Raw genomic sequence first — 72,089 nt, 5'->3', positions numbered from 1 at the left:
TTGTGCAGAAGTTTGAATGGGCCGCGCAGCCCAAATAAAAATTAGGGGGAACATTGGTCAGCGCTATTCTCATGTGAACGCTCAACGCACTTGTACCCAATGTTCCCTCTAGTTCTTTTGGGGGGGGCGCGGCCCCTTTTACAGGCTGCACAGCCCATTGAAATTTCCGCGCATGTGCAGTTTTTTTACATTTAAAAGCCAATGAGCGGCCTGCGCGGGACGTCCCGACCGCTGCACGGCCACGCAGCTTAACGGGAGCATTGCTTGTACCGACTTCTCTCTGTGCAATTTAATGCAGGAGTTAAGTGTTTAGTTTCTACCTTGTGGTATACTTTTTGTTATTTGATTTTGGGGAAAGGAAAATATATTTCTTCATTCATTTTCATTTGTAGGTTCGTGTTTTTGGTTTCTTACTTACCCAGAGGTATGAAGGAAATATCCTCTTTTTTGGAGAGCAAATTTTTGGGAAAAAACTATTTGTTTCCAAACTTGATTGGGACAAAGATAGTGAGCTTCTTTTCATATTATTAGCCATGTTTTCAAGCTTTGTTGTCCTTTTCATTATTAAGTTTTTTGGCTTATATTTAGCTTTTTAAGATATTTATTGAAGTTGCAGCCATACCATTGATTTTAAACTACTTCTGTTTTGCTTGCAGTATTGTTTCTAACAGTGCTATACTAACTGCATGCTGCGTAGAGCTGTAGCTGGAGGCTCCTCCTCTTCCCTCTCTCCCTGTGATATTGGGCCCTGAGAAACATCTAACAGATTTTGTGCACTTGGAAAGTTAACTTGGCTGATGCATCGTAGGCATGGTGACATCATATTTTTTTATTAGAAAATTAAAAATCAGCATCATAGTACACAATGGAAAGAGCAGAATGTTTCTTAATACAGGAAACTTTCTGGTATCCAGCACTGACGGGACCAAGCTGGTGCCGTACCATCAAAACTGCCGTAGAAACCAGCGCTAATGTTAAAACATACGGAGCTTTTGAGCTCCGTGTGAATCAACAAACCCTGTTGCTTAGCAACAGCTTCAAAACAGTCGGCCGCAGCTTAAAAGCGTCTCTGTAGCTAAGCAACAGCTTCAACTAGACCTTGCAGAGCCTGACTGGAAAAAAAAGCAACGAGAAGTAAAAAAACTTACAGGAAACGGCTCCTGAATTTTGCCGGTAGATAGAGCTTTCCGGACATTTAACCTCCGGTTAAACGAAAGTTTCCTGTAAGTCATTCGAGGTACAAAGACACAGATAAAATGGCAGCTAGAAGGAAACCCACAGTGTCCACTAGAGAGGACAGATGGAGGCCTCAGTTTAATATCTCCTCTGAAAGACAGCACCTCTAATAGTGCAGCACTCTCTCAGCACTGCACTGAAATGCCAGCCTAGATTTTGATGCTCAAGTCTCTGGAGTGGGACTATGAACCCACAACCTTCTGACTCAGAGGTGAGAGTGCTACCAACTGAACCACGGCTAACACTTATTGCCACAAACAAAAGGTCACAAAAGCAACTTGAAGCTACTACACAGACAGAGTTGCTTCAGTATTGCTACCAATGGCCTGAATTTTGTCACAATCGGGCAAATTCAGAGCACCAGTGGCCGATACTCATTGGGAACCACAGAAGCATGCCAGAAGAGTGATATTCTTGGCAACGGTTACCCTAAGCTTCAATCAGGAAAATTAAAAGTAGCAGGCTTCCTAGCAAATATGCCAATCAACAGCTAGTCACCTTTCTAAAGCTGAAGTAGTCGAAAACTATACAGCAATGAGAGAATCATTGCTTATTAAATCACCAAAGTTTGAATGATTTTGGTTGAGGTCTATTGCTTATTTCACAACCTCAGGACATCCCAACGCGCTTTACAGCCAACAAAGTACTTTTAAAGTGTAGTCACTGTTGTAATGTAGGAAACTCCGTGCTCTGTCCATTTGGGTTTAAACAGTGATCTGGTGGTTAGTGTGATTTACTAGGCCCTTTATAAACTTACGTAAAGTCTTTCGTAATGTTCTCAGAAAGCCGACAATCCCATCCACACTCTCAAAACAGTAAAAATTGCCTGCTAAGAGTGGGGCTCTCAAATCATGCACGAGCTCCCTCAGCACCTAGAGCGTAATTCGCAACCAGGTGATATAACAAGAGTCCAGCCGGTTCTGAATTGCATTTTGCATCTCCTAGTCTAAGACCAGTAGTGCAATTTAAATGTTGACTGCTTTCACTCACTTCAAACACTTTGTTGGTTTCATTGCAGATAACAATGTTATGTAAAATACAATGGCCTAGAAATTCAGTGGGCTTTGCGCCCAGTTAAGGCCCAAAGAGGGCCTCTGCGCCAGTAGAGGAGGTTGCGCTGATATTGAGCTCGGCGGTTATGGCGGCGGTAGCCGGTAGCGCTGCGCCAGCACCGATGACGTCATCGGTGTGCGCAGTGCCCCGTTTCCACCCCGATGCCGGCCCGACCCCCATATTCAGTTGCCGCCGCCTCCTCCGTGGCGGCCGCTACTAACATCCGGAGACCAGGGCCTTACTGCAGCCTTAGTGGGGCGCATAAAGGTGGAGGTGCGGCCGGCCGCTTTTTCGGCGGCCGCCTGCCCGCACCTCCTTCCCCGGCCTCCTCCACCAGCCCCCCGCGGCATTGCCAGCTGCTTTCCGCGAGCCCGGCACTTCTCCGTGGTGCCGGGCTCATTTGCCGGCACAATCCAGCGGCGATCTCCCCGTTGCAGGCACCTCCACCTTAAGAGAAGGAGGAGGCCTGCAGTACCGCAGCCTGCCGCACCGCATCGGGTGGCGCAGCGGCACCTAGAGCGCTGAAATTCAGTTTCAGCGCCCCAAGCGGGGGCGGGCACACCCTGGAACAGCGCCTGGTTCCGACTTGGGGCGCAAAAACTGAATATCTCACGGGCGCAACTGGCTCCGCGCGCAGCGCTAACTTTTGGGCGCAAGCCAGCTGGCGGGCCCAAACTGAATTTCTAGGCCAATAGGTTGTAAAGGTGAAGTAAAACTTAGCAGCATTTAGCTATGGTATACTGAATGGAGATGGCATCTAGCTACTTATTGATATACCTATCAATTCGTCCAATAAAAAGCGACGAGTTAGGAACGTAACTAAAGGTTTTTATTGACTAAATAACAGAGCCCACCCTCGTGGGTGATCGGGTCCAACAAGGAGGAATACCAGCCAGTCGACTACCTTTATACCTGGGCAGGTAGGTGGAGCCATGGGCGGAGTCGGAGGTGGTCAGCCCAGGTATAACAGCGCGACAAGAGGCGACCTCGTATAGTGATACAACAGTGAGAACAGTGAGAACAATACAACAGTGATAACTATAGTGTAACGATAGTGAACGATAAAAGTGGTTTACCACATTCACCCCTTGTTTAGATTTGAGTCCGGCGGGGTGAAGTGTACTACCAGTTCTGGTATGTCAGTCTGTCCGGAGGCCTCGTAAGCCTCTCCGATCGTCGCAGCGGCGGTGCTGCATTATCCGGTGTTAATGCTGGTGTCTGCGTGGTCGGCGAAGGCTCGTGGGGTTCCGGCATGCCGTCTACCTGGGCTGGAATTGGGGGGGTGGTGGGGGGGGGGGTAAGGTGGTGTCTCCGGAGTGCCCGAGGGTGCGAGGTCTCGTAAGGAGACAGTGTCCTCCCGCCCGTCTGGGTAAGCCACGTAGGCGTACTGGGGGTTGGCGTGCAGGAGGTTCACCCTCTCGACCAGGGGGTCCGTTTTATGGGCCCTCACGTGCTTTCGCAGCAAGACGGGCCCCGGAGAGGTCAGCCAGGTTGGTAGAGTGGTTCCCGTAGTCGACTTCCTGGGGAAAACAAACATTCGTTCATGGGGGGTGGCGTTAACGGCAGTGCAAAGTAGTGACCGGATGGAGTGCAGCGCTGTCGGGAGGACTTCCTGCCAGCGGGAGGTTGGGAGGCCCTTAGACTTTAAGGCTAAGAGGACGGCCTTCCATACCGTCGCGTTCTCTCTTTCCACCTGGCCGTTCCCTCGGGGGTTGTAGCTGGTGGTCCTACTTGCTGCAATACCTCTCGCTAGTAGGAACTGACGGAGTTCCTCGCTCATGAAGGAGGAGCCCCGGTCACTATGTATATAGTTCGGGAACCCGAACAAGGCGAAGAGGTCGTTCAGGCACTTGATGACCGTGGTACTGGTCATGTCTGGGCAGGGGAAGGCAAAAGGGAAACGGGAGTACTCATCAATGATGTTGAGGAAGTACACATTGCGGTCAGATGACGGTAGAGGCCCCTTAAAGTCGATGCTCAGGCGCTCGAAGGGGCGGGTGGCCTTGATCAGGCTTGCTCTGTCCGGCCTATAGAAGTGCGGTTTGCACTCGGCGCAGGTCTGGCAGTTCCTGGTCATGGTCCTGACCTCCTCGATGGAGTAGGTCAGGTTGCGGGCCTTAATGAAATGGTAAAGTCTGGTGACCCCGGGGTGGCAGAGGTCGTTGTGGAAGGTCTGAAGTCTATCAATATGCGCGCTGGCGCATGTAATTCGTGAAAGAGCAGCAGGGGGTTCGTTCAGCTTACCTGGCCGGTACAAGATATCATAATCGTAGGTGGATAGCTCGATTCTCCACCTCAAGATCTTGTCATTCTTGATTTTGCCCCTCAGCTTGTTATTAAACATGAAAGCAACCGAATGTTGGTCGGTGAGGAGGGTAAATCGTTTGCCTGCCAGGTAATGCCTCCAGCGCCGTACCGCCTCCACAATTGCCTGGGCTTCCTTCTCGACCAACGAGTGTCGGATCTCGGGGCCCTGTAGGGTCCTTGAGAAGAAGGCCACCGGCCTCCCCTCCTGGTTAAGGGTAGTGGCTAGGGCGAAGTCGGATGCATCGCTCTCCACTTGGAAGGGGATGGACTCATCCACTGCGTGCATTGTGGCCTTGGCTATGTCTCCCTTGATGAGGGAGAAGGCCGCGCACGCTTCCTCCGTGAGGGGGAAGGATGTGGACTTCATGAGGGGTCTGGCTTTGTCCGCATAATTGGGCACCCATTGGGCATAGTAGGCGAAGAGCCCCAGGGTTCTCTTAAGTGCCTTAGGGCAGTGGGGGAGGGGTAGCTCCATGAGGGGGCGCATTCTTTCGGGGTCGGGGCCGATGAGTCCGTTCTCTACTACACAGCCAAGGATGGCAAGGCGCGAGGTGTTAAACACACATTTCTCCTTATTGTAGGTGAGGTTCAGCCGTTGGGCCGTACGGAGGAATTTCTCCAGATTCACGTCATGGTCCTGCCGGTCGCGGCCGCAGATGGTGACGTTATCTAGATAGGGGAATGTGGCCTGCAGTCCGTTCTGGTCAACCATCCGGTCCATCTCCCTTTCGAAGACCGAGACCCCGTTGGTGACACCGAAGGGGACCCTAAGGAAGTGGTATAGGCGCCCATTCGCCTCGAAGGCGGTGTACTGGCGGTCCTCGGGGTGGATAGGGAGTTGGTGGTAGGCCGACTTAAGGTCGATGGTCGAGAATACGCGGTATTGTGCAATCTGATTGACCATGTCAGATATGCGGGGAAGGGGGTATGCGTCCAGCTGGGTGTATCTGTTTATGGTCTGGCTGTAGTCGATGACCAGGCGATTTTTATCGCCGGTCTTAACGACCACGACCTGGGCACGCCAGGGGCTGTTGCTCCCCTCGATAATGCCCTCTTTCAGGAGGCGCCGCACCTCAGAGCTAATGAAGGCTCTGTCCCCAGCGCTGTACCGCCTGCTCTTGGTAGCGACGGGTTTGCAGTCGGGGGTGAGGTTAGCGAACAAGGAAGGTGGCGGCACCTTGAGGGTGGATAGGCTGCAGGTGTTACGCGGTGGGCGGTTTAACATTCGCTGGTTGTCGACTGTGAGTGGGGGGAGGGGTCCACCGTATGCTAGGGTTACACTTTGGAGGTGGGATTGGAAGTCCAGCCCTAGTAGGATGGCAGCGCAGAGCTGGGGGAGGACGAGGAGTTTAAAATTTTTATACTCCGTACCCTTAACCGACAAGGTCACAACACAGTAGCCGCTAATGTCCGTGGCGTGGGACCTCGATGCCATCGAGATTCGGTTGCGCGTTGGCAGGACAGGGAGGGAGTAGTGGCTCACCGTGTCTGGGTGGATGAAGCTCTCCGTGCTTCCGCTGTCGAACAGGCAGGTCATGGCGTGGCCGTTTACTTTGATGTCCATCATCGACTTGGACAGGTGGTGTGGGCGGGCTTGATCCAGAGTGACGGAGGCTAGTGTGTAGGTAAGCGAGTCGTTGTCGTCTGCGGGCGAGGCGGTCGTCGGGTCCGGAGGCCCGGTGGCAGTCGGGCGTGGTGGGTAAAATGGCGTCTCCCACGAGGTAGGACAAAATGGCGGAGAAGATGGCTGCTCCCATAACTCACATGAGGCACTATTGGGGTCGGTTGCCTTGATCAAAGATGGCCGCCCCATGACTCACGTGTGGGGATGCTGGCCTCAGTTGCCTTGAAAGAAGATGGCCGCCCCCACAGTTCGCATGAGGCACTGCTGGCCTCTGAAGATCCGCTCCTGCAGGCCTTAGAGAAGTGGCCTTTCTTCCTGCAGGTTGAGCAGGTAGAGTTCCTGGCTGGGCAGCGCGACCTCGGGTGCTTCTCCTGGCCGCAAAAGAAGCAGCCGGCGGCCCGATCGCGGGTGCCCGATGTCGGAGCCGGTACCGGGGGTGGTGGTCCCGGTCGGGTCCGGGACGCCGACGCTGAGGTAGGTCCCGGGGGCGGCGCTGCGAAGGGTATTGCGGTAGGGGTCGGGCCCGAGTCCCAGGGTCGCGAGCAGTACCTGGAAAACGCCTCCTGGTCCTGATGGGCCACCTCTAGGGAGAGAGCGAGGGCTTCAGCTTTGTCCAGGTCGAGGTCTTTAGCCTCAAGCAGTCTTTGCCGTGAGTGGTCGGACCGTAGGCCTTTCACAAAGGCATCGCGGATATTATCTTCCGTATTTTCAACAGCCGTCACCGCTTTAAAGTCACAGTTCCTGCCGAGTGCTCTTAGCGCCCGTAAAAATTCAGCTACAGACTCTCCTGGCTGTTGCGGGCGGGATCTTAGGAGGTGCCTGGTGTACATGTAATTTACCGGGCTCCGGTACTGCTGTTTCAGTAGGTTGATAGCGGCCTCGTATGTAGTCGTGTCCTGGATGAGTGCGTATACCCTCGGGCTCGCTTGGGCGTTCAGAACTCTTAGTTTGGATCTCTGAGGGACGCCGGATTCTTCCAGGTAGGATTCGAAGCAGCCCAGCCAGTGTTTGAAGTCGAGGGCTGAGTTTGCTGCCTGTGGGTTTAGATCCAGGTACGGTGGTTTGAGGGCTTGCAGCCAAGCCGGCTGGTGTGGCTGGTGTAGCCCGGTGTCTGAAAGCTGCTGTGGCTGTGCTTCTGGGAGGGCTTCTGGCTGGCCAGTAGTAGACATCTTTAAAATTTAGTCAATAAAATTGATATACCTATCAATTCGTCCAATAAAAAGCGACGAGTTAGGAACGTAACTAAAGGTTTTTATTGACTAAATAACAGAGCCCACCCTCGTGGGTGATCGGGTCCAACAAGGAGGAATACCAGCCAGTCGACTACCTTTATACCTGGGCAGGTAGGTGGAGCCATGGGCGGAGTCGGAGGTGGTCAGCCCAGGTATAACAGCGCAACAAGAGGCGACCTCGTATAGTGATACAACAGTGAGAACAGTGAGAACAATACAACAGTGATAACTATAGTGTAACGATAGTGAACGATAAAAGTGGTTTACCACACTTATTGGTACTTATTATTGGAGAGCCTCTTCAAGGGGCAGTTCTACAATCCCTCTTATAGTGAAGACCAGGTCTGTGGAGTGTCACCTTCCTGAATTTGTATTGCATGCACACCACCGAGTCCCATCTAAACAGTGGCAAAGTGTATTTCTGCACTAGTTTATGATTTCAAGAAAACGGCACTGTTGGCCTGTATGGGCGAATTGAACTTAACCAGCCGGTAGCTGGAAAAGGCGGCAGCCCCTGCTTTCGAAATCAATTGTTTCTATTGCTGCCGCCATCATTACCTGTGGAGATGCTAGGGTAAACCATCTGTCTGGGTGGATCTCAGTTGGGGCTGGCAGCAGCTCATGGTAAAATAAATGGAGCATAACATTCGGCTTCCAAATGCTAAATGTCAGTGACACTAAAAACACACATCACTGTAATTCTGCTTTGCCACAGTGTGCGGATCTGAAATTTGAGTCAACAGCTTGGTCTCTCAGCAATAACCACTATTCCCTGAGGGGGTGGGGGAGAAGGAAGGAAGAAACTTCATCAGTTTCCTTGTACTTGGACAATTTTTCTAAACACCAAATTAGTTAAAATCTATGAGTCACAGTGTTGCACTTACAAGCTATCATTTGGGATTACATTTAATGCCTTTACTCTTTGAAGGTACTTTAACTGAATGCACAATACTGGCTGCACTAAATGGTCTTTCAGTGCCACAAAACTCTGTCTTGCTTTGCTGTTCCTACTACATAGTTACAGTAATGCCAAGCTTGCCAACTCTCACAATCTAATCGTGAGACAGGTGATTTTTTTCATGAAAAATCAACCCTACTCGCAATCTCGCGATTTCATTCGGATAAATCATGATTTTTTTTCGGCTGCATTAATCTTTGTCACCGCTTCCTGATTGGCTGTTGTTCACACATGGGTTGGGTCAGGCGTTCTCAAAGTGGGGAGTTCACAGCCCCCTAGGAGTCCCGGAGAAGATTTCAAGGGGTCCACGAGTTGCTTTGCCCCATAGCACTGTCTCCCATTGGTCTTTCATCAGCAGTTTCCACCCCCCCCCCCCCCCCCGCTCCCCTGTGTGATAGAATAGTCTCAGAGATACTTACAGTGCACGCACACATTGGATACCATTGCAACGTGTTTGGGTGAGGAACAGTTGAACCTCCACTGCAGTGAAGGCTTCTTATCTATATATAAAAACATTTTAAAAAATGAAGAGAGGAAAAAAAAAAATCCACGATTGTAAGCCACGGGTCCAAATGTGTTTTAGTTTAAATAGAAGAAATTACTGTGAATTCCCTCAGTTTGGGCACTGGAGATAAAAGAGCAAAATGCTTCCAGGGCAACCTAACTTTCTTGCCTCCAAGGTCCCGGTCCCTCATGTCCGCCCCTTTTCTACCCGCTGATTGGACAGCTTGGCATCAGCTCCCTTCCCATTGGTGCATTTGAAAACCAACCTGCCTGCTCATTGGTCCACTTCCCTGCCCATCATCCTGGCCCTGGCAAGTTAGCATATTTGGTTCAATGAGTTAGATTATGAAATATATTATGTAATTTTTTTTTAACACATATTATTGGTTGTTCTCATAAAGCAATATTAGTTCTGCATTAAAGCATTTTCAGGTTAACAACTGAGGTTGTGTTTTTGATAGGATTCAAACCACTTTCATTTTTTAAAAATAAAGTGGACGGAAAAACTATTAAAAGCATTGCCCCCATTTTTTTTACAGCCTTTGCAAATTTATCTGATACAGGTAAGAGCAGTGTGTAATGCCAGAATGATTTTGGATTATGATTTTTAATGCTCATTATTCTTCGAGAAAAAAATTACATTTCAAACGCTAACAACAGAAATTTGCAATTTCGCAGTGACAGATTCCACACGTGCTTGCACAATGGTTTACAAGTCAACGCTGTACAATGGTTTACAATTCAACGGGTCAATCAGCTCACAGGTTGCCTTATTTAACTTTGGAAATCATTGAGATAAAAATTTTAATGTTTTCAGTTTTTTCATCCCAGCCTGAGTGGAATCAGTTTGGCAGCAAAACCCTCCACCCTCTGGGTGTGCAAAGCTCAGGAGGCGTTCTACTCCTGCAATTTAAAGCCTCTTTGCCCACACATGTAACAAACCTTACAATTTAACCTCAAATATATCCAGCGTTTGCCACATTTTTTTTTTAGCGTTGCACAATTACATTAAAAATAATGCAATTAAAGTAAGGTTTCACCCACACCCTCTTTTGCAGTGCCAAATCGGCTGGCTTGGAAAAAAAACTAGTAACTCATGATTTCTTACCAAATCTCATGATTTTTAAGAGTGTGACTCCTGATTTATGAGACGGTGGGGTTGGCATTACTGTAGTTAAAGGGAACAGTAATAATGCTCAATTAATAATTGATCGGTGCGGCTGATTAACCGCTGAGAATCCACTAGGTGGGGTATGAAAACACTCTGGCAAAAATGTGAAGCAGCTTCAACAGCAATAGGTAAAACCTGCTTAAGTGGCTCCTCCAGTTTGTCTCCTCGCATCAACCCAGCATTGTTTGCCTGTTTAGTGCTACTTGGGTCATCGGCTAATCTGAAATGTTTCCTTTCTTAGCTGAAAAATATTGGGGTCAATTTCATCCAGTTAGTGCCTGATTTTAAGTTGTAAATGGGGCAGTAGTGGGACTAAATTTTTTTTTTAAATCGCATCGATGACGTGCAGCTGGAGATCTGCCCATTTTGATTTAGGCAGCCAAAACTCCCACACGAAACACGCAGGAGCCTAATAAATATATGTAAATCAGCATCAAATGACACTGTCATCATCCTGACACCATTTTCATTCTACGCGCCCTCAAACCATGGGCAGTATTTCGGGAGGTGGTCATTTTCAGCAGTATTTAAAGGGATCTTCAGCTGCTCTGAGGTAAAACGCTGGAAGATTTTAGGAGACATTTTGTTTCTATTGCATTGTAGTTTTTGGCTACTTAGACGATTTCAGAGTGCTTGTTGTGCTTGTCGAATATTCTGAATTTTTAAGAGGATTTTGACAACGTACTTTTTTCATCATGGGGGTCCTTCTGGCAATTCTACTCTGACAGGAGGAAGAGGAGGATCAGGAGGAGGATGATTAGGAGGCAGGAGGCACTCCAAATGGAGTGTACAGGCCTTTTCTGTGAGGTGCAGTGCATAACGAGACTTCTCTAGCGAGGCTGTCACAGACTTGTGTCACATCCTGCAACAAGACATGCAACCAACTGCCACAGCTAACACAGCATTGTCTGTTGATGTCAAGGTCACCGCAGACCTCAACTTCTTTTCCACTGGCTCCTTCCAGATTGCGACAGTAACATCCATCAGTCTGCAGACCATGGTTGCATTAAGCAGGTGACTGACACCTTTACACTTTCATCATGTAACCAATGGACATCGAGAAGCAGCAGTATGGGGCTCTGCGGTTTGCTCAGATTGCAGGCTTCTCCCAAGTCCAGAGCCTCATTGACTGCACCTACATCACCCTGCCATCTCCTTCTGATGAGCCCACTGCCCTCGTGAACAGCAAAGGCTCTGACTCCGTTAATGTGCAACTGGTGCACGATCACTGGCAGTGCACCGTGCAGGCCTTATGCAAGTTTTCCTGGGAACAAACATAAAACTTTTATATTGTACCAATCTTCCACCACCCCCCCTCCAATCTTTGCCCCTGCAGCAAGTGAGAGGCTGGCTGCTTAGGGACAAGGGCTACCCACTGCACACTCGGGTCATGCCTCCTCTTAGGAGCCCACAATCAGTGGCCAAACTGTGCTACAATTAGATCCATTTCCTTACTAGAGCCCTCACTGAGCAGACCATTGGAGTCTTCAAGCAACGATTCCTCTGCCTGGACATGTCTGGTGGCTTCCTGCAATACAGCCCATAAATAGTGTCTCATTTGACAATGGTTTACTGTATGCTGCAAAATTTTGCTCTGTAACATGCACAACATATGAAGCCACCAATGGACGAGGACACGGATGACATAGATAGCAAGAAAGTGGGAGGGCTCCAACACTTGCCTGCAGCAAGAGCTCTTCGACAGCAGCTTGATCAATCCTTGCTCCCCTTCATTAATAATCATGCCCAACATCTCTTCCTACCCTTCCTCCCTCAAATAAACTGCATCTGCCCAAAGACCAACATTGTTATACATGTCAAATAAAATTGCAGGTTCACCAGCTACTTCAGGAAGATTCACTGCACCCAAAGATTTCAAAATGATTATAATTGTCATGGCTGATGACAATCCCTAATACTAATCATCATGCTAGGGAGAGCCCCCCTAGTATCTCTCTTTAGCTACTTTAGTGCTCCTGTGAGATACTCTCCCAGTGGCTGCAGCGTGGGAGGTGGAAGGCTTTTGTGGCTTAGTTAAGGGCACTTAAGATGCTTGTGAGTGGTGACCTCTAGGAGCTGGAGTCTTGAGGGGGCTGGTTGCATATGGCTCCATGGGCAGTCTAGCCCAGCTGGATTTCTGGCCCTAGCATGGGCATTGGTTGAGGGGGTCACGAAGGTCGATATGTGCTGTCATCCTGAGAGATGGCAACTTGTTCCCAACCCATTGCAGATTGCCCCTGCTATCAGGCTGTGGCTCAGCTCTCCCACTGATCTATGGGAGAGCAGACTATTGGAGAACTGAGATCCAACTGAACCCCCTATCCATTGGATCTCCCAGCTTATCCAACGCGGGGGAGATGGTGGGGCTCAAAGCAAGTCGGGCCCCAGTATGAACACCTCCAAGTGGTGTCATCTGTCGTGACTCCGGTTAAGGAGGAGGAGTGTGAAATATTGGATGGGATTAACATAGTGAGGGAGGAAATATTAAGTCGTTTAGCATCTTTGAAAGTAGATAAATAACCAGCCCCTGATGAAATGTATCCCAGGCTGTTAAGAGAAGCAAGTGAGGAAATAGCAGAGGCTCTGACAATCATAATCCAATCCTCTCTGGCTACAGGTGTGGTGCCGGAAGATTGCCGGAGGACTGCTAATGTACCATTGTTTAAAAAGGGAGAAAGGGATAGATCGAGCTATTACAGACCAGTCAGCCTAACCTCGGTGGTGGGCAAATTATTCAAAAAAATTCTGAGGGACAGTATTAATCGTCATTTAGAAAGGCATGAATAAATCAAGGACAGTCAGCATGGATTTGTTAAGGGGAGGTCATGTCTGACTAAAAACAGAAAATACTGGAAATACTCAGCAGGTCAGGCAGCATCTGTGGAGAGAGAAACAGAGTTAACGTTTTAGGTCAATGACCCTTCGTCAGAACTGGAAAAAGCTGGAGATCGAACAGGTGTTTAAGCAAGTGCAGGGGCAGGGAAAGGGGGGAGGGGAGGAAAGAACAAAAGGGAAGGTCTGTGATAGGATGGAAGGCAGGAGAGATTAAGAGAGATTAAGAGATGGTGCAAGGCAAAAGGAGATGGTAATGAGACAAGTTAAGAAACAAAAGATGGTTCTAGCTGGAAGGCAGGAGAGATTAAGAGACATTAAGAGATGGTGCAAGGCCAAAGAAGATGGGTCATCGACCTGAAACGATAACTCTGTTGCTCTCTCCACAGATGCTGCATGACCTGCTGAGTATTTCCAGCCTTTTCTGTTTCTATATAAAAGGAGATGATATTAGGACAAGTTAAGAAATAAAAGATGGCTCTAGATGAAGTGTAAATGGCAGAATGAAAGACAGCTGGCATGTGGGAGAGAGAAAAATAAATAAATAAATAAAAATAAATAAAATAAATGGAAAAAAATAGAATCGGGGCAGAGGTTATGGTCTGAAATTGTTGAACTCTATGTTGAGTCCAGAAAGCTATAAAGTGCCTAATTGAAAGATGAGGTGCTGTTCCTCGAGCTTACGCTGAGCTTCATTGGAACAGTGTAAGAGGTCGAGGACAGTGAGGTCTGAGTGGGAGTGGAGCGGTGAATTAAAGTGACAGGCAACCGGAAGCTCGGGGTCACCCTTACGGACTGAACAGAGGTGTTCTGCAAAGCGATCACCCAATCTGCATTTGGTCTCCCCAATGTAGAGGAGACCGCATCGTGAGTAGCAAACACAGTATACTAAATTACAAGAAGTACAAGTAAATCGCTGTTTCACCTGGAAGGAATGCTGAAAGGGGAGGCGAGGGGAAGATGTGTTTGGTGGTGCTGCTCTGACGATGCCACCTTCCATACCAGTGCTTCTGACATGTCTTCCTTTTTCCTCAACCAAGGATTCCCCTCTACTATATGATATACCTATCAATCCAGTTCATGAAAAGCGACGAGTTAAATTAGTAACTATAGGTTTTTATTGGCTAAATAACAGAGCCCACCCTCGTGGGTGATCGGATCCAACAAGGAGGAATACCAGCCAGTCGACCACCTTTATACCTGGGCAAGCAGGCGGAGCCATGGGCGGAGTCAGCTGTGGTCAGCCCAGGTATAACAGCGTGGCAAGAGGTAACCTTGTGTAGTGATACAACAGTGTAAACAGTGATAACCATAGTGTAACGATATAAACAGTGATAACCATAGTGTAACGATAGTGAACGATAAAAGTGGTTGACCACATTCACCCCTTGTTTAAATTTGAGTCCGGCGGGGTGAAGTGTACTACCAGTTCGGGTATGTCAGTCTGTCCGGAGGCCTCGTAAGCCTTTCTGATCGGCGCAGCAGCGGCGGCGGAGGTGTAGTATTCGAAGTTAAGGCTGGTGTCTGCGTGGTCGGCGAAGGCTCGTGGGGTTCCGGCATGCCGTCTACCGGGGCTGGATTTGGGGGAGTGGTGGGGGGTAACGGTGGTGTCTCAGGGGTGCCCGAGGGTGCGAGGTCTCGTAAGGAGACTGTGTCCTCCCGCCCGTCTGGGTATGCCACATAGGCGTACTGGGGGTTGCCGTGCAGGAGGTCCACCCTCTCGACCAGGGGGTCCATTTTATGGGCCCTCATGTGCTTCCGCAGCAAGACGGGCCCCGGAGAAGTCAGCCATGTTGGTAGCGAGGTTCCCGTAGTCGACTTCCTGGGGAAAACAAACATTCGTTCATGGGGGGTGGCGTTAATGGCAGTGCAAAGCAGTGACCGGATGGAATGCAGCGCTGCCAGGAGGACTTCCTGCCAGCGAGAGGTTGGGAGGCCCTTAGACTTTAAGGCTAAGAGAACGGCCTTCCAGACAGTCGCGTTCTCTCTTTCCACCTGGCCGTTCCCTCGGGGGTTGTAGCTGGTGGTCCTGCTTGCAGCAATACCTCTCGCTAGTAGGAACTGGCGAAGTTCCTCGCTCATGAAGGATGAGCCCTGGTCGCTATGTATATAGTTCGGGAACCCGAACAAGGCGAAGAGGTCGTTCAGGCATTTGATGACCGTGGTACTGGTCATGTCTGGGCAGGGGAAGACAAAGGGGAAATGGGAGTACTCATCAATAATGTTGAGGAAGTACACATTACGGTCAGAGGACGGGAGGGGCCCCTTAAAATCGATGCTCAAGCGCTCGAAGGGGCGGGTGGCCTTGATCAGGCTTGCTCTGTCCGGCCTATAGAAATGCGGTTTGCATTCGGCACAGGTTTGGCAGTTCCTGGTCATGGTCCTGACCTCCTCGATGGAGTAGGGCAGGTTGCGGGCCTTAATGAAGTGGTAAAGTCTGGTGACCCCGGGGTGGCAGAGGTCGTTGTGGAGGGTCTGCAGTCTATCAATTTGCGCGTTGGCGCATGTACTTCGTGATAGAGCATCTGGGGGTTCGTTCAGTTTACCAGGCCGGTACAAGATATCGTAATCGTAGGTGGAGAGCTCAATTCTCCACCTCAAGATCTTGTCGTTCTTGATTTTGCCCCTCAGCTTGTTATTAAACATAAAAGCGACCGAACGCTGGTCGGTGAGGAGGGTAAATCGTTTGCCTGCCAGGTAATGCCTCCAGCGTCGTACTGCCTCCACGATCGCCTGGGCCTCCTTCTCGACAGAAGAGTGTCGAATCTCAGGGCCCTGGAGGGTCCTTGAGAAGAAGGCCACAGGTCTCCCCGCCTGGTTAAGGGTTGCAGCTAGGGCGAAGTCGGATGCATCGCTCTCCACTTGGAAAGGGATAGACTCATCCACCGCGTGCATTGTAGCCTTAGCAATGCCTCCCTTTATGAGGGAGAAGGCTGCGCATGCTTCTGCTGTCAGGGGGAAGGAGGTGGACTTCATGAGGGGTCTGGCTTTGTCCGCATAATTGGGCACCCATTGGGCATAGTAAGCGAAGAGCCCCAGGGTTCTCTTCAGCGCCTTTGGACAGTGGGGGAGGGGAAGCTCCATGAGGGGGCGCATTCTTTCGGGGTCGGGGCCGATGACTCCGTTCTCTACTACGCAGCCAAGGATGGCAAGGCGCGAGGTGTTAAACACACATTTCTCCTTATTGTAGGTGAGGTTCAGCTGTTGGGCCGTACGGAGGAATTTCTCCAGATTAACATCATGGTCCTGCCGGTCGCGGCCGCAGATGGTGACGTTATCTAGATAAGGGAACGTGGCATGCAGCCCGTTCTGGTCAACCATCCGGTCCATCTCCCTTTGGAAGACCGAAACCCCGTTGGTGACGCCGAAGGGAACCCTAAGGAAGTGGTAGAGGCGGCCATTCGCCTCGAAGGCGGTATACTGGCGGTCCTCAGGGCGGATAGGGAGTTGGTGATAGGCCGACTTAAGGTCGATGGTAGAGAATACCCGGTACTGTGCAATCTGATTGACCATATCAGGTATGCGGGGAAGGGGGTATGCATCCAGCTGGGTGTACCGGTTTATGGTTTGGCTGTAGTCGATGACCAGGCGGTGTTTATCGCCGGTCTTAACGACTACGACCTGGGCACGCCAGGGGCTGTTGCTTCCCTCGATGATGCCCTCCTTCAGGAGTCGCTGCACCTTGGAGCTAATAAAAGCTCTGTCCCCGGCGCTGTACCGCCTGTTCTTGGTAGCGACGGGTTTACAGTCGCGGGTGAGGTTAGCGAACAGGGAGGTGGGCGGGACTTTGAGGGTGGATAGGCCGCAGGTGGTACACGGTGGGCGGTTTAGGAATTGCTGGCTGTAGACTGTGAGGGGGGGGAGGGATCCACCATATGCCAAGGTGACACTTTGGAGGTGGCATTGGAAATCCAGCCCTAGTAGGACGGCAGCGCAGAGCTGGGGCAGGACGAGAAGTTTAAAATTGTTATACTCCGTGCCCCTAACCGACAGGGTCACAACACAGTAGCCGCTGATGTCTGTAGAATGGGACCTCGACGCCATCGAGATCCGGTTGCGCGTTGGCCGGACAGTGAGGGAGTAGCAGCTCACCGTGTCTGGATGGATGAAATGCTCCGTGCTTCCGCTGTCGAACAGGCAGGTCGTGGCGTGGCCGTTTACTTTGATGTCCATCATGGACTTGGACAGGTGATGCGGGCGAGCTTGGTCAAGTGTGACGGAAGCTAGTGTATGGCTGAGCGAGCTGCTGTAGTCTGCGGGTGAGGCGGTGGTCAGGTCTGGAGACAAGGTGGCGGTCGAGTGTGGTGAACAAAATGGCGGCGCCCACGACGTTGAACAAAATGGCGGAGAAGATGGCCGCCCCCACAACTCACATGAGGCACTGCCGGTGTCGGTGGCCTTGATCAAAGATGGCCGCCCCCACGACTCACACGAGGGGATGCTGGCATCTGTGGCCTTGATGAAAGATGGCCGCCCCCACAACTCGCATGAGGCACTGCTGGCGTCTGTGGCTTTCCCCCTGCAGGCCTTCGCGAAGTGGCCTTTCTTGTGGCAGTCGGAGCAGGTCGCGTTTCTTGCAGGGCAGCGCGCCCTCGGGTGTTTCGCCTGGCCACAGAAGAAGCAGCCGGCGGCCCGATCGCGGGGCTCCGATGTCGCAGCCGGTACCGGGGGTGGCGGTCCCGATCGGTTCCGGGACACCGACGCTGTGGTAGGCCCCAGGGGCGGCGGTGCGAGGGGTATTGCGGCCGGAGTCGGGCCCGAGTCCCAGGGTCGCACAGCACAGTACCTGGAGTACGCCTCGAGGTCCCGATGGGCCACTTCCAAGGAGCGAGCGAGGATAGCAGCTGTTTTCAGGGTGAGGTCCTTTGATTCCAGCAGTCTTTGCCGTGAGTAGTCTGACCGAAGGCCTTTCACGAAGGCATCGCGGATATTTCCATCGGTATGTTCTGCAGCTGTTACGGCTTTAAAGTCACAGTCCCTGCCGAGTATTTGCAGCGCCCGTAAGAAATCATCAACCGACTCTCCTGGCTGTTGCAAGCGGGATCTTAGGAGATGCCTGGCGTACATTGAGTTTACAGGGCTCCGGTACTGTTCTTTTAGCAGGTTGAGGGCGTCCTCGTATGTGGCAATGTCCCGGATGAGTGCAAATACTTTAGGGCTCACCTGGGCGGTCAGAACTCTTAGTTTGGATGCCGGAGGCACGCCGGATTCTCCCAGGTAGGCTTCGAAGCAGCTCAGCCAGTGTTCGAAGTCGTGGGCTGAATTCGCAGCCTGTGGGTTTAGATCCAGGTACGGCGGTCGGAGGGCTCGTAGCCAGGCCGGCTGCTGGGGCTGTTGTAGCTGGCCGTTTGGCTGGGGCTGTACGTCTGGCTGGTCGTTTGGCTGCTCCGTTGCAGACATTTCAAAATTTAGCCAATAAAATTGATATACCTATCAATTCAGTTCATGAAAAGCGACGAGTTAAGTTAGTAACTATAGGTTTTTATTGGCTAAATAACAGAGCCCACCCTCGTGGGTGATCGGATCCAACAAGGAGGAATACCAGCCAGTCGACCACCTTTATACCTGGGCAAGCAGGCGGAGCCATGGGCGGAGTCAGCTGTGGTCAGCCCAGGTATAACAGCGTGGCAAGAGGTAACCTTGTGTAGTGATACAACAGTGTAAACAGTGATAACCATAGTGTAACGATATAAACAGTGATAACCATAGTGTAACGATAGTGAACGATAAAAGTGGTTTACCACACTATGGTTGACATGGCCCTTGACCGTGTCCGTTCTATTTCCTGCACTTCTGCTCTTTCCCCTGCCCCTCCCTCCCAGAACCATGATAGTGTTCCCCTTGTCCTCACCTTTCACCCCACCAGCCTTCACATTCAACTGATCATCCTCCGCCATTTCCGCCACCTCCAGCGTGATCTCATCACCAAACACATCTTCCCCTCACCTCCCCTTTCAGCATTCCGAAGGGACCGCACCCTCCGCGACACCCTGGTCCACTCCTCTATCACCCCCAACACCCCTTCCTCTGCACCCGGCACCTTCCCATGCAAGCGCGGGAGATGCAACACATGCCCTTTTACCTCCACTCTTCCCACTGTCCAGGGCCCCAAACACTCCTTCCAGGTGAAACAGCAATTTACTTGTACTTCTTGCAATTTAGTATACTGTATTCGCTGCTCACGATGCGGTCTCCTCTACATTGGGAGACCAAACACAGATTGGCTGACCGCTTTGCAGAACAGGTTTTCAGTCCATAAGGGTAACCCCGAGCTTCCGGTCGCCTGTCACTTTAATTCTCCGCTCCATTCCTACTCAGACCTCGCCGTCCTCTGCCTCTTACACTGTTCCAATGAAGCTCAACGTAAGCTCGAGGAACAGCACCTCATCTTTTGATTAGGCACTTTACAGCCTTCTGGACTCAATATAGAGTTCAACAATTTCAGACCATAACCTCTGCCCCGATTCTTTCTTTTTCCATTTATTTTATTTATTTTTATTTATTTATTTATTTCTCTCTCTCCCACATGCCAGCTGTCTTTCATTCTGCCATTTACACTTCATCTAGAGCCATCTTTTGTTTCTTAACTTGTCCCATTACCATCTCCTTTTGCCTTGCATCATCTCTTAATGTCTCTTAATCTCTCCTACCTTCCACCCTATCACAGACCTTCCCTTGTGTTCTTTCCTCCCCTCCTCCATTTCCCTGCCCCTGCACTTGCTTAAAAACCTGTTCGATCTCCAGCTTTTTCCAGCTCTGATGAAGGGTCATCGACCTGAAACGTTAACTCTGTTTCTCTCTCCACAGATGCTGCCTGGCCTGCTGAGTATTTCCAGCATTTTCTGTTTTTATTTCAGATTTCCAGCATCCGCAGTATTTTGCTTTTGTATTAATGTCATGTCTGACTAAATAAATTGAATTTTTTGAGGAGGTAACAAGGAGGGTTGATGAGGGTAGCACGTTTGATGTAATCTACATGGATTTTAGAAAGGTTTTTGACAAGGTCCCACATGGCAAACTGGTCAGAAAAGTAAAAACCCATGGGATCCAAAGGAAAGTGGCAAGTTTGATCCAAAATTGGGTAATGGTTGATGAATGTTTTTGTGACTGGAAGGCTGTTTTTAGTGGGGTTCCGCAGGGCTCAGTACTAGGTCCCTTGCTTTTTGTGGTACAGTATATATCAATGATTTAGACTTCAATGTAGGGGGCATGATTAAGAAGTTTGTAGATGATATACAAAATGGCTGTGTGGTTGATAGTGAGGGAGAAAGCTGTAGACTGCAGGAAGATATCAATGGACTGGTCAGGTGGGCAGAAAAGTGGCAAATGGAATTCAATCCGGAGAAGTGTGAGGTAATACATTTAGGGAGGGCTAACAAGGCAAGGGAATACACAATAAATGGTAGGATACTGAGAAGTGTACAGGAACAGAAGATCCTTGGAGTTCATGTCCACAGATCCCTGAAGGTTGCAGGACAGGTAGATAAGGTGGTTAAGAAAGCATACGGGATACTTTCTTTTATTAGCTGAGGCATAGAGTATAAGAGCAGGGAGGTTATGCTAGAACTGTATAAAACACTAATTAGACCACAGTAGAGTGCTGCGCACAGTTCTGGTCACCAAATTATAGGAAGGCTGTGATTGCACTAAAGATGGTACAGAGGAGATTCACGAGGATGTTGCCAGGACTGGAGAATTTTAGCTATGAGGAAAGATTGGATAGGCTGGGTTGTTTTCTTTGGAACAGAGGAGGATGAGGGGAGATTTAATTGAGGTGTATAAAAAATGAGGGGCCTAGATAGAATGGATAGGCAGGACCTATTTCCCTTAACAGAAGGGTCAATAACCAGGAGGCATAGATTTAAAGTAATTGGTAGAAGGATTAGAGGGGAGTTGAGCAGAACATCTTTCACCCAGAGGGTGGTGGGGGTCTGGAGCTCACTGCCTGAAAGGGTGGTAAAGGCAGAAACGCTCATCACATTTAAAAAGTGCTTGGATATGCACTTGAAGTGCTGTAACCTACAGGGCTACGGACCAGGAGCTGGAAATTGGGATTAGGCTGGGTAGTTCATTTTTGGCTGGCACTGACACGATGGACCAAATGGCCTCCTTCTGTGCCATAAATTTCTATAATTCTATGATTCCTGCATTGAGGACAAGCTGCAGTATGCACTGAGGTGGCCACCCACTGCATGGATGACTGCAGAATGTCAATGGCATGTGCCAGACCCCCACACAAGTTGGCAACGGACTTTTCCATACTCGCCGACATGCTGCAGAAGCCCTCTAACATGCAGTCCAATGCATTGACCAATTGATGATGCACAGAAAGCATCTTTCTTTTAAAGGCTTGTCCCCTAAATTCTTCACCTCTGTCCTCTTTAGCAGAGCAAGGACACGAAAATCCAGTTAGTTGTTTCCTGGGCCATCCTTTCCACCTGCACTTGCTCCTACTCACAGTGCAGACCCCTCTAACTCACCATCCATAGTATTAGTGCAGCTGACTATTTCACAGGAATATTTTTAGGTAAATCAAAGGTTGAGTGTATTATTTAATTAAAAAGGTGACACTTCCCAACGTATGGAAAATGCCCAACAGATTCTAAATTACTGGGGTAGAATTTCACCTTCGGCGGGGGTTTATCAAATCAGCCACCTGTTCTACGGCCTGCCAGATTTTCCTTTCCATTGGGGAAGGAGTATAAGGGGTGGCCCATCCACTATCACCTGCTTTCCATCACCGTCAAATGTGAAAATCTATCCCACTGTATCTCTCCCGCAAAACCCAAATTGCATTAGAATATCACCCATTTAAATGAAGATCTTCTCGAATCGCTCTCTTGGTCTTAATAAATCATGGCATGTAAAGAAATGCAATATTACTTTAATTTGCAAATTTATTTGAAAAACAAAACCCTTGAGACAAATGTACCGAACAAATGAACTGTAGCAAAATCCAACAGGATTTAGTATAAAATATTGTTGACTGTGATGTTATTTTGGCTTCTTTTTGTCACATCCTATTTGCCTACTAGACAGGACATAGTTTTTGTTCCTGCAGGAGGAAGTATTCTGATTTCTGCCTCAATACAGTTTAAGGTTAATAGCCTGCTTTTTGATTGGGGTCTGGAAGGTTTTGACGATTCTACACGGATGAAGCAGATCATTTTAGCAGCCTAAAGAACTTCTACCATTCAGTCCTTCCCCTACAGCTCTGAGTAACTATTATCAACCACACTGCTATAGATGCTAGTAAGTGGAAATCACAAAACTTTTCAATGGGATGGGATGGGGTTTGTGGAGGGGAGGGTGGTAGACTTGTCCCTGGGCTTCCCACATGTATCTCCTGGTGGCTGGCTCAGAGGCACATTGATAGAGGGCTGGACACAGAGGGGGAGAAATTGGGTATAGTCCCACTCGGGGCACTAGAATTGGCGATGCGCAAATTTTATCGCCAGGCGCAACTTATCACCACCTCCAGCGATATTGGGTTGCTGCGCCCCTGAAGGTGATTGCGACGTTAAATCAGGCGCTGCACGGGACTCCTAAGGCGCTAACCTGGCGGTGCTACTCAATATCTGGGCGGACGGGCACAGCGCAGGTGCTGTCAATAATCGATGACCACGAGACATGCTGGCGCCGGCCAGCTCTTAAAGGGGCGGGTCATTTAGGTTCAGCAGCCAGACTCATCGCCCTGTAGGCCTCAAAATTGGCGCTGTGCAATCTGAGGCGTTACAAATTTTGACCAGATGAAGAGGGTGAGGCAGAGAGCGGAGCGGTTTTCCGAAAGGACATTGGATGCTTTGGTTGACGCAGTGGAGCGCCGGCGAGCAGTGCTGTACCCTGACAATGGCAGGAGGCCTCATCAGAACGAGTACCGCAGAGCTTGGAGGGAAGTTTGTCAAAGAGTCAACTCCAGCAGCGTGGTGGCCAGGACTCCTGTGCAATGCAGGAAGAAGCTCAACGATCTCACTCGGGTCGTTAGGGTGAGTGGCTTGTTGGCAATCTTCTTCATCCCTCCATCTGCACCTGACTTTATGGCCAGAGGGTGCGCGATGCCCCAATGGCCATCTGTCAGCCAGCACCCATGGCCCTTTCTGGGAACGTACACGCACATTCAACTCAGGGCATAATGTAAGGGCTGATCCACTATGGGGGGGCACGAGATGACAACTCAGGGCATAATGTAAGGGCTGATCCACCATGGGGGGGCATGAGATGACAACTCAGGGCATAATGTAAGGGCTGATCCACCATGGGGGGGCATGAGATGACAACTCAGGGCAGCATGTTTCAGAACTTCCCATCCTTTCTCCTGCAGGGCAAGCTGGCCAGGAACCGGAGGGAACAGAATCGTACTGGAGGGGGCCCTCCTCAGCTGCAGGAACTCACGGACCTGGAGGAAAGAGTCCACCAGATTGTTGGAGGCCGGATGAGTGGTCCTGTCACCACTGGAGCTGCCGACCCCATTGTGCACAGCGATGGTAAGGTCATCACCTTTTTGAACTCTCTCCTTCCACTTGTTCCCCCACCCCAGCATGCTTTTTCAGTCTGGACCCATGTCAGAGCATTGCAGCACTCTTGCATCCCTTGCTGCCACCCTGTCCTTTCGCTAAAGCCACTCTTCAACCTCCCTGCTTTCAGATGTTGCATCACCAGCTTGGGAGCCGGGCCATCAAGCTGCCAGGGACACTGACTCTGGAGGCGACGAGCAGGAGGAAGCCGGACCATCCGTCCCACCCTCAGGCGAGCCAGCCCATCTGCAGACTGGGGATAGTGCTTCCCTGGAAGGGAGTGGGGGGGATGGCTCTGAGGAGGAACCAGTTGCAGGAACCAGCGGCCTCCAGCAGCGCAAGGGGGGTAGGGAAGTTTGGGAGCCGTCTCCCTGGAGGGCGCGTCAGGCCACGATGACTGCTGCACAGAGCGCAGAAGAGGTGCGTTCCCTCGCAGAAATGAGCGCCCAGGCTCGACTCAGGCACACTGAGCTGATGGCTGCAGTTGCAAGGATGCCTGAATCCATCGAGACACTGGCAAGGAGTGTGCAAGACTTCGGGGCAGCACAGGAAAGGATTGTGCAAGACTTTGGGGCAGCCCTGGAAAGGAGTGCCCAGGGCGTCGGCACATCGCTGGAAAGGACTGACCAGGACGTCGCGACATCACTGGAAAGGACTGTCCAGGGCGTCGCGACATCACTGGAAAGGACTGTCCAGGGCTTCACCGAAGCACTGGCACCTGCCACGCAAGTGCTGAGTGCTGCCACGCAGTCCCTCGCTGGCCTCATGCAGAGGCAGATTGAGGCCACACAAGCACTGACTGCTGCCACCCTCGATGGATCAGGCAGGATTGCCCGGGGCCCTTGCAGCACCGCAGCAGGCCAGCAATCTGTGGACCAGCCGATTGGTCCACATGCTGCGGTGCTGCCCCGTCAGAATGCTAGTGTGTCGGCCGACCACGGAGCAGGTGTCCGCTCTCAGGATGTCAGCATTCCTGATGCCAACGCTGGCACGTCTCCACTGCAGCTGCCACCACCTGCAGGACAGACTGCTTCCACCCATGCCCATTTGGACCAGTCAGCATCCGGCCCCTCCAAGCCCAGAATCCGTCCAGGCCGTCCCTCAGGGGCATCTGCGCTTTCGGACAGTCAGCAGGCGTCCCCCAGCCTTCATGCAGCCACTGGGGTCCCATTACGGAGGAGCTGCAGGGAGGGAAGGGGCCGTTCTCGCAAGAAAAGTAGATCACCATCAAAGGGGAAAGAGTAGAAGGTGCTGCTGAAACGTCCTATTTCTAGAAATCAAGGCCGTGGATGTTGTTCTGAATGTTAGTCATGTTTTGGATAGTCTCCCGGGTGTGCGAGTCACTTGTTCTGAATGTTAGATATGTTTTGGATAGTCTCCCGGGTGTGCGAGTCACGTATGTGTTAGTTTGTTAGTTAAGCTTTCTGTTGCCATTGCTTTGTCATGTTGGAAGGAAGCACAGTTTTCAAAATAAACAAAAAATTTTAATGTAATTGACCATGTCTGCTATTTACAATCATTGTGGCCTTCATAGGCTTTTGGTTATCCGAATGGTTCCATTCCTGGTCTTCGAATGGCACCAAGCAGTCCGTGAGAGGGGCCTAGAACCGACTCCTTATCAGCCTCAGACAAACGGCCCTTCCAGTTTCTCGAACCCTCCCGTCTTGCTGCTCCTCCTCCTCCTCCTCCTCCTCCTCCTCCTGCTCCTGCTCCTGCTCCTCCTCTGCTGGTCCTTCAATGTCTGCTGGCATTGGCTGGGTGCGCAGGGTGGCGAGGTTATGGAGCATGCAGCAGACAACGACGAAGTGGGAGACTCTCTCTGGTGAGTACTGCAAGGCTCCTCCTGAATGGTCCAAACAGTGGAACCGCTGCTTCAGCACGCCGATTGTGTGCTCCACAATGTTCCTCGTCGCCTAATGGCTGATGTTGTAGTGCTCTTCTGCAGGGGTGCTGGGCGTCCGGAGCGGGGTCATCAGCCATGGGCACAGTGGATAGCCCTTGTCGCCGAGAAGCCAGCCTTCTGGGTGAGCCGGGGCCTCGAAAAGGTCAGCGACTGAAGTCTGGCACAGGATGAAAGTGTTGTGGCTGCTGCCTGGGAACTGTGCATTGACCGCCAGATTCAAGGAGTGGAACCCCTTGCGGTTGTGGAACTCCTCAGGATTCTGTACAGGCGCCCGCAAAGCCACGTGCGTGCAGTCAATGGCGCCCTGCACCATGGGGAAGTCCGCTATTGCTGCGAAGCCCTCTGCGCGCTCCCACTGCTTCTCCAGTGTCACATTGAAGGATATGTACTGATGCCGCCTTTTAAAGAGGGCATCTGTAACCTGCTGGATGCAGCTATGCACCGCAAACTGGGATATGTTGGCAATGTCCCCAGTTGCTGACTGGAAGGAGCCAGTCGCATAGAAATTCAATGCCACTGTTATCTTCACAGCCACCGACAGAGAGGTCCTGCACCTTATCTGCGGCTGCAGATCTTCCTGAAGCAGGTGGCACAGCTCAGTCACCACCTCCTTTCAGAATCGCAGCCTCCTAAGACACTGCTCCTCCGACATGTTGAGGTAAGAGAACTGCTGCCTGAATACCCTGGCAGCGTAAGGTCTGGTGTGGCGACGTCTGTTGGCCCTTCTCCGTCTGGCCATTCCTGGCCCTCTCTCCCTCCGTCCCTGTGCCCTTTCCAGATGGTCGAGCAGCAGGACGTTCCCCTCCAAAGCAGCCCCCATAATAATAGGTCAGCAGAAATTAAATAGGGTGTAAATGCTCACCAGCAGCAGGGTGATGGTATGAAGGCTGAAGGTCCTCTGGCAGCGCTGGGTCACTAGTGAAATGGCTCAGAGTTCAACTTTGCAACTCTGTGTAAATCTCAAATAAGTTGTGCTCCCAAAATGACTGCCGCTTTTATACCAGTGCAGTCCCCTTTAAAGAGCGCCGCCCTAAGCCTGAGAGCCACTGGGGAATATTCCAGGAAGCTGTCCTTATTAGCGCCGGTCGGAACAGAGGGGGCGCCACTAAATTTCCGGTCCGGGGCACCAAAAAGGCGTTGCACACTGAAATTACGTCATGATCTGCCTGTGCCCGTGAGCGGGCGCTAAGATTTAGCACCAGCGCTAAAAGCCCACTCAATATGGGAAGAGGCGCTGGGTTCACTGCGCCCGCCCAAATATTGGGTAACGGCCCAATTCTCGGCCTCTTTAGGCGCTAATCGCTGGTGCTAACAACCGAATTTCTCCCCCAGACACTCCTGGATATTGCTCAATCCATATGCGGTCGGCTGCCAACAAAAAAAATACTTACCTTCATGTGGAGCTGAGAGGAGTGAGAGTGCTCCTCCCATCTCCACTGTACTACTGCAGGATGCTGTCGGTCTGCACTACGCACAGCACCACCCCCACCCCCCCACATCCTGTTCTTGCCCTCCACCATCCCACTCCCGGGACCTACCTGAGGGCGCTGACAGCGAGGCAACTGGCTCTACTTGGAGGCCAGTACTCCAATGAGCTACGTCTGGAGGCCAGAAATATGCTGGCAAGTTCCGATGTCTAAATACAGGTGAGCCTCATGTCCCTGGTTTCTGCTGCGCGCTCCTAGCCCACCGGCCATTTCAGGCCCAAAATTGGGCCTAAGTAAATATTTAGGCCAATGTCTCTGGTATATTTTGTGCACCCAGGGACCCTTTAATAAATTACACAAATAAATGTTCTTGTTGTTTGTTGATACAGGTGGATTACAATATGCCATATTCAAATAATGTTAAGTTGCCTGAAGTTGTTCTCTGGGATGTCACTCCAGTGTCATCTCTGGCACAGCATGAATGGCTGTGGCACAAACTGCAGACTGGTCTATTGTTCTTTCCTGATTTGTGACATATAAGTAGGGCTTGATTTTGCCAGGCCCAAGGAGGCGGGATTGGAGGCGTGTGAGATGGTAAAATAGCAAAAAATGGCATGCGGGCCCGATCCCGCCTCCATCCTGACTTTTTCCCCAGAATCGGGGTTTTAGACCCCGTTTCCATCCCGCCTCCAAGAGGCGGGATAGGCCCTTAAGGCTCTTAACAACCACTTAATTGCCTCTATAATCCAATTTCGAGAGGCCTGTCTGATTTTTAGACATTTCCCCCATCCTACATGCCTCCTCTGGAATATGCCAGGTAATCCTGGCGGCCTCACAAGTGGATTGCTTAGTAACAGCTGCAGCTCCACCATTAAAAAGGAGTTTTCAACAATCATCATTTGCAGGTGGCAGAACTTTGTTGTCTCAGGTCTGGGGGAACCTTTAGCAGGCATATCCATTGTTGTGGAAGTTTGGAGCCTGACACCCATCTCCAGTGTGACCTCCTGGGAAACCCCTCTCCCCACCTTGACTGAGCGCTTCCTCAACTGAGATATATAGCAGAAGCATGGGAACCATTTATTTCCTTTCCTCCTGGACTTCACATTCGGACGAAGACAACCCGCGACTGAACCCTGAACAACAGCAGCACCAACAGCAGGAGCAACAACAGGAGCACCAAGCTGCTGCTCACCCACCTGAAACTGCACAGGCCAGAAGGCGCCAGAGTGCGACCACATTGCTGCCCGGGATGCAAGGGATACACTCATGTTGGCCAGATTTGCTTAGCCTGCACAATCAAACACTTTGGCCTTGCACCTTCTTACCAGAGCATCGACAATGGACAAGAACCTATGGATTCCTATCACTCTGACCACCATACTGACAATTGCAAGTCACTCTAAGCCCTCAATGTGGAAGTCCCATTTGCAAAATGACACAGGCCACAAATTCAACAGATTGCCATCAGAATTTTTTATCACAACAAGCAACTGATGGCATTTCAAAAATATACACAACATAACACCCAAGTGACTACCCTTGTGACTACTTGTGCATTATCTTCCTCTTACGCATGCTCCTACATGGTGCTTCCCCTGTGGCTTCAGCAGATGTGGAAGCCAATTGCTCACTCTCTTGCTGCTCCTGTCTCTACGCAATTGGCGGCCGTCCTCTGGGGTTGTGAACCTGTGAGGGCTCGGCAACAGTCTGCTGCTCCTGCGGCTGTGCAGGGGCTGAGACGCCGATCTCAGTTGGGTGAGGACTCTGGTGGGGCTCTGACCGAGGGCTTTGCAGTGGCATGGTCGTGTGAGTGCTTGGAGAGGAGCCCCCACTTCCTTGTTGTCTGCCACCAACATCCCTCTCATGGGTCAGGCCCACTTCAGAGCTAGCAAGTGGCTTGACAGCACCTTGCTGCACTTCAGGGGGGCCATGAGGACCTGTTTCTGCACTGGAAGTCCTACTTCAGAGGACTTCCATGAAGGTCTGGTTTCTATGCTCAATAGCTGACCATCGCTCCTCCAGAGATGCCAGTCTATTCTGAACAATGACCATGTTTACAACACTCTGGTGACTTAGCTTCTCCATGGCCATAGCCATCCTCTCCTCTACCGTAGCCATCCTTTCCACGGAGGTTGCCATCCTTTCCATGGTGAGGCGTTCATGCGCCAATGCCTCCACAAAGGCTCTGCTCATGTTCGCGATGGACCCCTCCATTCACTCCACACTCGCAGCGCCCCTGGAGACAAAACCTGCCAGAGATTCCTGTACCTGTTCCTGGAGTTCCAGCACCACTCTCCTTCTGGATGGACCCGGAGGCATAGGGTTGACATGCAGCTGAGCCGAGCTGGCAGAGTCCTGCGCCCTCCGACAAGGACTGTCCACTGCTGTCCCTGTCTCCACCATCTGCTGATGCTCACTTGTGAGCTGTGATACACCAGGTGCCAAAACTACTCTATCTCACAAAGGTCCCACCGAGGTGTGAGTATCTGCGCTGGTGCTGGGTGCGCTGAATTCTGCTGACGCTGCGCCCTCAGAGGTTGCAGCTTCCTCTGAGGAGTCTGGAAGCTCAGGCTCTTCCTCCTGGATAGTGGGGATGGGGGCTTTCGATGTGGGGCAGTAAAGGAAAGAGTTAGAGATGTGAGGTCAAGGTTACATGAACACTGAATAGTGCAGATGATCATAAGTCAATCTGTTAGAGCGTCATATTCATTATCAGTGACTCATGCAATGTCAATGAGAGAGATGCCAAACTATTCTGTCACCAGCTTGCTGTGATGCGCCCGTCTGTCCATCCCCCACTTGGGAATCCTCCGTGATCCCGGCAATTTCCAAGGCTGCCTCCTCCCAGGCTGGGCTACTGAGGGTGGCCCTCCTCCTGTCATGGCTCTTCCCCTCTTATTGTGGGCTCTCTTTTCCTGCATTGAGGGACACAAGTGGAGTTTGTGTGAGAATGAAGGAGTGAGTGTAGAGAATCCAGAGTATAGATGCTTAGAAGGAGACAAAGGGCCCTCCCTGTGTGTTGTAAGTTGTTATTGTTGTTGCATTGCAGTGATAGGGAGTGTGAGGGCTACATGGTCGAATAGTTAAGTGAATGTGACCATAGAGAGGGAATGGGTAAGGGTGCAGGGATGTAAGTGTCAAGTGGGATGTGGAGGAAGAGGTTGGAAAAGCAGAGTGCTGGTGAGGAGAGGCGATGGGGATCAGATTGAGGGTGCTGGCAAAGTCATACTCACTTTTCCTGTGCGGAGAAGGTCATGAAACCTCTTCCTGCATTGCAGCCAGGTTCTGCAGCTCATTGATATGAAGTTGACCTCCTCGGCCACTTGCAGCCACACAGCTTTAGTCTGCTGGGGTGGCTTTTTTTCTCCCTGAGGAAGGGAACAGCACCTCCTTATTAGATCTTGCTCCCTGCACCAGTGCTTGGAGGGAGGGCTCATCAAAGTGAGGTGAAACTTTTGCTTGCTGGTGGACATGGTCGGTAAATGCAGTCCTTCATACAATTTCCAAAGCATTTCCAGTCTCCAGAAGAAGCAAGGCTGCTTGGAGGTCTTAAATCCAGCAGCATTGATGACATCATCGGAGGCGATTTCTGTATGAAAAGACTCATTGGGCCAGGGGTTCCCACACACTAGAAATTAATTGCCTAATTAGGGGAAAATCGCAATTTTTCAACATTTCACTTCGGAGTCGGGGTCCTGACACGAATCCCACCTGACACGCCCCAGCCCGCCCACATTGGCAAAATCGAGCCCGTAAAGGCAGGGGGCGCCACTCAATATCCGGTCCGGGGCACTACCGGGGTGTTGCACACTCGACTGATGTCACGATCTGCCAGCGCAGGAGATTGTGGCTGTAGTGTTTAGCGCCGCCGCAAAATGTCTAGTTAATTTCGTGAGCGGCGCAAACATCACCGCAAACGGACGCTAGTTGCTTTGCGCCCCATTAGCGCCCTCTTAAGGCACTAATGGGAGACGCAAACCAACTGAATTTTTCCCCCCGAGACTTTTCAAACTTAGTACATTTACAATCAGGGAAACTCTAAGGCTGAGGTTTTCCTTACCTCAGCGGGTCTGGGGCAGGCAACGTCGGTGGCGGGTCCCGGCCCCGCTGCTGGCTCTATCCCACTCTGGAAAATGATTTTCCGTTGATAGGGCTTGTTAAACCCGCCCAGCGCATTTCCCAGGTCAATTAGAGGGAGTGGGTCTTGTGACGTCATTCATGATGCATCATCAGCCAGTTTCCTTAAAGGGAACATGGCCAACTTTCTTTTGACATTTGTGCTGGCAGTGTTCTACAGCATTGAGGTGCTGCAAACACTGACAATGACTGCACAGAGGTGCACGGCTGCACCCTGTTTCTCCCATGACTCCCTCCATATGCTTATGGAGGGAGGTTCTCTTCCCTTCCAATGGGTGGAAGAGACCTCCCCAGGAGACCAACACAGCCTGGTTGCACATTGCACAGGAGGGCACAAGCAGGGATGTCATCAGGAGGACCTGGCTGCAGTGGCGCAAACCTTTCAATGATCGCATTAGATCACGAAACGTTAGCACAATGCCACACTCGCCTTTATCCTGCTGTGCCTCTCATCACATCCCCATCACTCTGCCTTGCCTACCCTACTCCTGCACATCCTTACTCACACCAACTTACTTTGCACCTCCACCCATCCCTCTCTATCTACATTATCACTTCCCCATCTCACTAGCCACCCCTCAAATTCACCATCATCCTAGTGTCATTATACCAACTAACAACATACAAGGAAGCCACTTGGGTGTTTTACCCAATGTTCATGTAAAGTTTCTGTTAATGTGCAGTCAAACATTGAAACCTTTATGTTCAACACTTGGACAGATTTGTGTGCATCTTTGAAAGTGGCTTAGTGAGTTGCAGTGAATGGTGAGACAGAACGGTACCCCCTGCAATGGTGGTGGGTGTGAAAGGAATGGCTTCAGCATTGTAGGGATGCTTTGTGGTGTTGATGGGGTGGTGCCAACCTGGCGCATCATGTGGCAGCCAGGGTGTACAGCGTCAAGTGAAGTAAATCTGGCCCTGATGAGGCCATCCCTGGCACCCCGGGCAGCAATGTGGTCAGGTGCTGATGCCCTCTCTCCTGTGCAGCATTAGGTGATTGCAGATGACTACACAGCCTGCAAGTAGTTGGGGGTGGCACAACATGCAACAGTTGAGCATGACATTCAAGGCCTTTCTCTTTGGCAGTCACAAACTACAAGACAAAGCAGGGAAGTTCAGATGTGCAAGATGTGTGGGATGGTGCCAATGCTTTCCATGCTCCATTATTAACGTTGCACCATGTTGCTCGTGGAATGCAATATTAGGCATCGATTTATTTTGAGTTGGTAAACTAAAAAAATCTTACATTGGGACTTTTCATTCTCAGTTCTGCCTCCGACCATGCATGCTGCAGTTTATCTCAGCGAACAGCTTTCCCACACCAAATATAGGACACTGTCCTTGTACCAAAACAGTCAATGCCTTCTAATCAAAAGGGGCAGTTTTAGGACCTGCTCCTTGGTGAGATATTATGGTCCCAGTTACAGTCAGGCAAGCAAATAGTATACTTAGAAAAGGGCAGCAGCTGTCACACTGCCTGCACTCATGAAGAATGTGCAGGGAGCTTCTGTAAGTTATTTTAATTGGCTGACCGAGCTAAATCCAACCTACAAAGTCATTTACTGTATTGGGATTGCAAAGCTGATTCTGGTGCTGTAGAAACCACCTTGTTTATATTATGGAGCCATATTGACAGCACCAGATCCACATTTAAGCAACTACACATGCACTGGTTTGTTTTAAAGGTGTCGTTTGTGATTAATTTTTCCTGGGATCTCTATCTTCCTACAAGTAGTAGATTAATATTTAAAACTGATGAAGATCCAGGGCAACAGGGGGAGCAGGGCACTGGGCTTAATTCTGGATTGCTGTAACAAAGAGACAGCACAGACAAGCTGGGCTGAATGACCTCTCGCTGTGCTGCAAACTTCTATGGTTCTGAATTTCAATAGCTGGGAAAGTTCGCACATGCGAGTTGGAACTAAACTGTATGCCTTTACGGGGAATAGAGTTACATGAAAACATAAGAACATAAGAAATAAGAGCAGGAGTAGGCCATACGGCCCCTCGAGCCTGCTCCGCCATTCAATAAGGTCATGGCTGATCATCGACTCCAACTCCACTTTCCCGCCTGATCTCCATATCCCTTGATTTCCCTAGAGTCCAAAAATCAACTCTGCTTGGACATATTCTTGGAGTTTTCATCCTCCCTCCAACCACCCGCCCAGTCAAACAACCTTTCCCCATCGCCAATATTTTTATAACGGCTAAATGAAAATGCTCAAAAAAAAATGAACAAGACACACTGGGGGCGATTTTATTAATGGGGGCACGTTGGAGGCGGGGCTGCTGGTTGGCGGGTCGATGTCCCGCCTCCGTCGATTTGTGGCCAACCCTATTCTCCCTTGATTGACCTTGTTAAGCCCGCCCAGCAGGCTTAGCAGGCCAATTAATGGAAAGCCGGTTGCAGAGAATGTCAACGTATGACGTTTCATCTGTCAATGAAAGCTCTGTGAAGCTTGTCAAACAGTGACAATCTCTGCAGTTTGATGAGGTCTTGCATTCAAGACCTCACCAAACTTCTTTGTTTTACTGAAATTAGATGGTTGTTGCATCTGAGAATGCAACGGCCATCTCTCATCTGCAACTCGGAGGTCCAAGACTCTCCGCATACAAACCGACTGAAGCCTGCAGGAAGAAACAAAGGTAAGTACACTTTTAAAAACACTTTGCACTTACCTCAGATACTCACCTCTACACACTTGCACCCTTCACTTACCTTCACACCACACTTTTGCACCCCCGCAGACCAAGTACTCGCCTCGCTGAGCTGGCGTGTTTTTGGAGTCTTCTGTTAACAGGCAGTTAATAGGCTTTAATCCCTTCCCGCCTCCAAGGAGACAGGACCCGGCGCGGGACGGCTACCCGCCCCCTAGGAAGATGGCATGGAGGCGGGTTGGGGGCGGTTTGGGCACCCGCCCCCAAATTCTGCCATTTTCCCGGCAGTCCCACCTCCACACCCGCCTCCCCAGGGCTGGCAAAATCACCCCCACTATTTTCTTTTAATGCCCCTATGATTTTTTTTTTCTCCTGGGTTGCTCAAAGCATGTGTCCAGGTGGTTAATCTTTAATTCCTGAAGACTCCAGGACAATCCTGGCGTGTTGGCAACCCTAATGGGGATGTTGTGAGCACTTCAGATGCTCATCTTGTCACAGCTAAAAGAAATTGCTCCCTCTGCCTCTGCTGGCAAGGACCTATGTTGCCATTAGAGATCCAGGTCAATACCACCTCCATTGGTGGTGCACATGCCCCTGACACCACTAGCATCAGCTTGTTCACTCTGCCGCTGACTTTAGGACAGATAAATAATAACACTTGTGCTGTTAGTACCAATCTAATCCAAGATAAAAGAAGGTCTACCCAATTGCTGGAGTTTTACTTTTTTTACATAAGTAGAGGGAAAAAGTTGTCCAGGAGTTCTTTTTGGGAGGGAGAGAAGATTAGAGGGGATGGTGTGCATCATGAACTATGCTTGGTCTGCCATCCAAAATGTAAGGGATCTCTTTCCGACATGGAAGCAGTACAAATTCAAATGTAAAGATGGAAATTCTTTAACAATTGCAACATCATAGCAGCTGTTGAAGTTAATTTTTAACTTCACCCTGCAAGTTTATATCCGATCGCAAGAACTTTCAAAAAGTTCCCTAATCAGAATATAAGGTCCTTTCTTCTGCTGGGACACCAAAAACCACAGAATTCCGATGACTCATCCTGAAAGAGCTTATAAATATACTAGGCTCCGGATGAGATATCTTGTTTTGAACAGTCAACTTCCTGACATAACAACAAAGGTTAAAATATATATTTTCAAAAAAAATGGATATACCAGTAACAAAAATTGGTTACTGGGGAATTCTTTGCTACAAGGCAATTTTGGTCCTAAAATTCCTTTGTTAGTGAAATACAGGAATGATGGAATACCTGTTATTCTCCATAATTAACGATCTGTTAAAATCACAGGATTACGTGACTCTGACACAAGCAGGATGCAATTTTGTGAGTAGGTTTTTACTTTCAAAGAAAAACATTCTTCTTTTTTCTTAAAAGAGGAATTTCGCCCCCTCTACACATGTTTCTTTTGTCAGATATATTGTATGCATTTGTCATACACGGTAATCATTTCATAAGTAAGTGTCTTTTTAATCTTTAGATCAGTTATGTTTAGGTTTAGGGGCACTTGGATGGTTTGAGAATATTACTTTCCCTACTAAGAATACAAAGAGATTGTCGAATGCCCATGTCAGCGCCTCACAGTTCATTGATGGGTATATTATTTCTGATGTACAGGTAAAGGTGGAAAATAAATTTCCGACTCGATAAAACAATTGGCTTTGGTGTCGCTGTGTGATAGTGTCAGAATTCCCACTCATGATCACCATCCGACTCAGTAGTGATGCTCACCACTGCCTAATAGCTTGTCAACACTCAGGCCGGAATTTTCTCCAGGGAGGCGGGTTGGGGGAGGGGCCTGAGTTGCATGTGAGGCCTCGGATTCCCACCCGCAGCCAGCCAAATTGAGAGGCCGGATGGCTGCGGGCGGGTAGGCCTGCGAATGCGAGGGGCCGGCCTGGTGGGGCGGGGGGCTGGGGAGTCGGCATTCGAGAATCGGGGGGGGTGAGGTGGTCGGCCGGGTATCGGGGATAGGCAGGGGGGTGGTCGGCTGGGGATCATGGGGATCGGGGATCGGGGATAGGCAGGGGGGTGGTTGGCTGGAGAATCGGCAGGGGGGGAAAAATGATCGGGGCGAGCCACCGGAGGATTGTGGCTGGTCTCAGCATCATCGGTGGGGTGGGGTGGGGAGGCCTCATGATGGGGATCAGAGGCCTCGTGAGGGGGTCTCCGATCGCGGTGGGTGGGTTAGGCAGGGACCCTGGATCCAGGAGGTAGGTATAAAGCCACTTAGCTCCTGGATACAGCAGCCCCCACCTTGGTTTGACGAATTGTGTGAAACTCGCCCAGAGGCAGTTAAATTCAAAATGGACGGGGGAAAAGAGGCTTCTAGACTCATTACAATATTTAAAGTAAGGTAACACTCCCTGGCAGCGGGTTGGATGCCCTCCGGCCTGCGGCAAAACCGGAAGTGGTCGGGTTGGAGGCGGGACCAGGGCGCGAATCCCATTTTTATCAATTTAACTGCCCACACGCTCCAAACCCACCCGATTTTTATGGGGAAAATCCTGGCCTCACTGTCGAGGCACACTCATAAAGATTGGCCACTTCTGTGAGAAGTGCAGTTACGGTGGAATTGTGCCCCAACAGGACTCCTCCGGGAATGAAATGGAAATAAGCAGAGAGGAAAAAAAATTACATAGAAATCTTACTACCCACATTCATTATGAATGTACTCAAATTCTGGAGGCTGAGGTAAACTTAATGAAGAGCAGGATTTTTTGAACACTCGCTCCCACTTCTGATCTCATGCTGTTGTCCTACATTGCTGACCTACACTGGCTTCCGGTCCGGCAACTACTCAATTTTAAAAGTCTCATCCTTGTTTTCAAATCCCTCCATAGCCTCGCCCCTCCCTATCTCTGTAACCTCCTCCAGTCTTACAACCCCTCGAGACCTCTGCGCTCCTCCAATTCTGTCCTTTTGTGCATCCCCAATTTTAACTGCTTCACCATTGGCGGCTGTGCCTTCAACTGCCTAGGCCCTAAGCTCTGGAATTCCCTCCCTAAACCTCTCCGTCTCTCTACCTCTCTTTCCTCTTTTAAGGCATTTTTTAAAACCTACCTCTTTTCTGTCCTAATATCTTTTTGTGGCTTGGTGTCAAAGTTTGTATGATATCGCTCCTTTGAAGCATCTTGGGACATTTTACTACGTTAAAGGCACGATATAAATGCAAGTTGTTGTTGTTGCTGTCCCAGGGTTTCTGAAAAGCACAGAGCCAGTGGCAACAAGCAACAGACAGCAACAAGAATACGTAAGGCTGCATGTTCTTAACCTCAGCTTCTGTTACAAACACGGCAATACCTTCATGGTGGCAGGATGAGAACATTTTTTTTTAATTCATTGATGGGATGTGGGCGTCACTGGCTAGGCCTGCATTTAGTGCCCATCCCTAATTGCCCTTGAGAAGATGGTGGTGAGCCGCCTTCTTGAACCGCTGCAGTCCATATGGTGTAGGTACACCCACAATGCTGTTAGGAAGGGAGTTCCAGGATTTTGGCCCAGCGACAGTGAAGAAACGGCGATACTGGTCCAAGTCAGGATGGTGTGTGGCTTGGAGGGGAACTTGTAGGTGGTGATGTTCCCATGCGTCTGCTGCCCTTGTCCTTCTAAGTGGTAAAGGTCGCGGGTTTGGAAGGTGCTGTTGAAGGAGCTTTGGCGAGTTGCTGCAGTGCATCTTGTAGATGGTACACACTGCAGCCACAGTGCACCGGTGGTGGAGGGAGTGAATGTTGAAGGTGGTGGATGGAGTGCCAATCAAGCGGGCTGCTTTATCCTGAATGGTGTCGAGCTTCTTGAGTGTTGTTGGAGCTGCACTCATCCAGGCAAGTGGAGAGTATTCCATCACACTCCTGACTTGTGCCTTATAGATGGTGGAAAGGTATTGGGGAGTCAGGAGGTGAGGCAGTCGCCGCAGAATTCCCAGCCTCTGGCCTGCTCTTGTAGCCACAGTATTTATATGACTGGTCCAGTTCAGTTTCTGATCAATGGTAACCCCCAGGATGTTGATATTGGGGGATTCAGTGATGGTAATACCATTGAATGTCAAGGGGAGATGGTTAGAGTCTCGCTTGTTGGAGATGGTCATTGCCTGGCACTTGTGTGGTGCGAATGTTACTTGCCACTTGTCAGCCCAAGTCTGAACATTGTCCAGGTCTTGCTGCATATGGACACGGACTGCGTCAGTATCTGACGAGTCTCGAATGGTGCTGAACAGTGTGCAATCATCAGTGAACATCCCCACTTCTGACCTTATGATGGAGAGAAGGTCATTGATGAAACAGCTGAAGCTGAAGAAACACTCAAGCTTCCTTAATTCGCACCTGAGCATTGGGAAAAAAACACAGCGCATTTGTGAGACACTGCACCTTTAACTGGCATTCAATGAATAGCACAACTGATTGAGGAAACTCCCCAGAAATGAGCAACAAACTGAAAACTCTGCCATTATCCACCATACTCTGGAGCATTTGTGACTAATGCTTTCTGTTAAAGATCCAACACTAAAGTCTCATGTTTTCAGCTTTGACATGGAATGGATTTTTTCAGCATTTGTCATGCAAAGATTTTTTGTGGGCAATATCAAGCTTTAGTCAGTGGAAACACAAGGGCACAACAGTCCAGAGAGGGTAAATAGGCGTCAACTTGTAACCGTTCCCCCTCCCGCTCAATATGCATTTTCACATATGGCTGGTGTTTGTCTCCAAGGAAAACTCAGCCAAGTAGAGTGCTGTATAGCCTGTCAAGACTTTAAACACTAGTATTGTCCATCATGGTTGTCTCCTGAAAATGGTGACAGGAGAAATGCATTGCTGTCACTATCAGTTATTACTCTATCAGGTTCCAAATGGTAAATTAGTATCTACAGGGATATCTAGGCCTTCGGGTTCCAATTCCCCTTCCCATATGCAGGTAGTAATCTAATGTAAAACATCATGCTTGCTATTTTCTCACATGCATGCTTTACCAAGAACCCATAAGGTGTAAATCCTACGAATAAATGTAGGATAATTGTTCAGAACATTTAATTTGGATCTGCCTGTTTTCTTTGTCATCTAAAGTATGTAACCCTCTGCAGTTATAAATGGTCCACAAGTATAAGGAAGCTTATTCTTAAGTCTGCATTAACTACAACTAATAACTGTCATCATAACAAATAGCGGGTGAAGAATTGGTCCGATCACAATGTGTTGCAACATCATAAATACATTCAAAAAGAAAGTATTTTCAATGTCACTGTGGCTAGTGATTTGAGTAATTCTTCCCTCGTGTTAGAAAGAATAGCATTACTGCTGATTGGCAATGTGGCCTTTCAATCTCCCGAATATACTGTAAAACACAGCTGGGGTTGGGAGGGTGAGAAAAAAAAGTCATTATTTTTTCTATGCAGACGTCTTGTATAAATACAAATATTTTAAAAACTTATTTTTAAGCTAAACACAGGAAAAATATTTCATAATAAGTGTGGTAAACCACTGTTATAGTTATCACTGTATATTGTTCTCACTGTTCTCACTGTCACATCACTACACGAGGTCGCCTCTTGTCGCACTGTTATACCTGGGCTGACCACCTCCGACTCCGCCCATTACCTGCCCAGGTATAAAGGTAGCTGACTGGCTAGTATTCCTCCCTGTTGGATCGGATCACCCACGAGGGTGGGCTCTGTTATTTAGCCAATAAAAACCTTCAGTTACGTTCTTAACTCGTCGCCTTTTATTGGACTAATTGATAGGCATATCAATTTTATTGGCTAAATTTTAAAGATGTCTGATAATGAACAGCAACAGCAAGGAGCTCACCCAGCAGCACAGCAACAGCAGCCTCCAGACAACGGGCCACACCAGCCGGCTTGGCTGCAAGCCTTGAAACCACCATACCTGGATCTAAACCCACAGGCACCAAACTCAGCCAACGACTTCAAACACTGGCTGGACTGCTTCGAATCGTACCTGGAGGAAGCCGTCGTCCCTCAGAGATCCAAACTAAGAGTCCTGAAAGCCCAAGCGAGCCCGAGAGTATATACACTCATCCAGGACATGACTACGTACGACGACGCCATCAACCTACTGAAACAGCAGTACCGGAGCCCGGTAAACTACATGTACACTAGGCATCTCTTAAGATCTCGCCAGCAACAGCCAGGAGAATCGATAGCTGAATTTTCACGAGCGCTGAGACAACTCGGCAGGAACTGTGACTTTAAAGCGGTGACGGCTACTGCGAACATGGAAGACAATGTCCGCGACGCCTTGGTGAGAGGCCTACGTTCCGACTACACACGGCAAAGACTGCTTGAAGCTAAGGACATAGACCTGGACAAGGCCGAAGCCCTCGCCCTCACCCTAGAGGCCACCCAGCAAGACCAGGAAGCGTTTGCCAGGTACTATTCGCGACCCTGGGACTCGGGCCCGACCCCCACCCCACCACCCTTCACAGCGCTGCCCCCGGGACCTACCTCAGCGTCTGCATCACGGATCCGACCGGGCCCGCTAGCCCCGGTACTGGCCCCGACATCAGGCAACCCCGATCGGGCCGCTGGCTGCTTCTTTTGCGGCCAGGAGAAGCATCCGAGGTCGCGCTGCCCAGCCAAAAACTCGACCTGCAAAACCTGCCTCAAGAAAGGCCACTTCTCCAAGGCCTGCAGAAGCAAATCCTCAGAAGCCAGCAGTGCCTCATGCGAACCCTGGGGGCGGCCATCTTTGTGCGGGGCAGCCGAAGCCTGCAGAGCCTCATGGGAAAACCAGGGGCGGCCATCTTTGTGCGGGGCAGCCGAAGCCTGCAGAGCCTCATGGGAAAACCAGGGGCGGCCATCTTTGTGCGGGGCAGCCGAAGCCTGCAGAGCCTCATGGGAACAGCAGGGGCGGCCATCTTTGTGCGGGGCAAACGATTTAAACAGAGCCTCATGTGAACTACGGGGGCCGCCATCTTCGCCGCCATCTTGTCATGACAACGACGCGCTCATCTACACCCTAGCTTCCGTGACCCTGGATCAAGCCCGCCCGCACCACCTGGCCAGCTCAATGATGGACATCAAAGTCAACGGCCACGCCACGACCTGCCTGTTCGACAGCGGAAGCACGGAGAGCTTCATCCACCCAGACACGGTGAGCCACTACTCCCTCCCCGTCCTGCCAACGCGCAGCCGCATCTCGATGGCATCGAGGTCGCACGCCACAGACATCAGCGGCTACTGTGTCGTGACATTGTCGGTTAAAGGGACAGAGTATAAAAATTTTAAACTCCTCGTACTCCCCCAGCTGTGCGCTGCCGTCATACTAGGGCTGGACTTCCAATCCCACCTCCAAAGTGTAACCCTAGCATACGGTGGACCCCTCCCCCCACTCACAGTCGACAACCAGCGAAAGTTAAACCGCCCACCGCGTAACACCTGCAGCCTATCCACCCTCAAGGTACCGCCACCTTCCCTGTTCGCTAACCTCACCCCCGACTGCAAACCTGTCGCTACTAAGAGCAGGCGGTACAGCGCTGGGGACAGAGCCTTCATTAGCTCTGAGGTGCAGCGACTCCTGAAAGAGGGCATTATTGAGGGGAGCAGCAGCCCCTGGCGTGCCCAGGTGGTGGTAGTCAAGACCGGCGACAAAAATCACCTGGTTATCGACTACAGCCAGACCATAAACAGATACACCCAGCTGGACGCATACCCCCTCCCCCGCATATCGGACATGGTCAATGAGATTGCACAATACCGCGTATTCTCGACCATCGACCTCAAGTCGGCCTACCACCAACTCCCCATCAGCCCGGAGGACAGCCAGTACACCGCCTTCGAGGCGAATGGCCGCCTCTACCAATTCCTTAGGGTCCCCTTTGGTGTCACCAACGGGGTCTCGGTTTTCCAACGGGAGATGGACCGGATGGTTGACCAGAACGGACTACAGGCCACTTTCCCCTATCTCGATAACGTCACCATCTGCGGCCGCAACCGGCAGGACCATGACGTGAATCTGGAGAAATTCCTCCGTACGGCCCAACGGCTGAACCTCACCTACAATAAGGAGAAATGCGTGTTTAACACAGCGCGCCTTGCCATCCTTGGCTGTGTAGTAGAGAACGGAGTCATCGGCCCCGACCCCGAAAGAATGCGCCCCCTCATGGAGCTACCCCTCCCCCACTGTCCAAAAGCACTTAGGAGAACCCTGGGGCTTTTCGCCTACTATGCCCAATGGGTACCCAATTATGCGGACAAAGCCAGACCCCTCCTGAAAACCACATCCTTCCCCCTCACGGAAGAGGCGTGCGCGGCCTTCTCCCTCATTAAGGGAGACATAGCCAAGGCCACAATGCACGCAGTGGATGAGTCAATCCCCTTCCAAGTGGAGAGCGATGCATCCGACTTCGCCCTAGCCGCTACCCTTAACCAGGAGGGTAGGCCGGTAGCCTTCTTCTCAAGGACCCTACAGGGCCCCGAGACCCGACACTCGTCGGTCGAGAAGGAAGCCCAGGCAATTGTGGAGGCAGTACGGCGCTGGAGGCACTACTTGGCAGGCAAACGATTTACCCTCCTCACCGACCAACGCTCGGTTGCCTTCATGTTTAATAACAAGCTGAGGGGCAAGATCAAGAACGACAAAATCTTGAGGTGGAGAATCGAGCTTTCCACCTATGATTATGAGATCTTGTACCGGCCCGGTAAACTGAACGACCCCCCTGATGCTCTTTCACGCATTACATGCGCCAGCGCGCAAAGTGATAGACTTCAGACCCTCCACAATGACCTCTGCCACCCCGGAGTCACCAGACTCTACCATTTCATTAAGGCCCGCAACCTGCCATACTCCATCGAGGAGGTCAGGACCATGACCAGGAACTGCCAGATCTGTGCTGAGTGCAAACCGCACTTCTATAAGCCGGACAGAGCAAGCCTGATCAAGGCCACCCGCCCCTTCGAGCGTCTGAGCATCGACTTCAAGGGGCCCCTACCGTCATCCGACCGTAATGTGTACTTCCTCAACATCGTTGATGAGTACTCCCGTTTCCCCTTTGCCTTCCCCTGCCCAGACATGACCAGTAACACGGTCATTAAATGCCTGAACAAACTCTTCGCCTTGTTCGGGTTCCCGAACTATATACATAGTGACCGGGGCGCCTCCTTCATGAGCGAGGAACTCCGTCAGTTCCTATTGGAGAGGGGTATTGCAGCAAGCAGGACCACCAGCTACAACCCCCGAGGGAACGGCCAGGTGGAAAGAGAGAACGCGACGGTATGGAAGGCCACCCTCTTAGCCTTAAAGTCTAAGGGCCTCCCAACCTCCCGCTGGCAAGAGGTCCTCCCGATTGCGCTGCACTCCATCCGGTCACTACTTTGCACTGCCATTAACACCACCCCCCATGCTCGAATGTTTGTCTTCCCCAGGAAGTCGACTACGGGAACCACCCTACCAACCTGGCTGACCTCTCCGGGACCCGTCTTGCTGCGAAAGCACGTGAGGGCCCATAAAACGGACCCCCTGGTCGAGAAGGTGAACCTCCTGCACGCCAACCCCCAGTACGCCTATGTGGCTTACCCAGACGGACGGGAGGACACTGTCTCCTTATGAGACCTCGCACCCTCACCCCCCCCTCCCAACCCCCCGAGTCCAGCCGAGGTAGACGGCATGCCGGAACCCCACGAGCCTTTGCCGACTACGCAGACACCAGCTTTAACACCGGATAATGTAACACCGCCGCTGCGACGATCGGAGAGGCTAACGAAGCCTCCGGACAGACTGACATACCAGAGCTGGTAATACACTTCACCCCGCCGGACTCTAATCTAAACAAGGGGTGAATGTGGTAAACCACTGTTATAGTTATCACTGTATATTGTTCTCACTGTTCTCACTGTCACATCACTACACGAGGTCGCCTCTTGTCGCACTGTTATACCTGGGCTGACCACCTCCGACTCCGCCCATTACCTGCCCAGGTATAAAGGTAGCTGACTGGCTAGTATTCCTCCCTGTTGGATCGGATCACCCACGAGGGTGGGCTCTGTTATTTAGCCAATAAAAACCTTCAGTTACGTTCTTAACTCGTCGCCTTTTATTGGACTAATTGATAGGCATATCAATAAGTACCTGTGGTTAATATTGCTGGAATATAGAGTTACCCTCCTTATTTAACCCAATATTCTTTCTGTTATGAACAATAAGGCAAATACATTCAATTCATTAGCATCAGGTACAGAAACTAAACAGAATCTCCCAAGTCAGTCTAGTTCACTCTTCATTAGGTATACAGTTCCAAATGTTTATTCTGAAATTGAAGACTTGGGTACAATGGAAAAGTGTTAATATTTTGACATCTCACAGAGATACAGAATATTGGAGTATCAATATGCTGTGTCACATCATGGCAAGATTACCTACAAATAAATTAAGCTAGTGGAATATACATTTTAATACAAGTGGGTGTTTTTTTTAAATTCAGATTATCGTACCAAGAGCAAACATGTGTTGTAAATATAAAATAAAATACTGTTGCGAAAAATAAATAAAAACAGCTGTGATTCCCAATACAGTGAGTTCCCAATCCCAGACTTGCTGTTAAGGAAGGTGCCAAGGAGAGGCCAGATGCTTCCACACAGAGAAGGAAAATCAAAGGGAAAGTAAGCTCAAAGATTCTCGTAGACCTCCCTGTAGCCATTTGCAACTGATATTTGGTAGTCGCTCAGAATCGGCTTCTTCTTCCTGGTGGGTAATGAAAAAGGAGGGGGGAGAAAACAATACAAACATGACAGCAACAAAAATAAAAAATGTTGGGCTAGAAATTCAGTATAGCCACTTTTGGGGCGGTAAAGTCGGGCGGTCGCTAAAGTTAGCGCCCGCCGGAAACTACAGGTCACTTCGCCGAAATTCAGTAGATCTGGCCAAGAGTTTGGGCGAGCGCTGAAACTGGCGTTGCACTCCTATCTTCAGGCGCTAAGCCGGCGGTGCGGACTGATAACGCCGAGGCCGGGCGCAGCGCAGGTGCGGTCATGTTTTGATTGACAGCAGACACCCTGACGCCGGCCAGCTCTTAAAGGGGGAAGGGTCGACTTTGTCTGCAGCCACGCCCTGGATAGTGGAGCCCTGCAGCTAGGCCTGAACACTGCTGGTGGACCCAAATAGCGCCTGAAGCCATGGAGAAGGCCCGTGAACGAGCGCAGCGCTTCTCCCAGCATGCTTTGAGGGTGCTGGTTAGGGGGTTGGAAAGGTACAAAGAGATCTTGTGCCCGGACAGTGGCAAGAAGGCTCCCAGGAGGCAGTACAGGAGAGCCTGGAGGAAAATCGCCCACAGGGTGTCAGTCAACAGCGATGTCCCCAGGACTGGTGACCAATGCCGCAAGAAGTACAACGACCTCATTCGGATGGTCAAGGTGAGTACCCTTTCCAGTGTCCTCCTCATCCTTGCATGTGCACCTCACATTATGGGCAAAGGGACCTCAAAGGCCTAATGGCCAGCCCTCCTCCCGCAGCTATGGCACTGGCATGATCCTCAATAGCACTTTCTGCACTTAACACACTGGCCAAGCTATTCGACCATGGGAGGCAGTGCACACAACAACAGGGCACCACACTGGCCAAGCTATTCCACCATGGGAGGCAGTGCACACAACAACAGGCCACCACACTGGCCAAGCTATTCCACCATGGGAGGCAGTGCACACAACAACAGGGCACCACACTGGCCAAGCTATTCCACCATGGGAGGCAGTGCACACAACAACAGGCCACCACACTGGCCAAGCTATTCCACCATGGGAGGCAGTGCACACAACAACAGGCCACCACAATGTACTTAGAGGCCGTCCTTTCTCTTGCAGGCCAAGATGGCCCAGAATTTGAAGAGCCAGAATGTCACCGGGGGAGGCCGTGCCCAGTTCCAGGAGCTCAGTGAGCTGGAGGAGAGCGTGGCTCGACTCATGCGTGGCCGGGTGGTTGGCCCTGTTGCCATTGGAGATGCCAACCCTGTGCTGCGACCCAATGGTAAGGAGATGACCGTTTGGACCTCTCTCGTTCCCCTAGCGCATCAGATCTACATCCTTTGCCACTGTCCGACCAATGCGCTGAATGCCACCACTCATGCCTCCCTCGCTGATGCCCTGTCCTCACTGTAAAGCTACTCTTGTGCCTTCCTACTTTCAGCTGGTGAGGAGGAGGTCCCTGAAGCAGAGAGTGCCAGACCCTCGGAAGAGGAGCACGACGAGGACCAACAGGAAGGCGGCACATCGGGGGAAGCATCATCTGCGCCAGGGGATGGCAATGGAGGGGACACGTCTTGCCTGGAGGAGAGCCAGGGGGAAGTGTTGCAGGGGGGTGTAGCTCCTGGGCCCAGTGCCGTCCAGGCACGCGGGAAGGGTCGGGCAGAACGGCGGCCTTCTCCCCAGAGGGGGGAAGTGTTGCAGGGGAGGGCAGTTGCTGGGCCCAGTGGTGTCCAGGCACGCGGGAAGGGTCGGCCAGCTCGGCGGCCTTCTCCCCAGAGGGAGAGTCCGGCCTCCAGTCCGGAGACGGACCTCGCCCAGGAGGTGCGCCTCCTTGATCAAATGTCGGTGGATTCGGAGCGGCGCCACAAGGAGTTCATGGGGGTTGTGGGACAGTTGCCTCAGGCCATTGAGTCCCTGGCTCATAGTGTGGCCGCTTTCGGGGAATCACAGGCCAGGGGTGTTGAGCAACTCGCGGCAGCACATGCCAGGGGTGTTGACCAACTCGCGGCAGCACAGGACAGGGTTGTCGAGCAACTCGCGGCAGCACAGGACAGGGGTGTTCACCAACTCGCGGCAGCGCAGGACAGGGGTGTCCACCAACTCGCGGCAGCGCAGGACGCGAGTCGCGAGTTCATGAGTGGTGCCGTGCAGACACTCACTGATCTGATGCGGGCACAGACCAGGGCAGTTCGGGCACTCACTTCTGCCACACTCGCTGTGTCGCGGAAGCATCGCCAGGGCACCCGCCGCCCTGCTGCAGCACAGCGGTCTGGCCTCCACCAGATTGCTGCGCTTGCTGCACTGCCAGCCCGGCCGAGTGCCAGTGTCTCTGGCGAACAGCGAGCGCGTGCCATCAGCCAGCTTGCCCCCATTGCTGCAGCCGCCACTGCAACTCCCCCAGCCAAGGTGCGACGAGCTGCTGCAGAGACTGATGCTGCGCAGCCACAGCTGCAGCAGTCAGCAGCCGGCCCCTCCAGGGCCGGACCTCGTCTAGGCCGACCCCCAAGGGCATCTGCCGTCACGCATTCTGCCCCTCAGGAGCCTTCCCCCAGCCTTGCAACACCCACAGGGCCCAGGTTGAGGCGGAGCAACAGGTCAGGCAGGGGCCGCACAAGGCTGCACAAGGACTCGCCCTCTCGGCACACCCAGTAGAGTATGGTGGCAACGGTGTTTTTTATATGGGGGTGTTTGTGTTGTGGGGGGGCCTTCTTTTGGTAAGGCCGAGGATGAAGGCCAATGGTTTTTTATATGGGGGTGTTTGTGTTCTGTTGTGGGGGGGCTTCTTTTGGTAAGGCCGAGGATGAAGGCCAATTGGATAGGCAAGTTTTGTTATTCCTCCCCAGGTTGTGGGAGTGAGATATTCTTTTCACAGTTTTTTGGGGGGTGTTGTCTGTTTTTCTGTTTCATGTGGGAAGGGCCCTGAGTTTGTTAAATAAAGCTTTTTATTTATTCAGCTTGTCCAGGTGTCATGTTTCCAGTGGTTGTTGCGTTAAGCGGCTGAGAGCTTGCGGAGTGGCTGCATTCAGGTGCGTTCATTGCCACAAGCCATTCCCTGACAGGGGGCCTAGAAGTGTCGTTCAATAAGCCGCCGGCGGACGGCCCTTGGACCTTGTGGCTCCCTCCTGGCCTGGTACTCCTCCTCCTCCTCCTCCTCCTCATGGTCCTCCTGCGCGTCCTCCTGAGGTGGTGGTGCTACGTCAGGTGGCAGTGCCTGAGTCCTGCGGATAGCCAGGTTGTGCAGCATGCAGCAAACGACGACGAACTGGGAGACTCTATCCGGCGAATACTGTAGAGATCCGCCGGAGCGATCCAGGCAGCGGAACCGTTGCTTGAGGACGCCAATCATTTGCTCTATGATGTTCCTTGTGGCTTGATGGCTTTCGTTGTATGCCTCCTCCGCAGGGGTCCTGGGCGCGTGGAGCGGGGTCATGAGTCATGTACACAAAGGGTAGCCCTTGTCCCCAATAAGCCATCCCCTTGGTGGAGGCTGTGCCTCGAACATGTCAGCCACAGTAGTCTGGCGCAGGATAAATGCATCGTGGCTGCTTCCTGGAAAGCGGGCATTGACAGCTAGGATGCGCTGCCTGTGGTCACACACCAGCTGTACATTGAGGGAATGGTAGCCCTTCCGGTTGCGGTAATCGTCAGCATTGTCGATAGGTGCCCGCATAGCCACATGCGTGCAGTCAATGGCGCCCTGCACCATGGGGAAGTCCGCGATCCTGCCAAATCTGACTGCACGCTGCTCCTGCCTCTCTAGGGTCATGGGGAAGGAGATGAATTGGTGTCTCCTCGCGAAAAGGGCATCGGTGACCTGCCGGATGCAGCGATGCGCGGCGAACTGGGAGATGTTCGCTATGTCCCCAGCAGCGGCTTGGAAGGAGCCGCTTGCATAAAAGTTCAGAGCCACCGTGACCTTCACTTCCACCGAGAGAGACGTCCTGCACATCAGCTGCGGACGCAGATCTCGGTGAAGCAGCTGGCAGATCTCTGCAACCACCTCCCTTCTGAAGCGCAGCCTCTTAACACACTGCGCGGCAGTCATGGTGAGATAGGACACCTGCTGCCGGTATTCCCTGAGTGGGTAAGGCCTACGTTGCCGACGCCTGATGGCCCCTCTGCGTCTAGGCATGGCTGGCCCTCTCACACAGCGTCTGCGAGCCCTTCGCACATAATGCTGCAACTGAGGGTTGCCACCCCATACAGCCCCCATAATAAACTTGCAAACAGTGAAATCACAATGAATCAAATTTCCAAGCTCTGGCCAGAAGCCAAAAATACCTCTACTATGTTGTCCCAAATCAGTAAGCTCTGTTCCTTGGTCTCTGTCCAGAAATCCAAAGCACTAAAGTCATTGCAGCAAAATGGCTGGGCTTTATAGGTCAGTGTAAGTGCCCTTTAATTAGCGCTCCCCGAGGCCCGCAGGGCCTCTGTTGCGTTCCACTTCACAGTTCTTAACAGCGCCACGCCCACATTGGGCGGGCGCCACTGAATTTCCGGTTTGGGGCGCACAAACAGCGTTGCACGACGAAATGACGTCATAAGCTGCGCGCGCAGCTGAGCGGGCGCAAACACTTTGCGCCGGCGCTAAATGACAACTGAAGTTGGGCGTAGGCGCAGTTCGTTCTGCGCCCGGGCGCTAAGTGCCTAGCGCTGGAAATCTACCCCTCTTATGGCGTTAACGGCTGGCGAACGCAACTGAATTTCTAGGCCGTTAATTTTTATGGAGACTCAATTATCTTCTCTGCTGACCTTAAAATTTCTAGTCGCATTAAACTGCAAGGGCATCAATTTGGGAGAAAATACATAGAGTTCCACTTTGGGCACAATCGGCGATCCGGGCGCAAATTGAGTCCAAAATTGGGGCTGTTTTGAAGTGTATTGTTTTTGAGTTTCCACTCAAACTCATTTGCATAGCGCCGAATGCAAAACCTGCCATGAACCAGCGCAATCGGGCAGTGCTTTAAAACCTAATTTTTTTAAAACATTTGCTTCAAAAAATATTTCATAATTTCTTAACGCGAGCGGGCTTGATGACGTCACGCATGGGCCCAATCAGCTCAGGTATTTAAAGAAGCGATGCAAAGATGACTGTTGGAGGTTGGAGAGACATTGGTGGGAGAGAGGGCAGTTTGTTTTTAGAGAGATTTGTTTGTTTGTAGAGAGATTGGTTTTGTTGCAGAAGAAAAAATGCAGTCTCAGCACCGGAAAGTTGCCCTTAGATTTAGCGATGCCTCCCTGGAACTCCTGCTGCAAGGATTAGGGCTCGCAGGGAGGTCCTATTCCCTGCTGACGGGAGGAAGAGGCCAGCCGTAGACACCAAGGCTGGAGATAGTGTAAGAAGTGAGCAGCAGGAGTGTGGTGGCAAGGTCCTGGATACAGTGCAGGAAGAGATTTAATGACCTCATGGGGTCAGGAAGGGTGAGTACAATGCCACATTCAACTACACCCTGACGTGCGTGTCACCCCAACCCCCTCACTCTGCTTTCCTCACGTGCCTGTCTGTCTATGCACTTCCTCACGTCCCCATCTGACCATCCACCACTGACATTTATCCTCATCTTAATGCAATGTCATGCCTCTCCCTCATAGTCACCCTCTACAGATGCTGCCTATCCATCCGTTCCACTTATTCCATGATTCTCACTCAAAGGTCTCTTGTTTCCTACCTTGCAGGAGCATAGGGCACAGAACACCCGGGAGAGGCAGAGAACCAGCAATGGCCCACCAGTCATAACCACGCTGCCTGCAGCAGAGGAGGAGGTGCGGGAGATCAGCGGAATATCTACATTGGTGGCAGTGGGAGATGGAGAGATGAGGATCTCTCAGCTATCTGGTGACTGAATTAAATATCACACAGCCACATGGCATACAACAGTCACTCATGTTGACTTGATGTCAGCGGCCAGTGAAATATGATCATGTGCATGATGTTCACTTACAACAGTCTTACCATGACAGTTCTAATTCATGTACTCTCCCACAGGCCCATCAAGTGTCCAGCCAGAGGAGGAAGAAGACTCCTCAGAGGAGGTCGTCGACACTAACCCTAACCCGAACCCTTACCCTAACCCTAAATGCAGAGGAGGTCGCTGACACTGAGGACGCACCATTACAGGACGCACGCACACCAAGAACCAGCACAGATACACACACGTCGGTGGGGCCATTAAGTCAGAAAGTAGTGTTGTCACCTGGTGTCTCACACATTGCATGTGAGCAAGAGCCGATGGTGCAGACAGGGACAGCAGTGGAGGGTCCTTGTCGGAGGGTGCCGGATGCTCCCAGCTCTGCTCAGCTGGACGAAGATGCTGAACCTCTGGGGCCGTCAACAAAGAGGATGATTCTGGAGGAGCAACAAAAAATGCGTGAGGCTCTGGCAGGGAGAATGGAGGAGTCCATCTCCAGCATGACTGGCATGATGTCGCAGGCCATGGCTATGATGTGTTCGTCCATGGAAAGGGAGGCCACCTGCATGGACCACCAAACACAACATTCAAACAAGTGCATGCTTGCTCTCATCAACAGCTTTCACACCTGAATGCCACCTTAACAAGAATGGATAGAAACCTCATGGCCCCACTGATGTGCAGCAAAGTGCTCTCCAGCTCCTTGCTAGCAGGGAAGTACGGGTGGGTCATGAGAGGGATGATGGTGAAAGGGGACATGGCAGTGGGGACTCTGCTCAAAACGTTTCCACTTTTCCCCCGTTGCCCCGCACATCAGTCAGAGCCCCACATGCTGCCTCGTGTCCCGATGGCCGAGTCTGCCCCTGCACAGGTGCAGGTGGGGCAGTCTTTGGCAGGGCCCTTGCGGGCTCCAAAACCCAGAGGACGTTGGCCAAAAGCATCTCAGCAGTCAGAGCAGGGAAGAGAGCAGCCTGCCTCTACCTCTGCTGAAACCACAGGGGTTGCATGATGTAGAAGTGGGAGGAAGAGGAAGATGAAAGGTCTATATGCACAAGGGTATGCATGTTGGTGTGTTAGGCAATATTGTACTGTTAAGGTTATGTTATTTGGAGGCACATAAAATAATTTCTTTGCACCATTTTCCCTTCTTGCCCATTTTTGCCTGCTACCTGGCAAGTGGCCTTGTCACTTGTAATGAATGGTAAGACATGACCTAGCTGCGAGCAATAGGTGTCTGTGGCAGGAACAGTTTGGTCATTTTAGGACTGCTTTGTGGTTAGAGGGTGAAAGTTGGTTCAGTATCTGGGTGCCAGATGTGTGCACTGGTGCAACCTAATTAAATTGTGTCATTATGAGGCCATCCCGGGCAGCAATGTGCGCCACTGCTGGTGCAAAGTCCACATCAAGCTCCTCCTCCTTCTTCTGTTTCTCCTCCTCCGAAGACGCTCTGCACCTTGCTCCTCCAGCAGCTCCAATCCTCATTGCTGCGCTCTGTTGTGCAGAGCACTGCATACCACAATCATTCTGGAGACCCTGGCTGGTCCATATCAAAGGGCTCCTCCAGATCTGTCCAGGCATCTGAAGCGCATCTTCAGCATCCTGATTGCTTGCTCTATTACATATCACGTCGTCATTTGGCTTTGATTGTAGGGCTCTTCAGCCTCATTGTTTAACCTCCTCAAGGGTGTCATCAACGACGTCTTCAGTGCACACCCCTTGTCTCCAAGTAGCCAGCGGTAAATCTGGTTGGAGGTGCAAAGAGCTGAGGGAAAGTTGACTGGCGCAAGACAACAAAAACAACAACTTGTATTTATATAGCGCCTTTAAACATAGTAAAACGTCCCAAGACGAATTAATCATGACAGCGTCGGCGGGAATCTCGAGCAGCAGAGCGGGGCTATAAAAGGCCCCAGAGACCAGGTAAGGCCTCACAGCGTCGGCGGGAAACTCGAGCGGCAGAGCGGGGCTATAAAAGGCTCCAGAGACTAGGTAAGGCCTCACAGCGTCGGCGGGAATCTCGAGCGGCAGAGCAGGGCTATAAAAGGCTCCAGAGACTAGGTAAGGCCTCACAGCGTCGGCGGGAATCTCGAGCGGCAGAGCAGGGCTATAAAAGACCCCAGAGACCAGGTAAGGCCTCACAGCGTCGGCGGGAATCTCGAGCGGCAGAGCGGGGCTATAAAAGGCCCCAGAGACCAGGTAAGGCCTCACAGCGTCGGCGGGAATCTCGAGCGGCAGAGCGGGGCTATAAAAGGCCCCAGAGACCAGGTAAGGCCTCACAGCGTCGGCGGGAATCTCGAGCGGCAGAGCAGGGCTATAAAAGGCTCCAGAGACCAGGTAAGGCCTCACAGCGTCGGCGGGAATCTCGAGCGGCAGAGCGGGGCTATAAAAGGCCCCAGAGACCAGGTAAGGCCTCACAGTGTCGGCGGGAATCTCGAGCGGCAGAGCGGGGCTATAAAAGACCCCAGAGACCAGGTAAGGCCTCACAGCGTCGGCGGGAATCTCGAGCGGCAGAGCGGGGCTATAAAAGGCCCCAGAGACTAGGTAAGGCCTCACAGCGTCGGCGGGAATCTCGAGCGGCAGAGCGGGGCTATAAAAGGCCCCAGAGACCAGGTAAGGCCTCACAGCGTCGGCGGGAATCTCGAGCGGCAGAGCAGGGCTATAAAAGGCCCCAGAGACTAGGTAAGGCCTCACAGCATCGGCGGGAATCTCGAGCGGCAGAGCGGGGCTATAAAAGGCCCCAGAGACCAGGTAAGGCCTCACAGTGTCGGCGGGAATCTCGAGCGGCAGAGCGGGGCTATAAAAGGCCCCAGAGACTAGGTAAGGCCTCACAGCGTCGGCAGGAATCTCGAGCGGCAGAGCGGGGCTATAAAAGGCCCCAGAGACCAGGTAAGGCCTCACAGCGTCGGCGGGAATCTCGAGCGGCAGAGCGGGGCTATAAAAGGCCCCAGAGACCAGGTAAGGCCTCACAGCGTCGGCGGAAATCTCGAGCGGCAGAGCGGGGCTATAAAAGGCCCAGAGACCAGGTAAGGCCTCACAGCGTCAGCGGGAAACTCGAGCGGCAGAGCGGGGCTATAAAAGGCCCCAGAGACCAGGTAAGGCCTCACAGCGTCGGCGGGAATCTCGAGCGGCAGAGCGGGGCTATAAAAGGCTCCAGAGACCAGGTAGGCCTCACAGTCTCCGAACTCGGAACTCGGAGGGAAGGAGAGAGGTAAAAAGTAATCCAAGTGTGACGTCACCAGAAAGCGGGTAAATGATTGGTTGGTATTTCTCTCTTTTTTAAGCTTAAACTCTGGTTTATAGTTTCTACGGTGCGATATTCATCATCTAGAATCGGAGCAGAGGGTATTTAAAAATATTAATAAATTTAATTAATTACATAGAATGGGAGATCAGGTGATGTGTTGCTGCTGCAATATGTGGGAGCTGGTGGACACCATTGATGCTCACGGTGATCACATTTGCAGTAAGTGTTGGCTGCTCGAGGAATTCCAGCTCCGTGTTGAAGAGCTGGAGTCCGAGCTTCAAACACTGAGACACATCAGGGAGGGGGAGAGTTACCTGGACCCTGTGTATCAGGAGGTAGTCACACCAATTAGATTAATTAATTCAGATGTAGTCCGTGGCCAGGGTCAGGATGGTGTGACTAGAAGTGAGGCAGGTACGGGGATCCAGGAGGTAGTGTTGGAGGAGCCGCAGCCCTTGCTCTTGTCCAACAGGTTTGAGGCTCTTACTCCCTGTGAGGATGGGAACAGGGACTGCGGGGAGGATGAGCAACCTGGCCACAGCACCGTGGAGTGGGGGGCCATTCAAGTGGGGGGAGTTAAAAGAAATGTTGTAGTGGTAGGGGATAGTGTCGTTAGGGGGATAGATAGAGTTCTTTGCCGCCGAGAGCGAGAGTCCCAAAGGCTGTGTTGCCTGCCTGGTGCCAGGGTTAAGGACATCTCCTCTGGGCTGGAGAGAAACTTGGAGTGGGAGGGGGAGGATCCAGTTGTCATGGTCCATGTTGGTACCAACGACATAGATAGGACAAGGAAGGAGGCTCTGCTGAGGGAGTTTGAGCAGCTAGGGGCCAAATTAAAAAGCAGAACCACAAGGGTAATAATCTCTGGATTACTACCTGAGCCACGTGCAAATTTGGCTAGGGTAAATAAAATTAGAGAGTTAAATGCGTGGCTCAAAGACTGGTGTGGGAGAAATGGGTTTTGCTTCCTGGGACACTGGCATCAGTACTGGGACAGGAAAGAGCTGTTCCATTGGGACGGACTTCACTTGGCCAGTGCTGGGACTAGAATCCTGGCGAATCGAATAACTAGGGCTGTAGAGAGGGCATTAAACTAATTAGTTGGGGGGAGGTTTTAAGAGAGCGAAAAATAAAAATGACAGCGGAGAAGGCAATAGAGCAAGATAGCAGTGGGGGAATTAAAAACCAGAGCGTGTCAGGAAGGGACAGAATGTATAATGATAAAGGTAAAGTAGTAAAAGGGGTAAAAGCAGGAATAAATTGTCAGAAAACATATTTGAAAGTTCTTTATCTGAATGCATGCAGCATTCATAACAAAATTGACGAGTTGACGGTACAAATAACTACACATGGGTATGATCTGGTGGCCATTACGGAAACATGGCTGCAAGATAATCATGACTGGGAACTAAACATACAAGGGTATTTGACAATTAGGAAGGACAGACAGGAAGGAAAGGGAGGTGGGGTTGCTATGTTAATCAAGGGTGGAATCACTGCAATAGTCAGAAATGATATTGGGTCAAAGGATCAGGATAGTGAAACAGTTTGGGTGGAGATAAGGAATAATAAGGGGAAAAAGTCACTAGTGGGTGTAGTCTATAGGCCTCCTAACAGTTGCAACTTTGCAACTCTGTTGGTCGGAGTATAAATCAGGAAATAGTTGGAGCTTGTAATAAGGGAACAGCTATAATCATGGGGGATTTTAACTTTCATATTGACTGGACTAATCAAATTGGGCATGGCAGCATTGAGGAAGAGTTCATAGAGTGTATTAGGGATGGGTTCCTTGAGCAGTATGTAACTGAACCAACCAGGGGGCAGGCAATCTTAGATCTGGTCCTGTGTAATGAGACAGGATTAATAAAAAATGTCCTAGTAAAGGATCCCCTTGGAATGAGTGACCATAATATGGTTGAATTCCAAATTCAGTTTGAGGGTGAGAGAGTTGGATCTCAAACCAGCGTACTAAGCTTAAATAAAGGAGACTATGAAGGTATGAGAGTAGAATTGACTAAAGTGGACTGGGAAAACAGATTAAAGTGTAAGATGGTACAAGAGCAGTGGTCTACATTCAAGGAGATATTTCACATCTTTCAAGATAAATATATTCCACTGAGGAAAAAGGGGAGTAAAAGAAAAGACAGCTATCCGTGGCTTAGTAAAGTAATAAAGGATAGTATTCGACTGAAAACAAGGGCATATAAAGTAGCCAAATCTAGTGGGAGGATAGAAGATTGGGAAGCATTTAAAAGCCAGCAAACAATAACTAAAAGATTAATTAAGAAAGGGAAGATAGATTGTGAAAGTAAACTAGCAAAAAATATAAAAACAGATAGCAAGAGTTTCTACAGCTATATAAAAAGAAAAAGGGTGGCTAAAGTGAATGTTGGTCCCTTAGAGGATGGGACCAGGAAACTAGTGGTGGGGAACATGGAGATGGCAAAGACGCTGAACAAATATTTTGTATCAGTCTTTACAGTAGAGGACACTAAAAATATCCCAACACTGGACAAACAGGGGCAATGGGGGGGGGGGAGGAGCTAAACATGATTAAAATCACTAAGGAGATGGTACTCAGTAAAATAATGGGACTTAAGGCGGATAAATCCCCCGGACCTGATGGCCTACATCCTAGGGTCTTGAGAGAAGTGGCGGTAGGGATTGTGGATGTATTGGTGATCATTTTACAGAACTCCCTGGACTCAGGAAAGGTCCCGGCAGATTGGAAAACTGCTAATGTAACACCCTTATTTAAGAAGGGAAGTAGACAAAAAGCTGGAAACTATAGACCAGTTAGCCTAACATCTGTGGTTGGCAAAATGTTGGAGTCCATTATTAAGGAAACAGTAACAGAGCATTTGGATAAACATAATTTAATAGGACAGAGTCAGCATGGTTTTACGAAGGGGAAGTCATGTTTGACAAATTTGCTCGAATTCTTTGAGGATGTAACATACAGGGTGGATAAAGGGGAACCAGTGGATGTAGTGTATTTGGACTTCCAAAAGGCATTTGACAAGGTTCTACACAAAAGATTACTGATCAAGATAAAAAATCACGGGATGGGGGTAATATACTGGCATGGGTAGAAGATTGGCTATCTAACAGAAAACAAAGAGTTGGGATAAATGGTTCATTCTCGGGCTGGCAATCAGTAACTAGTGGTGTTCCGCAGGGGTCAGTGCTGGGACCCCAACTCTTTACAATCTATATTAACAATTTGGAGGAAGGGACCGAGTGCAACATATCCAAGTTTGCCGACGATACAAAGATGGGAGGGAAAGCAATGAGTGAGGAGGACATAAAAAACCTGCAAAAGGACATAGACAGGCTAAGTGAGTGGGCAGAGATTTGGCAGATGCAATATAATGTTGGAAAGTGTGAGGTTATGCACTTTGGCAGAAAAAACCAAAGAGCAAGTTATTATCTAAATGGAGAGAAACTGCAAAGTGCTACAGTACAAAGGGATCTGGGGGTCCTGGTGCATGAAACACAAAAAGTTAGTATGCAGGTGCAGCAGGTGATCAGGAAGGCCAATGGAATCTTGGCTTTTATTGCAAGGGGGATGGAGTATAAAAACAGGGAAGTCTTGCTGCAGTTATACAGGGTATTGGTGAGGCCACACCTGGAATACTGCGTGCAGTTTTGGTTTCCATATTTAAGAAAAGATATACTTGCTCTCGAGGCGGTTCAGAGAAGGTTCACTCGGTTGATTCCGGAGATGAGGGGGTTGACATATGAGGAAAGGTTGAGTAGGTTGGGACTCTACTCATTGGAGTTCAGAAGAATGAGAGGCGATCTTATCGAAACATATAAGATTGTGAGGGGGCTTGGTCGGGTGGATGTGGTGAGAATATTTCCACTGATGGGTGAGACTAGAACTAGGGGGCATAATCTTAGAATAAGGGGCTGCCCTTTCAAAACTGAGATGAGGAGAAACTTCTTCACTCAGAGGGTAGTAAATCTATGGAATTTGCTACCCCAGAGAGCTGTGGAAGCTGCAACTTTAAATAAATTTAAAATGGAGATAGACATTTTCCTAGCAGATAAGGGAATTAGGGGTTACGGGGAGAGGGCAGGGAAGTGGACGTGAGTCTAGATTCAGATCAGCCATGATCCTATTGAATGGCGGAGCAGGCCCGAGGGGCTGTATGGCCTACTCCTGCTCCTACTTCTTATGTTCTTATGTTCTTATGAATCTGGCATACACATAGAATCATAGAATCATTACAGCACAGTAGGAGGCCATTCGGCGCATCGAACCCGTGCCGGCTCTCTGTAAGAGCACTACAGCTAGTCCCAATCCGCTGCCCTTTCTCTGTAGCCCTGCAATTCTTTTTCATTTGGGTACTTATCCAATTCCCTTTTGAAAGCCACAATTGAATCTGCCTCCACCACACGTTCAGGCAGTGCATTCCAGATCCTAACCACTCGCTGCATAAATGTTTTTTTCCTCATGTCGCCTTTGGTTCTTTTGCCAATCACCTTAAATCTGTGTCCTCTGGTTCTCGGCCCTTTCGCCAATGGGAACAGTTTCTCTCTATCTACTCTGTCTAGACCCCTCATGACTTTGAAGATTACACATGCATGATGATCTTTTTGTGGTTGCAGACGAGCGGCACATTGATGGAGTGGAAGCACTTACAGTTCACAAACACTCCTGGGTGATCTGGGGTGCCTTGGTGGTCACATGTGTGCAGTCGATGATGCCCTGCACTTGTGGGAAGCCAGTCAGAGCTGCCAACCCGAGCGCACGCTCATTCTGACTGGCTTCATCGGTGGCAAAGTGTACATAACTGCCTGCACTGGCATAAATACACTGGCTGATACATTTGTGGATGGCCGACTGCGAAATCCTGCAAATGTCTCCTGCAGATCCCTGGAAGGAGCCTGAGGCGAAGAAGTTGAGGGCGGTGGTCACTTTGACAATCACTGGTAACGCGTGTTCACAAGGTCCACTTGGCAGCAGGTCTTCTTCTAGCAAGCTATAAATGTCTGCCACGACCTGACATGATAGCCTGAGCCTCCTGAGGCACTGGTGTTCAGTCATGTCCAGGAAGCTGATCCTCTGCCTTATTATCCTGTGTTGGGGGTATCGCCTCCTGCGAGCTGCCATCCTGTGTTCATCGCCTCTCTCCTGTGGAGCGGCAGGTCGGTGAGGAAAAGGCTGCTGCTGTTCCTGCTGGTACTGCTGGTATTGTTGCTGCTGGTGCTCATCTCAATCCTCATCTGAGGTCCAAGGTGAGAATGCATAAGCGGCACTCATGCTGATCTGATATATGACAGATGTAAAGTGCAGCTCAAATGCACAATTCTCCAATGTATTGAGAGCGACTTCCAATATAGTGAGAGTGACCTCCAAAGTTGTAGATATCACCTGCAAACTCCTGAAAGCAAACTCTCAGAACAAGTGTTGTGATCAAAAGCCTTACCCTTAAGCAAGGAAGTAGGTGTGAGGTCTCAGTATTTATAGGAATTTTTGACTGTCATTTGTTCAGTACCCTCAATTGCCGCTCTGCTCTTGCCTTGCTTTCACTGGCGAGGTTCAGGAGAGCCGGGAATCCCGTGGACACACAGTAAATTTCAAACCCCAGGTAAAAAAGTTTCTTAATCGCTTCTTAACTAGCTGTTAATTGCTTTAAATAGCTAACCTGCCTCTTCCGAGGGGGTTTCTCACTCGCTGCCAAACACGCTCCAGTTAAATACAGAAGCCAGCAGGTTGAAGCTGGCTTCCCGACGCGCTGTCAATTTCAGCGCTTTTAATCTCCCACCTGCTTCCAAACCCACTCACTCTTTGATGTGTCTTGTACACCATCTGTGAGTAACCTGATTTTAAATCACTGGAAATGATTTCTGAATAATATAAAGAACCATTTCCAAGTTATATTGGGTACAGTAGTCAGTTTCTTATTACATTTTTAAAAATTAAATTCAAAATCTTTTAAAACGTGCCTAGTAGTATTCTTGCGCCCAAAAGAACTAGCTTAATTTTTAGAGCCTTCTCAAAAGCCTGCAAACGAGTGCAATTAGCGGAAACGCCCAATGGTGATTAATTCAACCTGGGGTCGTGACCAGATTTGTGGGCAGGGCCAGTTTCCAATGCAAAGTTCTTTAAACCAGCACAAAAGATCACAGAACCTCGATGCGCACTGGATGTAATTTGCACTTAAAATTCCGCGATCTTTCGTGCCAATTATGACGATTTTGTGCAAGTTTCAGCGAAAGAACCAGCACAACCAAGCAGAAACTCTACTCCAGGGGCTTTACTGTTCTCACGATGATTATTCATGGTGCTCAGTAACCAGAACATCATTGCCAAAAATCACCAGAATTGCAAAACAAAATATTGTACAGCACAACAACTGGGCTAGACTATAGGCTTTCAAACTGTAGTCTACCCACCCTAGGGGGTCTGTGGGGATTCTTGGGAGGAAGAGTCTGTGAGGCCAGACATACTGGGGGTGATTTTCACTCAGAAGTCGGGAAGGAGGCGGGACGACAACTTTTGGGGTTGTAGTCCTGAGATGCGGCCAATCCACGCGATTTTAACTTGATTGACCTTGTTGAGCCCGCCCAGCGGGCTCAGCAGGCCAATTAAGGGCCACCCAGCAACAGGTGACGTCACAGACTGAAATCTTATCTGTCAAGACGTCTTGACAAATGAAATATTAGTGTTTCACAGCTGTTTGAAGCTGTCAAACACTGACAGTCTTACTTCTAACATGAGTCCTTCTACACAGACTCAGTTAGAAATCTCACCGGCACAGAAAGCTGCAGGCTGTCACTTTTGACAGTTCGCAGCCATTCTGCTTTCTGTGCCAGTTAGATGATGGACTCCCGAAACCTAGAGGAAGGAAGGCTGAAAAGGTAAGTAAAGGTAATTTAAACTTCTTTACACACTTTAGACACATCAAACACACTTACCTTTGCACTCATGCACCCATCACTCACCTGAACAATGACATCTCCACCCCTCCAAGTCCTTCAACCCGACGGCCCGACTCCTCTAACTTGACGTGGTTTGGAGCCGTCGGGAATCCCACACTTCAAGCTTTAAAATAGGGATTAGGCTAAAAACTGCCTGTTAACTACCTGTTAACAGGCAGTTAATTATCACTAATCCCTTCCCGCTTCGGGTAGGCGGGTCCCAGTGCGGGGCGGGTACCCGCCTCCTTTGAAACTTACATGGAGGCGGGTTGGGGGCGGGATGGTGTCGGGATCCCCGAATTTGGGACTTTAACCCCCCGCACGCCTCCAATCTCGACTCCACGGATCAGTTAAAATCGAGGCCACTGTGTACTGCAAGTAGAATGTCTCAGGAACTCTGTACTCTAGAGGGGCAATTTCCTTGCATCAGGTGGGGAGCCTCAACGACTGAGAACACATATCAGAAATTCTGGCACACACTGGATTTGCTGACGTGTTCTAGGTGGGTGAGGCTCCCTGGTAGAAGCATAAAGTCAGATAATCAGCCTTTATATTTTCTGCTTTACTTTCCTGTATTTTTTGACTTTACTAGCACATTCTTCCATTGCTGTATATATGTTAAATTAAAACATATATTTTGCGAAGGTTTTTCTTTGAGTAGCTGACACTGGCCAGAAATTCCCCATAAAAAACAGGTGGATTTGGAGCCTGGGGGCAGTTAAATTGTTAAAAATGGGATTCCCGACCTGATCCCACCTCCAACCCGCCCACTTCGGTTTTGCCGGAGGCGGGACGGTGGGTGGGCGGCCAACCCACTCCTAGAAGGCGATACCATAATTTAAATATTGTAATGAGGCTAGAAGCCTCCATTTTCCCCTCCAATTAATTTTTAACTGCCTGTGGACGGGTTTCACACAATTCATGAGACCCGGTATTAAACCGAGGCAGGGACTGCTGCATCCAGGAAGTAAGTGGCTTTATACCTACCTCCTGGATCCAGGGTCCCGACCTTATTCATCCCCTGGAATTGGAGAACCCCCTCACGAGGCCTTCGATCGCCTCCCCAGGCCTCCACCGCCCCCCCAATGATGATGATGAGGCCGGCCCCGATCCTCCAGTCCCCCTGTCGATCCTCCGCCCCCGTGATCCTCGATGCCCCCCGTGATCCCTGACCAGCCCCCCATCGCCTGCCGATCCCTGATCCCCATCCGATCCCTCAACTCCCCCACCCCGCCAAACCTCTCTCCCCCCTCCCGATTGCTGACCCCCAACTACCCTGCCAATCCCTGTCCCACCCCCCCCCCCCGCTGATTGACGACCCCCTTCCCGATTCCCGACTCCACCCCACCGCTAATCCCTGACCCCCCTCCCGCGATCCCTCCCCCGGACTGACCCCTCACAACTGAGGCCTACCTGCCCGCAGCCAGCCAGTCTCTCAAGCTGGCTGGCTGCGGGCGGGAAACCGAGGCCTCACATTTAAATTAGGCCCTGCCGGGAAAGTTGGCCTCCCGGGTTTCCCGCCCACCTCAGACCCCACCTGCCCCCACCCGCCTGCCCGAACAAAATTCCGGCCACTGTTTTTCAGAAGGTGGAACGTTGGTTGGGGGTGGGGAGGGCGTGATGCGGCGCGGGGGCAGGGTGCGTGGGGGTGGCATGGGCGGGGGAGGTTCATGAAATGTGTCAATATTCACAGGAGGTCCCAGCACGGAGAAGTTTGAAAACAACTGTCCTAGGCTGTAACACAGGAATAGGGTACTGAAGGTTCCACAAACGCAAGAGTGAAACTTGTGCCATTTATGTAAATCGTCAACATTAGGTTAAAGTTATCTTTCACTCACTTGCTACCAGCTGCTTTGTTCTTGATCTGCAGTGCTGTGTAATTTTAGTACTTACAAGTGGTCATAGTGCTGTAAAATCTGTTAGGGCTTTAAAAACTGGCATTAACCACTGTGATTGTTATTTTGGAAGAGGGTGGCAGTTATTGTGTCAGGTGACAGGATGATGGGATCCAACAGCCTTGAGACAGAAAGGCCATGTGACAGGAAATGCTAAGTCATACAGGAAGGTATCTGCTGCTGTCATACTGAGAAGTACATTGCCATTGAGCCTTCTCTTTTAAATTTATTTTAAATATCGTATTATACTCCATTGGACTTGGTTATAATTTTTATTCAAACTGCTCATACCAGAATTTCGTGGGATCTTTTGCCACACCACCAGATTTTGCACTGAACAATAGCTTATCTAATGGGGATCAGGTATTTGATTTGCTGTAGTTAAAATGAATTATTGGTCAATGAATTAGATCAAGTCACAATTTGGATGCAGATTGAGAATATTGGTTACAGTTCTATAATAGATCTCTACACATGAAAAGAAAAATACCAGTTTTGATTACCTTTACTGTTTGCATTGTTTTTTCAGTTGCATTGTAATAGCTTTCTAAATTATTAACATTTGCCAAGTATCACAGAATCACAGAAACCCCACAGTGTAGATAGAGGCCATTTCGGCCCATCGAGCCTGCACCGACACATATCCCACCCGATCCCCGTAACCCCTACACCAACACATATCCCACCCTATCCTTGTAACCCCACGTATTTAATCCCCCTAACACTAAGGGTCAATTTATCATAGCCAATCAACCTAACCCGCACATCTTTGGACTGTGGGAGGAAACCGGAGCACCCGGAGAAAACCCACACAAACACGGGGAGAATGTGCAAACTCCACACAGACAGTCGCCCAAGGCCGGATTCGAACCCGGGTCTCTGGCGCTGTGAGGCAACAGTGCTAACCACTATGCCACCGTGCTGCCATCAGTTGCATCAAATGTTAGCAGCACTTGGCTTCCAAATGGAAGATCATAAGTTTTGCTTCCAGAACTGTTTGATACTCCAGCTCACTTTTCATGGTTCACTGAATTTTATCACTTCTTGGCTGAACCGTAAAATGAGCACTTTGTGCAGGTAAGATGTCATTTCTTGGCAGTGGTTGAGAGAATGATGAAGAAAAACAGTTTGTACTCTTCAACACCAGTTTCTGTTTATAGCACAAGTTTGGTTAATAATGAAAATAATAAACTTCGCTATAAGTGTTTTATTTAAATAGAAACTACAGGGCCAATTTTACAATTTCACACTGAGTTGGAAGTTTCACCTGCTGGTTGTCATTGGCAGCATGCCCATTGTTTCCCAACAAAAAAAGGGTGTAAGGATAAACCCAGCAACTACAGGCCAGTCAGTTTAACCTCGGTAGTGGGAAACTTTTAGAAACAATAATCCAGGACAAAATTAACAGTCACTTGGACAAGTGTGAATTAATTAAGGAAAGTCAGCATGGATTTGTTAAAGGCTTTAATCAACTTGATCGAGTTTTTTGATGAGGTAACAGAGAGGGTTGATGAGGGCAATACAGTTGATGTCATGTACATAGACTTCCAAAAGGTGTTTGATAAAGTGCCACATAATGGGCTTGTCAGCAAAGTTGAAGCCCATGGAATAAAAGGGACAGTGGCAGCATGGATATGAAATTGGCTAAGTGATAAGAAACAGAGTAGTGGTGTACAGTTGTTTTTTGGACTGGAGGAAGATGGTGTTCCCCAGGAGTCGGACCACTGCTTTTCTTGATATATATTAATGACTTAGACTTGGGTGTACAGGGCACAATTTCAAAATCTGCAGATTACACAAAACTTGGAAGTATAGTGAACAGAGAAGAAGATAGTTATAGACTTCAAGAAGACACAGACAGGCTGGTGGAATGGGCGGACACATGGCAGATGAAATTTAACGCAGAAAAGTGCAAAGTGATACATTTTGGTAGTAAGAACGAGGAGAGGCAATATAAACTAAAGGGTACAATTCTAAAGGGGATGCATGAACAGAGAGAACTGGGGATATATGTGCACAAATCGTTGAAGTTAGCAGGGCAGGTTTGAGAAAGCGGTTAAAAAAGCATACGGAATCCTGGGCTTCATAAGTAGAGGCATAGGGCAGGATTTTCATTGGGCCGTGGAGGCGGGATTGGAGGCGTGTGGGGAGTTAAAATCCCAAAATCGGGGGGGGGCACGAACTCATCCCGCACCCAACCCGTCTCCATGCTAGTTTCAAAGGAGGCGGGTACCCGACCCGCACTGTGACCCGCCTCCCCGAGGCGGGGAGGGGATTAGTGCCAATTAACTGCCTGTTAACAAGTAGTTAACAGGCAGTTTTTAGCCTAATCCCTATTTTTAATGTTGAAGTGTGGGATTCCCAACAGCTCCAAACCACGTCAAGTTAGAGGAGGCGGACCGTCGGGATGAAGGGCTTGGAGGGGTTGAGATGTCCGGTGTTCAGGTGAGTGATGGGTGCAAAGGTAAGTGTTTGGTGTGTGTAAAGTGTTTAAATAAGTTTTACATACCTTTACTTACCTTTACAGCCTTCCTTCCTTTAGGTCTCGGGAGTCCCTCATCTCACCAGCACAGAAAGCAGAATGGCTGCGAGCTGTCAAAAATTGCAGCATTCAGCTTTCTGTTCTGGGGAGATCTCTAAATCATCCTGACAGGAAGGAATTAACCTGGAGTACAGATTGTCAGTGTTTGACAGCTTCAAACAGCTGTCAAACGCTGATATTTCATCTGTCAAAATGTCTTGACAGATGAAATATCAATCTGTGACGTCACCTGTTGCCGGGTGGCCCTTAATTGGCCTGCTGAGCCTGCTGGGCGGGCTCAACAAGGTCAATCAAGTCAAAATCGCGAGGGTTGGCTAGAACTCGATGGAGGCGGGACTACAATCCCGAAAGTTGTAGTCCCGCCTCCTACCCGACTCCTCAATGAAAATCCAGCCCATAGAGTACAAAAGCAAGGAAGTTATGATGAACCTTTATAAAACACTGGTTCGGCCTCAACTGGAGTATTGTGTCCAATTCTGGGCATCGCACTTTAGGAAGGATATGAAGGCCTTAGAGAGGGTGCAGAAAAGATTTACAATAATGGTTCCAGGGATGAGGGACTTCAGTTACGTGGATAGACTGGAGAAGCTGGGGTTGTTCTCCTTAGAGCAGAGAAGGTTGAGAGAAGATTTGATAGAGGTGTTCAAAATTATGCGGTGTCTAGACAGAGTAGATAGAGAGAAACTGTTCCCATTGGCAAAAGCGTCGAGAACCAGAGGAAACAGATTTAAGGTGATTGGCAGAATAACCAAAGGCAACGCAGCGAGTGGATATGATCTGGAATGCACTGCCTGAAAGGAATGGTGGAGGCAGATTCAATTGTGGCTTTCAAAAGGGAATTGGATAAGTACCTGAAGGAAAAACATTTGCAGGGCTACGGGGAAAGGGCAGGGGAGCGGGACTAGCTGAAGTGCTCTTGCAGAGAGCTCCACGGGTTCAACGGGCCAAATGGCCTCCTTCTGTGCTATAACCATTCTATGATTCTATGGCCTAGAAATTGGGTATAGGCCCACTTGGGGCGTTAGAATTAGCGCTGCGCAAATTTTATAGCCAGACGCAACTTATCGCCACCTCGCGCGATATTGGGTTGCAACGCCCCTAAAGGTGATTGAGGCGCAAAATCAGGTGTTACACGGGACTCCTAAGGCGCTAACCTGGCGGCGCTACTCAATATCGGGGCGGGCGGGCGCAGCACAGGTGCTGCCAATTACCGATGACCACGAGACTTTCAGGCGCCGGCCAGCTCTTAAAGGGGTGGGTCAGTAAGGATCAGCAGCCACACTCTGCGCCTTGTAGGCCTCAAAATCGGAGCTGGCCATTCTGTGGCGTTACAAACTTTGAGAAGATGGAGAGGGTGAGGCAGAGAGCGGAGCGCTTCACCAATGGGGCATTGGATGAATTGGTAGGCGCAGTGGAGCACCGGCGAGATGTGCTGTACCCCGACAATTGCAGGAGGCCTAATCAGAAGGAATACCGAAGAGCTTGGAGGGAAGTTTCTCAAGAGGTCAACTCCAACAGCATGGTGACCAGGAGCCCTGTGCATTGCAGGAAGAAATTCAACGACCTCACTCGGGTCGTGAGGGTGAGTGGTGTTTTGGCAAACTTCTTCATCCCTCCATCTGCACCTGACTTTATGGCCAGAGGGTGCGCGATGCCCCATTGGCCATCTGTCAGCAAGCACCCATGGCCCTTTCTGGGAACACACATGCACATTAAACTCAGGGCATGATGTAAGGGCTATTCCACCATGGGGAGCATGAGATGATAACTCAGGGCATCATGTAAGGGCTCTTCCACCATGGGGGGCATGAGATGACAACTCAGGGCATCATGTTTCATCACTTCCCGTCCTTTCTCCTGCAGGCCAAGCTGGCGAGGGACCGCAAGGAGCAGCTTCGCACCGGAGGAGGACGTCCTCAACTCCAGACTCTCACGGATCTCGAAGAGAGAGTCCACCAGATTGTTGGAGGCCGTATGATTGGCCCTGTCACCACTGGAGCTGCCGACCCCATTGTACACAGCAACGGTAAGGTCCTCACCTTTTTGAGCTGTTTCCTTCCACTTGTTCCCCCCACCAGCATGCTTTTTCACTCTGGACCCATGTCATAGCATTGCAGCAATCTTGCATCCCTTGCTGCCACCCTGTCCTTTCGCTAAAGCCACTCTTCAATCTCCCTGCTTTCAGATGCTGCATCACCAGCTCGGGAGCCGGGCCCTCAAGCTGCCAGTGTCACTGCCTCCGGAGGCGACGAGCAGGAGGAAGCCAGAACATCTGTGCCAGCCTCAGGGGAGCCAGCCCATCTGGAGACTGGGGATAGTAGTTCCCTGGAGGGGAGGGGCGGGTGTCTCTGATGAGGAACCAGTTGCAGGAACCAGCGGGCTGCAGCAACGCGAGGTGGGTAGGGAAGCTCGGGGGCCATCTCCCCGGAGGGTGAGGCAGGCCACGATGACTGCTGCACAGAGTGCAGAGGAGGTGCGTAGCCTTTCAGAAATGAGTGCCCAGGTTCGGCTCAGGCACACTGAGCTGATGGCTGCAGTGGGGAGAATGCCTGACTCCATCGACACACTGGCAAAGAGTGTGCAGGACTTTGGGGCAGCAATGGAAAGGACTGTCGAGGGCTTCGGTGCAACAATGGAAAGGACTGTCCAGGGCATCAGGGCAGCAATGGAAAGGACTGTCCAGGGCTTCGGGCCAGCCCTGGAAAGGTCTGTCCAGGGCTTGACCGAAGCAGTGGAAAGGGCTGTCCCGGCCTTGTCCGAAGCAGTGGAAAGGACTGTCCAGGGCTTCTCCGAAGCACTGGCACCTGCCACGCAAGTGCTCAGTGCTGCCACGCAGTCACTTGCTGGCCTCCTGCACACGCAGATTGAGGCCACGCGAACACTGACTGCTGCCACCCTAGCTGGATCAGGCAGGATTACCCGGGGCCCTTGCAGCACCACAGCAGGCCATCAATCTGTGGACCAGCCGATTGTGGCGCATGCTGCAGTGCTGCCCCGTCAGAGTGCCAGTGTGTCGGCCGACCACGGAGCAGGTGTCCGCTCTCGGGATGTAAGCATTCCTGATGCCACCGCTGGCACGTCTCCACTGCAGCTGCCACCACCTGCAGGACAGACTGCTTCCAACCATGCACAGTTGGAGCAGTCAGCATCCGGGCCCTCCAAGCCCAGAGGTCGTCCAGGCCGTCCCTCAGGGGCTTCTGTGCTTTCGGACACTCAGCAGGCGTCCCCCAGCCTTGACGCAGCCACTGGGGTCCAATTACGGAGGAGCTGCAGGGAGGGAAGGGGCCGATCTCGTAAGAGAAGTAGATCAAGGGGTAAAGAGTAGAGGGAGCTGTTGAGACATCTCATTTGTAGAATTCAAGGCCGTCTACACCTGCTGTGAATGTTAGTCATGTTTTGGGTAGTGTCGCGGGTTTGCCAGACAGTTATGTGTTAGTTCGTTAGTTATGCTTTCTGTTGTCATTGCTTTGTCATGCTGGAAGGAAGCACTTTTTGGAAAAGTTTTATTTACACTGGAATTCTAGACTATTGACAAGCATGGTGGCCTTCATAGGCTTTGGGCGAACCGGAGGGCACTGTTCCAATTACACCCAGCATTCCGTCAGAGGGGCCTAGAACCGAGTCCTTATGAGCCTCTGACGGACGGCCCTTCCAGCTTCTGGACCCCTCCCGTCTTCCTCCTCCTCCTCCTCCTCCTCTTCCTCCTCCTCCTCCTCCTCCTCCTCCTCGTCCACCTGCTCTGCTGGACCTTCAAGGTTGGCTGGCATTGGCTGGGTGCGTCGGATGGCCAGGTTGTGGAGCATGCAGCAGACCACGACGGTGCGCGACACTTGCTCCGGCGAGTACTGCAGGGCGCCCCTTGAATGGTCGAGACAACGGAACCGCTGCTTGAGCACACCGATTGTGTGCTCCACAATGTTCCTGGTTGCCTGATGGCTGGTGTTGTAATGCTCTTCTGCCGGGGTGCTGGGCAAATGGAGTGGGGTCATGAGCCATGGGCAGAGAGGATAGCCCTTGTCGCCAAGAAGCCACCCTCATGGGTGAGCCGGGGCCGCCAAAAGGTCAGCCACTGAGGTCTGCTGCAGGATGAACGCGTCGTGGCTGCTGCCAGGGAATTGGGCGTTGACCGCGATGATCATCTGCCGGTGGTCACAGACCAGCTGCACATTGAGGGAGTGGAACCCCTTGCGGTTGCGGAACTCTTCGGGATTCTGTAATGGCGCCCGCAAAGCCACGTGTGTGCAATCAATGGCGCCCTGCACCATGGGGAAGTCCGCTATAGCCGCGAAGCCCTGTGCGCGCTCCCCCTGCTTCTCCGGGGTCAAAGGGAAGGTGATTAATTCCCGCCTCCTTCTATATAGGGCAGCTGTAACTTGCTGGATGCAGCAATGCACCGCAAATTGAGAAATATTTGCAATGTCCCCAGTTGCTGCCTGAAACGAGCCGCTGGCAAAAAAGTTTAGGGCAACAGTGACTTTGATGGCCACCGACAGAGAGGTCCTGCACCGTAACCACGGCTGCAGATCTTCAGCAAGCAGGTGGCACAGCTCAGTCACCACATCCTTTCCGAATCGGAGCCTTCGCATACACTGCTCCTCCGACATGGTAATGTATGACACCTGCTGCCTGAAAACCCTGGCAGCGTACGGTCGCATTTGGCGACGTCCATTGCCCCTCCTCCTTCTGGCCATTCCCGGCCCTCTCTCCCTCCGCCTCTGTGCCCTTGCCATATGTTCAGCCAGCAGGACGTTCCCCTCCAAAGCAGCTCCCATTATAATGTGAAAGAAGTAAGACGCAGTAATATCTCACCAGCAAACTGTTGTGGACAGGGCTGAAGGTCCAAAGGAACCGCTGGCTCAATGAAAAGTACGCTCTCCCACTGAAGGTCAGCAACTCTCTCCAACAACCAGCAAGATGCCCACCCAAAATTGCTGCCGCTTTTATACTAGTGCAGTCCCCTTTAAATAGCGCCCCCCTAGCCCGAGAAGGACTTGAGAACGTTCCAGCAAGCTGTCACTATTAGCGCCAGGCGGAACGGAGGTGGGTGCCACTCAATTTCCGGTCCGGGGCGCCAAAAAGGCGTTGCACACTGAAATGACGTCATGATCTGCCTGCGCCCGCAAGCGGGCGCTAAGATTTAACGCCGGTGCTAAAACCCACTCAATATAGCAAGAGGCGCTGGGTTCACTGCGCACGGGCAAAAATTGGCTAACGCCCCAATTCTCGGCCTCTTTAGGCGCTAATCGCTGGCGCAACCAACCGAATTTCTCCCCCTATGACTCTAAAATGTGGAGCTGCTGGGCAAGACTCCCCATCACTTCCACGCACATGGAAAATCGGCACTATACTGAAAGGCATTGTCAATATGGTTCCCAAGACATCACCATAGCCATTATTTTGCTCTGATTTTCTCTCCTCTGCCTCTGATTTTTCCTTTTATCCTTCCATGGGCACCAACCACCTCAGATAGCTCTCCCAAGTTCAACAATGCCACCAGAAAAGAACTCAATGTTTCCTTCTGCAGAAGGCGACTTACCCATGATCCCCACCCAAAATACCTGGGTGTCACCCTGGACAGGACCCTCACCTATCAGCCCCATCTCACCAACACTGGCCAAAAAGTAAAAACCAGGGTGAACCTGGTCTGGAAACTCACTGGAATGTCATGGGGGAGTACAGCCAGAACACTTGGCACAACAACAGTGGCCCTCGTCTACTCTGCTGCAGAATACTGCTCTCCCTCATGGTCCTGCAGCCGCCACACAAAGATCGTGGATGTGCAGCCAGAAGACGCCATGAGGACGCTGTCAGGGATGCTCAAATCCACTCCAACTGAGTGGCTCCCGGTGCTGTCCCACGTTGCCCTGCCTGCCATTTGCTGCGATGCCACTGTGCTCCGTGGGATGGAAAAAATCATGAGCAACATCGACCTTCTCATTCACGAAGACTTGAAAAACCCACCACAAAAGCGCTTAAGATCGCACCGGCCATTCTGGGAAACAGCAGCCAATATTCATGCAGCTGGTATCGACCCACTATCCCGATGGATTGAATCGTATGTAACATAAAAAACCAACACCTCATCACTGACTGAACAGCAGAGGTCCCTGGCTTCGACTTCTCTCAAAAACAGTGGACAGCGCTCAACCAGATCCACACAGGACATGGACAATGCGGCCACCTGGTCCACAAGTGGAAGATGAGGGACAACCCAAAGTGCGACTGTGGCCCTGAGTCCCAGAGCATGGAACACATCACACCAACCTGCCCACTAAGATTTGTTGTGGGAGGTACCTCATTTCTCCACTCGACATCTCAGGAGGCCAATGGATAGCCAAACTAGACATCCCATTTTAAGCTTTTCCCGTCATACAGATCAACAAGCAACCATTCATCATGAGCACAGTCTGTAGGAAACGGAAAATCTACAGGCACTTGATCCTGGTGGATGTCCACCAGGAGCCTACGCCGATAACCCCACTAGCCTTTCCGGGATCAGGGGAAGATTCCCTAATTTTACCACATGGGCGCATTTCAGTTGCTCACCAGTCAGGAGAAGCCACAAATGCAGCAGAGGCTGCCCAGTCTGGCCGGGATTCTTCCCCCCAACTCCCCGCTGCAGAAACATGCCATATATGCCTGAATCAGCACGTTTTATCAAGATCTTCAGGGGTCAAGTCCAAATCTCAGGACTGGTGGGCCCTGCTTGCACCCTTGCTGTATCAGCAACTGCTGATCTGCAGGCTTGGGACAAGGAAGCTCCAGGCCTAGGAGTCCCCTCCCCCAACCAGGGTACCTTTTGTATTACATATTCTCGGGATCTGAGTGTTTCTGGCAGAATTTATTGTCCATTCTAGCTGCCCTGAGAAGCTAGTAATGTTTGGCCTTCTTTTTGAACTGCTGCAATAGCAGTTTAATACAACTGAGCAGCTTACGAGGTCACTTCAGAGGGCAGTTAAGAGTCAATCACATTGATGTTGGATTGGAGTCACATATAGGCCAGACGGGTAAGGATGGCAGGTTTCCTTCCCTAAAGGGCATTAGTGAACCAGTTAGGTTTTTGCAACAATATGAAAGCTTTATGGTGACTTCTACTGATACCATTTTTTAATTTTCAGATTTAATGGTGGGATTTGAACATGCATTCTCTAGCTTATTAGTCCTGGCCTCTGGACTACCAGTCCAGTAGCATAACCACTACACCATAAGAATATAAGAACATAAGAAATAGGAGCTGGAGTAGGTCATTTGGCCCCTCGAGCCTGCCCCGCCATTCAATAAGATAATGGCTGATCTTCTACCTCAACTCCACCTTC

The 72,089-nt window shown here is 50.6% G+C and overlaps 1 long non-coding RNA gene across 1 annotated transcript; it reads right to left on the bottom strand.

Annotated features, from left to right (window-relative positions):
• Positions 1-34,910: 34,910 nt before the first annotated feature.
• Positions 34,911-62,286, bottom strand: LOC147124225 (uncharacterized). The gene is made up of 3 exons (XR_015079691.1): positions 62,175-62,286; positions 50,451-50,602; positions 34,911-37,891 (listed from the first exon to the last, which is right to left on the bottom strand). It is a non-coding gene; the product is annotated as an uncharacterized LOC147124225 (long non-coding RNA).
• Positions 62,287-72,089: the final 9,803 nt, after the last annotated feature.

The sequence above is a fragment of the Somniosus microcephalus genome, chromosome 1 (assembly GCF_052327205.1).
Source record: "Somniosus microcephalus isolate GS21.2 chromosome 1, FLI_Smic_1.0, whole genome shotgun sequence".
Lineage (NCBI taxonomy): Eukaryota > Metazoa > Chordata > Chondrichthyes > Squaliformes > Somniosidae > Somniosus > Somniosus microcephalus.
The sequence above is the reverse complement of the archived record's forward strand: the minus strand, read 5'-3'. Positions and strand labels throughout refer to the sequence as shown.